The sequence below is a fragment of the Leptodactylus fuscus genome, chromosome 2 (assembly GCF_031893055.1).
Source record: "Leptodactylus fuscus isolate aLepFus1 chromosome 2, aLepFus1.hap2, whole genome shotgun sequence".
Taxonomy (NCBI): Eukaryota; Metazoa; Chordata; class Amphibia; order Anura; family Leptodactylidae; genus Leptodactylus; species Leptodactylus fuscus.
This window is the reverse complement of record NC_134266.1, coordinates 157,596,840-157,668,928: the sequence shown is the minus strand read 5'-3', so window position 1 is coordinate 157,668,928 and position 72,089 is coordinate 157,596,840. Positions and strand designations below refer to the sequence as shown.

At 42.7% G+C, this 72,089-nt stretch overlaps 1 protein-coding gene across 3 annotated transcripts; it reads right to left on the bottom strand.

Annotated features, from left to right (window-relative positions):
• Nucleotides 1-31,495: 31,495 nt before the first annotated feature.
• On the bottom strand, nt 31,496-71,317 carry AKAP1 (A-kinase anchoring protein 1). Of its 3 annotated transcripts, XM_075264878.1 has the most exons (12): nt 71,140-71,169; nt 61,206-61,310; nt 51,934-53,754; nt 49,966-50,099; nt 48,429-48,555; nt 48,214-48,338; nt 45,155-45,332; nt 43,442-43,592; nt 42,006-42,073; nt 37,815-37,885; nt 34,840-34,905; nt 31,496-32,346 (listed from the first exon to the last, which is right to left on the bottom strand). In XM_075264878.1, the coding sequence occupies exons 3-12, from the start codon at nt 53,729-53,731 to the stop codon at nt 32,284-32,286; spliced, it is 2,781 nt and encodes a 926-aa protein (XP_075120979.1). In that variant the 5' UTR covers nt 53,732-53,754; nt 61,206-61,310; nt 71,140-71,169; the 3' UTR covers nt 31,496-32,283. The 3 variants fall into 3 exon arrangements, with proteins under 3 accessions (XP_075120979.1, XP_075120977.1, XP_075120980.1); XM_075264876.1 differs by lacking the exon at nt 61,206-61,310 and having other exon boundaries at nt 71,140-71,317; XM_075264879.1 differs by lacking the exons at nt 61,206-61,310; nt 71,140-71,169 and adding an exon at nt 70,990-71,129.
• Between the last annotated feature and the right edge of the window lie 772 nt (nt 71,318-72,089).

The following is a 72,089-nucleotide window of genomic DNA, read 5'->3' as shown; positions in this document are numbered from 1 at the left end:
ACATTCCAGCAGTGAAATGCAAGGAAGTATCTGTAGCTCTGCATAGGTCTCTTCAGTATGAGATAATAGACACATTGCTCAACACTGAGGACAGATTTGTATTCCTGAAACTGCACATTGGCGATACAGTGGTCACCGTAGCAAGCTTCTAACTCCCCAGTTAGCAGCACATGGCTTATTGTGAGTAGACTTTAGCAAAGGGGTTGTGATTCTGAGGGGCAATTTCAATTTTGTGGTTGTCCCATCTATTGATTATGAGTTATCACACAAACGAACTCAGGATCAATTGACGTTTGACAAGTTCCTTAATGTGGTCGCTCCCTAGCTCCATGACTACAGGGTAAAGATGAGAGATAAGCGAATAGTATTCGAAACTCTAGTTTTGAATACCTCGCTCCATAGGAATGAATGGAAGCTGCTGGCGCGCGGCCGGTGCTTAACCCCTTGGTGTTTGGCCGCTGCCATTCATTCCTATGGGAGCAAGGTATTCGAAACTACAGTTTCGAATACTATTCGCTCATCTCTAGTAAAGATCAAATCAAACAATTGAGCAATTGAGCAAATAGTTTGTTGACTGATTCCATCACATATCCAGTATAACTGAGAGATGCTGAATATGTAAGTAAATGGGAACACAAACAATTGTTCCTTGTGAATAATCATTAGTTTAACTGCTCATTGCAGATCATTGTCATGAACAATTTAATAGCATATTTTCTTAGAACTCTGCATTGTGCCCTTCCTATGTTATCTCTCTATATTATAAAAATGAATTCTTGTCTGTCTGTCTGTCTGTCCGTCTGTCTGTCCGTCTTTCTGTTCTCTAATGCGAACCAAACGACTGGACCGATCTTCACCAAATTTGGTACAGAGATACTTCAGGTATCTGGGAAGGTTTAAGACAAGACTCCAACTCGCTTTGACGTACCATTGCTGAGATACAGCATTCCAAACACAATGCCCCCCCCCTTAGCCAATACAAACCTGCAAGTCATTCACTTATATTCCAACTGCAATACACACGGTCACTCCACATACACAACCCAACACTGATATCCAAACTGAGATACACGCATCAGAGGATTAGATACACAGATCAGCACACAGTATCACATGCCAGAGGATTAGATACACGCGTCTGCACACAGTCCCACAAACCAGAGGATTAAATACGCGCTTCTGCGCACAGTTCCACATGCCGAAGGATTAGATACACGCATCTGCACAAACTACCACACGCCGGGGGATTGGATACATGCGTCTGCACACAGTACCACATGCCAAAGGATTGGATACACGCATCTGCACACAGTTCCACACACCAGAGCATACCACAGTACCACATGGTGTAGGATTAGATACGTGCATCTACACACAGTTCCACATGCCGTAGGATTAGATACGCGCCTCTTCACACAATACCACACAGGGGGGGGGGGGGGGGCGTGGCTAGCCGGCAAGGAGAGAGGACGCGTCTGCTGGAGCTCCCGGCATCTGCGGCCTTCTCCTTTCGGCATCTATTCTCTACCTACCTGATCCTGGTCGGTGACGCCCGGCAGTGTGTCCCTGGACCCTGGCGGTGCGTTTTGGATCTCCATTTTCGGCTCCATCCCGGATCTATTGGCCTCGGAGGCTTTGCGGCCTACTCGCCGGCCTGTCCTGCTGCGCCATCTACACTTCCGGTTCCCTCCTGTTGATCGCGGCGGCCGGCTCCAGTCCTTCTTCCCTGCGCTTTGGCAACGGCTGCTGTGTGGAGGTGAGCGGTGCTTCTTCTGGCCCCCTGTGTGCTATCTCCGGTGTCTGCTCCTAACCTGTGTAGAACCTGCTGTGCGGCCTATATATTGCTAGCCTGGGACTAGCAGTGGAGGAGGCCATTTTGTGAAGCGCTAGTGCTCTGCGGCTTCAGGGGGGTTGGGAGAGTGTTGAGCCCCTACACTACCATCAGGGGGGCTCCTCTCCTTCCCCCTGGACTTTTCTGGACATTGTCTCCTGCTCCCCTGCCTGAGTGATATTACTTTGAGTGAGTGCTGAGCCCCTACACCACCATCAGGGGGGGCTCCTCACCTGCCACCTGGACTGGACTTTACATATTAATTGGCCTGCTCCCTGCCTATTCTGGTTGAGCCCTTTGTGAGTGCAGAGCCCCTACTCCACCACCAGGGGGGGCTCCTCACATTGGGCTCCCGTGGACTTCCAATTGCCTGTGTGTCCCCACTGCCGGTCACTTATCTCACCATGCTGGATTAAATCGTTAACAGTGTCACCTCTGGCGGCTCTCAGCTGATTGTTAGGCTTCTTGTTATATGACCCCTACCGCCCTGTTGGATTTTGCTGCTGTCTGACCTCCTGCACTGCTCCGCGAACTTTGTCCCTGTCGCATGGACTTGCCCTCCTGCCTTACCAGCTTCGGTTGCATCCCTGATCTTTCCTGCTGTTTTTATTATGCCTCGGAAGAAACCATCCTCCTCCAAAACCCCTAGGAAGCTTTCTGACTTCTTCTCGAGCACCATGTCGCATTCGCTGCCTTCTTCACCATCAGGTTCCCGCTCTCCGGCGAAGTCGCCTCCACGGTCTGAACTGGTGGACTCATTGCCTGAAGAGGGCTCTCTCTCAGCTGACCGTCTCCCCCTGCTGGCTGATGGTGGTAAGAGAAGTTTTGTTGTGTCTCCTCAGGGTTCTCCATCTGGCAAGGAGCCGGTGTGTAAACGGGTCGCTGATGTCCTACCTGCCTCTGTTGCTACTTCTGATTTTGTTCATCCGGACATTTCTGATTTCCCGGCCTCCTCAGACCCTGTAATGTGCGATACCTTGAAAGGGATGCTTGTTCTTCTGCAGGCGGGGATTAACAAGACTGTCTCCTCTGCGGTGGGCAAATTGCGGCAGGATATCGATGCTTTGGGAGAGCGGACTGACCATCTTGAGAATAAAATGGAGGAATTTTCGACTGCTCATAATGACTTGGTTGACGCTCATAACACCCTGGAAGCGGAGGTCAGATGGCTCAAAATTAAAGCTGCTGACGCTGAGGATCGGTCTAGGCGCAATAATATTAAGATCCGTGGTGTCCCCGAGGATGTGGCATCGGAGGATTTGATGGCCTATGTTCAACGTCTCTTTAAGAAAATTCTCCCGCGGCTTACTGAACTGGAGCTCACCCTGGATCGGACCCATCGTATTCCTAAAGCGAACTCTGCTCCTGTGGATGTCCCGAGAGATGTGTTAACGAGGGTCCACTTCTATTAAGTTAAGGACTCGATTCTAGCGGAAGCCAGGAAATGTGGTACCTTACCAGCTCCGTTTGCATCCATTTCCCTGTTCCCCGATTTATCCGCAGCTACTATGCAGGCCAGACGTGAACTGGCTCCCATCACCAAGATCCTCAGAGACCGGGGCATACGGTATCATTGGGGCTTCCCTACCAAGCTGCTGATTCCCCGCAATGGGGTTTTCCATTCTGTCCCTGATGTGGAGGCGGGCATGTCCCTCCTCCGTAAATGGAAGCTGGCCCCTGCTGACTCTCACTCATCTGTGCCTGAATCTTCAGTGCGGCCTTCTCATCTTACTAAGGAATGGACTGTGGTGGGCGGTCGTAAGTGAATCTGTTAGCCGCCTCGGCGGACTGACTTGCCTTGCCTAATGTTATGACTTTATCCTTTGTTTTAGGTGACCTGTGTGCCTTTCTAATACTCACTCTCGCTGAGTGTTACTGACCTGTTTTTCTCCCCCCCCAGCTGATTACTCTTGATTATTCGGTGTTTTTTGACACTATGCTATTTTGTTTGCATTATTTGTTCTTGTTTCATACCTGGAATGTCGTATGCTTATTATGCCTGTTCACACATACTTTATGCATCCTTGTTTTTCTGTGTAGCCACCTGGGTCTTCCGCCATTTTTCTTTAGTTTGTCATTATGGTACTCCGGATCTCTTCACTTAATGTTAGGGGTTTGAATAGCCCCTGTAAACGGAGTTCTGTCTGGAGGGAGGCCCGTCGCCTTCGCTGCGATGTGCTCTTTCTCCAGGAGACTCATTTCTGTGTTGGCAAAAGTCCTAAGTTTTCTAATCCCTCTTTCCCTCATATATATCAGGCTTCTTGCAATGCTAAGCGTAAGGGTGTTCTTATTGCTGTGCGGGATTCAGTAGCTTTTTCCCTTGAATCCACTTTAGTTGATCCCGGGGGTCGGTTTTTGGGGCTCAATTGCCTTATTAACAATGTTAAGTATACTTTAGTGACTGTTTATCTCACAGGCGCAGTATTGGAAATCTGTGCTCTCCAAGATTCGAACTTTTGCTACTGGTATGTTGATCATCGGTGGGGATTTTAATTGCTTAGTTGATAATTCTCTAGACTCTTCCAACCCCAAGAGATGCTCCCCTATATTGTCTTCCTCTTTGATTGATCAGGGCCTTTATGACGTCTGGCGTTGTCAACATGGCGGGGAACGAGATTATAGCTATTTCTTTTCTTCGTCCTCCTCTTACTCCCGTATTGACTTCTTTCTTACTGACAAAATTGGGTTGATGCAGACGGAATCTACGGCTATTGGGCTGATCACCTGGACTGATCATGTTCCGGTGTCCCTCTCTCTACATGAGAAGTTTTCCACTGCTATGCCTACCCAGTGGCGCTTGAATGAGTATATCCTAGATCATCCCTCTTATGATGAGCACCTCCGTGAGGCCCTGAGGGAATATTTTTCCCTCAACTCCCCCTCCGTATCAGACCCTCATGTGCTCTGGAATGCTCATAAGGCATATATGCGAAGGTTGCTTATTCAGGCGTGTGCAAGGGCCAAAAAGGAACGATCTAAAGACATAGATGCTGCACTTCGCTCCCTATCCTCCCTCTCCGCAATTAATAAGCTTAACCCTACTCCCACTGTCTCTGCGGAGATTAGGCAATGTCAACTCCGATTGCAGGGCCTTCTGGCTTGCCAACAGGACTTAGCTTTTAAGCGTTTTCAATGTCAGGCCTATGTGCATAATAGTAGGGCTAGTGCCTTTTTAGCCAGAAAAATCAAACAGTCGCGCCCCAAAACCCGTATTGCCCACCTCGTGGATGACTCGGGTACTAAAGTAATTGACCCCCGCCATATTGCAGAGCAGTTTCGTTTATATTATAAGTCGTTATACAATCTTAGGGATGATCCCCAGACATACCAACCATCTAAGGAAGAAATTGATAGATTCTTAGATTCTGTGGCCCTGCCCCGCCTTTCCCCTGCGCAGTCTGCCTCCCTAGCCTTGCCTATCACTTTATTTGAAGTTACGGAAGCTATAGCCTCGCTGAAACCGCTAAAATCCCCTGGTCCTGACGGCTTTTCAGGGATCTACTACAAGAAATACGCAGATATTTTGTCCCCTTATCTTTTAGCTGTGTTCAGAAAGGCGGCGGAGGAGCAATGCTTCCCGGAAGAAATGTTGTCGGCCACTATAGTGACCATCCCTAAACCCGGCAAATCTCCCACTGTCCTGGCTAATTTTAGACCTATTTCCCTCCTGAACACGGATATCAAACTGTACGCTAAAATCCTTGCTGAGCGGTTGCTCCTCCTACTCCCCCAGTTGGTTAGTCCTGACCAGGTAGGTTTTGTATTTGGTAGGCAGGCGCCGGACGGCACACGGAGGTTCATAGACCTTATTCAGAAAGCCGAAAGAGATGGTACACCTTCTTTGCTTCTGGCTTTGGATGCTGAGAAGGCTTTTGATAGGGTCCACTGGGGTTACTTAGACAGCCTTTTGGATAAGTTTGGTATGGGGTCAGTCTTTAAATCTGCTATTCTGGCTCTGTACTCCCACCCGTCGGCTTGTGTGCTCTCATCGGGCTTCCTGTCTGAGCCCTTTCGGATCTCGAATGGTACTCGCCAGGGCTGCCCTCTTTCCCCCATTATCTTTGCTCCGCCGCCTTCCTAAACACAGCTAAAAGATGAGGGGATAAAATATCTGCGTATTTCTTGTAGTAGATCCCTGAGAAGCCGTCAGGGCCAGGAGATTTTAGTGGTTTCAGTGAGGCTATGGCTTCCGTAACCTCAACCAGGGTGATAGGCGAGGCTAGGGAGGCAGACTGCGCAGGGGAAAGGCGGGGCAGGGCCACAGAGTCTAAGAATCTATCGATTTCCTCCTTAGATGGCTGGTATGTCTGGGGGTCATCCCTAAGATTATATAGTGACTTGTAATATAGGCGAAACTGCTCTGCAATAAGGCGGGGGTCAATTACTTTAGTACCCGAGTCATCTACAAGGTGAGCAATACGGGTTTTGGGGCGTGACAGTTTGATTTTTTTGGCTAAAAAGGCGCTAGCCCTACTATTATGCACATAGGCCTGACATTGAAAACGTTTAAAAGCTAAGTCCTGTTGGCAAGCCAGAAGGCCTTGCAATCGTAGTTGACATTGCCTAATCTCCGCAGAGACAACGGGGGTGGGATTAAGCTTATTAATAGCGGAGAGGGAGGTTAGGGAGCGAAGTGTGGCATCTATGTCTTTAGACCGTTCTTTTTTAGCCCTTGCGCATGCCTGAATAAGTATCCCTCGCATATATGCCTTATGGGCATTCCAGAGCACATGAGGATCAGACACGGAGGGAGAGTTGAGGGAAAAATATTCCCTCAGGGCCTCACGGAGGTGCTCACCATACGAGGGATGATCTAGGATATACTCATTCAATCGCCACTGGGTAGGCATGGCAGTGGAGAACTTCTCATGTAGAGAAAGGGACACCGGAGCATGATCAGTCCAAGTGATCAGCCCAATATCCGTAGATTCTGTCTGCATCAGCCCAATTTTATCAGTAAGAAAAAAGTCAATACGGGAATAAGAGGAGGACGAAGAGGAGAAATAACTATAGTCTAGTTCCCCGCCATGTTGACAACGCCAGACGTCATAAAGGCCCTGGTCAATCAAAGAGGAGGATAATATAGGGGAGCGCCTCTTGGGGTTAGAAGAATCTAGAGAATTATCTACCAAGCAATTAAAGTCCCCACCAATGACCAACATACCAGTAGCAAAAGTTCGGATCTTGGAAAGCATAGATTTCCAATATTGCGCCTGGGAACAATTCGGGAGATAAACAGTCACCAAAGTATACTTAACATTATTAATAAGGCAATTGAGCCCCAGAAACCGACCCCCGGGATCAACTAAAGTGGATTCAAGGGAAAAGGCTACTGAGTCCCGCACAGCAATAAGAACACCCTTACGCTTAGCATTGCAAGAAGCCTGGTATATATGAGGGAAAGAGGGATTAGAGAACTTAGGACTTTTACCAGCACAAAAATCAGTCTCCTGGAGAAAGAGCACATCACAGCGAAGGCGACGGGCCTCCCTCCAGACAGAGCTCCATTTACAGGGGCTATTCAGACCTCTAACATTAAGTGAAGATATACGGAGTACCATAATAACAAACTAAAGAGAAATGGCGGAGGACCCAGGTGACTATACCAAAAGACAAGGACGGGATGCACAAAGTATATATGAACAGGCATAGTAAGCATACGACATTCCAGGTATGAAACAAAAACAAAGAATGCAAACAAAATAACATAGTGTCAAAAAACACCGAATAATCAAGAGTAATCAGCTGGGGGGGGGGGAGAAAAACAGGTCAGTAACACTCAGTGAGAGTGAGTATTAGAAAGGCACACAGGTCACCTAAATCAAACAGTAAAGTCATATCAACATTAGGCAAGGCGAGTCAGTCCGCCGAAGCGGATAAAGGATTCACTTACGACCGCCCACCACAGTCCATTCTTTAGTAAGATGGGAAGGCCGCACTGAGGATTCGGGCACAGATGAGTGAGAGTCAGCAGGTGCAAGCTTCCATTTACGGAGGAGGGACATGCCCGCCTCCACATCAGGGACAGAATGGAAAACCCCATTGCGGGGAATCAGCAGTTTGGTAGGAAAGCACCAACGATACCTTATGCCCCGGTCTCTGAGGATCTTGGTAATGGGAGCCAGTTCACGCCTAGCCTGCATAGTAGCTGCGGATAAATCGGGGAACAGGGAAATGGATGCAAACGGAGCTGGTAAGGTACCACATTTTCTGGCTTCCGCAAGAATCGAGTCCTTAACTTGATAGAAATGGACCCTCGTTAGCATATCTCTCGGGACATCCACAGGAGCAGAGTTCGCTTTTGGAATACGATGGGTCCGATCCAGGGTGAGCTCCAGTTCAGTGAGGTGCGGGAGAATTTTCTTAAAGAGACACTGGACATAGGCCGCCAAGTTCTCCGACGCCACATCTTCGGGGACACCACGGATCTTAATATTATTGCGTCTAGACCGATCCTCAGCGTCAGCAGCTTTAATTTTGAGCCACCTGACCTCCGCTTCCAGGGTGTTGTGAGCGTCAACCAGGTCATTATGAGCAGACGAAAATTCCTCCATTTTATTTTCAAGATGGTCAGTCCGCTCTCCCAAAGCATCGATATCCTGTCGTAATTTGCCCACCGCAGAGGAGACAGTCTTGTTAATCCCCGCCTGTAGCAGAACAAGCATCCCTTTCAATGTATCACACGTTACAGGGTCTGAGGAAGCCGGGAAATCAGAAATGTCCGAATGAACAAAATCAGAGGAAGTATCAGAGGCAGGAGGGGCATCAGCGACCCGTTTACTCAGCGGCTCCTTGCCAGATGGAGAGCCCTGAGGAGACACAACAAAACTTCTCTTACCACCATCAACCAGCAGGGGGAGACGATCAGCTGAGAGAGAGCCCTCTTTAGGTGAAGAGTCCACCAAGTCAGACCGTGGAGGCGACTTCGCTGGGGAGCGGGAACCTGTTGGTGAGGAAGGCAAAGAGTGCGACATGGTGCTCAAGAAGAAGTCAGACATTTTCCTAGGGGTTTTGGAGGAGGACGGCATAATAGAAGCAGCAGGGAAGGTCAGAGGTGCAACTGAAGCTAGTATTGCAGGAGGGTATCTCTATGCGGCAGGAACAAAGTTCGTGAAGCAGTGCAGGAGGTCAGACGGCAGCAGAGTCCAACAGGGCTGTGGGGGCCATATAACAAGGAGCCTAACAGTCAGCTGAGAGCCGCTAGTGGTGACACTGTGAACGATTTAATCAAGCATAGTAAAACAAGTGGTCCGCAGTAGGGACACACAGGCAATTGCAGTTCCACGGGAGCCCAGTGTGAGGAGCCCCCCCTGGTGGTGGAGTAGGGGCTCTGCACTCACAAAGGGCTCAACCAGAATAGGCAGGGAGCAGGCCAAGTAATATATAAAGTCCAGTCCAGGTGAAAGGTGAGGAGCCCCCCCTGATGGTGGTGTAGGGGCTCAGCACTCACTCAAAGTAAAAGCACTCAAACAGGGAGGCAGGAGGTAGTGACCAAGCAATGTCCAATAGAGTCTAGGGGGAGAGAGAGGAGCCCCCCTGATGGTAGTGTAGGGGCTCAACACTCTCTCAACCCCCCCTGAAGTTGAAGAACACGTGTGCATCACAAAATGGCCGCCGGCACCGCCAGGGCCAATGCAGGAGCATACAGGACGTACCACAGACTCCCCACAGGCCGGGAGCAGACGCAGGACACTGGAGGCAGCGTGCAGGGGGCCAGGGGAAACCCCGCTCACCTTCACACACCAGCCGCAGCAGCAGTACAGGAAGATGGATGGGAGCCAGCCGCCGCAATCCACAGGAGGGAGCCGGAAGTGGAGAAGGTGCAGCAGGAAAGACCGGTGAGTAGGCCGCTGAGTAGGCCGCAAAGCCTCCGAAGCCACCAGATCCTGGGGGAGCAGGAGAAGACAGCCCAATACGATCCGCCAGGGTCCGAGGATATACCGCCCGGTGCCACCGACCTGAATCAGGTGAGTACGGTTCGGATGCCGAAGGGAGAAGGTCGCAGATGCCGGGAGCTCCAGCAGACACGTCCTCTCTCCTTGCCGGCTAGCCACGCCCCCCCCTTTCCAACTACATTTGGGAGGGTAAGAGATCCAGGGTCCGACTTAAGGTGATGACGCGCCCTTGGTCCCATGGGGGTGCGGGTGTCCCAGATGTTAAAAAATATTATATGGCGTCTGTCCTAGACCAACTTAAGGTCGGGTGGGATGAGACTTCTAAATGGCGCTGGGCCGAAATTGAGGAATGCCTTCTGGATGCCCTGCTTATGAGTATTTTACGCCCTAAGGATTCAAGTCCGCCCATCACTTCCCCTCCCTTACTGAGTATTAGGGCCACAGTGTCTGCTTTGCGTTATTTCTTGTCATATACCTCCAGAGAAGACCTGGTCCCTTTATCTAAGCTACCCATACTATATTTAACCTCTTTTCTCCCCCAGCTGCGACTCCGTGGATGGGTCTCTAGGGGTCTCTATAAAGTTGCTCATCTGTATACGGATGACGGGCTTAAGTCGTTCTCCATGTTACAGGAAGAGTTCCAGCTCCCTAAAACGGATTTCTTTAAATATTTGCAGTTGCGTCATTTTTTTCAATCCTACGAGCCCTCTAGATTGACCTTTCCCAGGTTAGCCTTAAAACTGTGGAATAGGTCCTCGCCTGTTAGAGGTGGGTTATCTGTGTTTTATGGCTTTTTCTCTGTCCCCCCGGAGCGGGTCAAGCCTCTTCACCTGCTCCGTTGGGAGGCGGATCTTGCCAGACCCATCCCTCTGTCGGATTGGTATGTGGCAGCTGGGTTTGTTAAACGTGTATCTAAGGGGGGCAGCACATTGGGAAACGGCTTTGAAAATCATGCTGAGGTGGTATAGGACTCCGGTCCAAATGGCGCATATTGATCCTTCTTGTCCCAGACTCTGCTGGAGAGGATGCGGCCAAGTAGGTTCCTTCTTGCACTTGTGGTGGGACTGCCCACCGGTACAAACCTTCTGGATAGCGGTATTTCATTTCATGTCCGCCATAGCTGGTTTAGATATCAGTCCTTCTCCTGGTCTCGCCCTTTGTTTCTTGGATATTGGTGGTTTTCCCTCGGATATGCAGGTCGTTCTGGGGCAGATCGTGCTCGCAGCTCGGGCCATGATCGCTCGTCAGTGGAAGTCCGCTCTTTGTTTGACCTTAGCTGAACTATTTCACCATGTGAACTTGGCATGTACCTTGGAACGTTTGTTGTCTAACAAAAACCATACTTACGCCAAGTTTCGATCCCAGTGGTCTCTCTGGATTTCGTATGTGGAGTCTAATAAGGGTGTTCTTCCTCCTCGGCCTCAGGCCGCCCCCATGGGGACCCCTTGATTACTATTTACCTACTATGTTGTTATCCCAGGTGGCTTTATTTCATTTTATTCTATTTTTTGGATGTATTTTGTGTTTCTCTGGTACTGTATTCAGGTATGTGGTTTTGTTGTTTATGTTATTGTTTGGTTTTCTTGTCCTTTTCTGTTCGTATTCCGTCTCCCCTATTTCTCTCTTTCTTGTTTCTTTCCTGTTTCCTTCTGGTTGTGTTCCCCCTTTCATCCCTTTCTTGTCTTCTCGTAGAATTGGTGTGTTTGTAGCGTTTGTATATCTGGTCCTTTGGTCTTTGTATGTTTGGTCATGTTTGTGTCATCCGTGTTTTTGGGCTGCAGCCCGAAGTTTCAGCTTACAATGCCTATTCTACTACTTGGACTTATGCCGATTCTTCCTATGTTTGTAGTTGCTTTTTTACTATATTGTAAAAGCTTTCTTCTTCTCAATAAAAATCATATTTAAAATAAAATACAATACCACACAGGGGAGGATTAGATACGTGTGTCTGCACACAGTACCACAAGCCAGAGAATTAGATACATGTATCAGCACACAGTACCACACGGGGGAGGATTAGATACACACATCTGCACACAGTACCACATGCCATAGGATTAGATACACGCGTCTGCACACAGTACCACACTTTGGAGGATTAGATACGCGCATCTGCATACAGTACCACATGCCGTAGGATTAGATACACGCGTCTACACACAGTTCCACATGCCGTAGGATTAGATACGTGCCTCTTCACACAATACCACACAGGGGAGGATTAGATACGTGTGTCTGCATACAGTACCACACTTTGGAGGATTAGATACATGCCTCTGCACACAGTACCACAAGCCAGAGAATTAGATACGCGTCTCAGCACACAGTACCACAGAGGGAGGATTAGATATACACGTCTGCACACAGTACCACACTTTGGAGGATTAGATACATGCGTCTGCACACAGTACCACATGCCGTAGGATTAGATATGCGCGTCTACACACAGTTCCACACGCCGTAGGATTAGATACGCACATCTTCACACAATACCACACAGGGAGGATTAGATACGTGTGTCTGCATACAGTACCACACTTTGGAGGATTAGGTACATGCCTCTGCACACAGTACCACAAGCCAGAGTATTAGATACGCGTCTCAGCACACAGTACCACACAGGAGAGAATTAGATACACACATCTGCACATAGTACCACACGCCAGAGGATTAGATACGCGCGTCTACACACAGTTCCACACGCCGTAGGATTAGATACGCGCCTCTTCACACAATACCACACGGGGAGGATTAGATACGTGTATCTGCACACAGTACCACACTTTGGAGGATTAGATACATGCCTCTGCACACAGTACCACAAGCCAGAGAGTTATATACGCGTCTCAGCACATAGTACCACACAGGGGAGAATTAGATACGCGCATCTGCACACAGTACCACACGCCAGAGGATTAGATACGCGCGTCTGCACACAGTAACACATGGTGTAGGATTAGATAGGCGCGTCTGCACACAGTAATACATGCCGTAGAATTAGATACGCGCGTCTACACACAGTTCCACACGCCGCAGGATTAGATACGTGCCTCTTCGCACAATACCACACAGGGGAGGATTAGATACGTGTGTCTGCACACAGTACCACAAGCCAAAGAATTAGATACGCGTCTAAGCACACAGTACCACACGGGGAGGATTAGATACGCACGTCTGCACACAGTACCACATGCCACAGCATTAGATATGTGCCTCTTCACACAATATCACACAGAGGAGAATTAGATACGTGTGTCTGCACACAGTACCACACTTTGGAGGATTAGATACATGCCTCTGCACACAGTACCACAAGCCAGGGAATTAGATACGTGTCTAAGCACACAGTACCACACGGGGAGGATTAGATATGCGCGTCTGCATACAGTACCACACGCCAGAGGATTAGATACACGCATCTGCACATAGTATCACATGCCGTAGGATTAGATACGTGCGTCTACACACAGTTCCACATGCCGTAGGATTAGATACCCGCCTCTTCACAGAATACCACACAGGGGAGGATTAGATACGTGTCTTCACACAGTACCACACTTTGGAGGATTAGATACGCGCGTCTGCATACAGTACCACATGCTGTAGGATTAGATACCCGCATCTACACACAGTTCCACACGCCGTAGGATTAGATATGCGCCTCTTCACACAATACCACACAGGGGAGGATTAGATATGTGCATCTGAACACAGTACCACACTTTGGAGGATTAGATACATGCCTCTGGACACGGTACTACATACCAGATAATTAGATACGCGTCTCAGCACACAGTACCACATGGGGTAGGATTAGATACGCGCATCTGCACACAGTACCTCACGCCAGAGGATTAGATACACCTGTCTGCACACAGTACCACACACCAGAGGATTAGATACGCTCGTCTGCACATAGTACCACATGCCGTAAGATTAGATATGCACGTCTGCACACAGTTTCACTTACCGGAGGATTAGTTACGTGCCTCTTCACACAATGTCACACGGGGGAGGATTAGATACACACATCTGCACACAGTACCACACGCCGGAGGATTAGATATGTGCATCTGCGCACAGTACCACACCAACAAGGATTAGATACTTGCGTATAAACACAGTACTACACGGGGAAGGATTAGATACAGCTTTACTCCAGGTATCCATAACAACTGATCACAGGTTTTTCACTGATATCCAAAATGAGATACACATAATCACATGACGCTTATGGACATACACGCAAACCACATACAAAATACACCAGTGCAAAATTGGACATTTCTTATGGGGCCACTACACAAACATCTAATGTAATATACCCGTGCAAAGCCGGGTCCTCCCTCTAGTTGAAAAATATAAATAAATTAACAACTAGGTGTTACCAGTTGGGGGTGTGCAGGAATCAGTACCGCCTCTAGAGGAATATACCTCTTTGACAAAGGGAATATAATTTTAATGCTTTTGCATTAAAAGATAAAACTATTGTATGATACCTTTGTTGGCTAAACAGAAAAATTACATTTGCAAGCTTTCAAATCAGAGGCTTCTTCTTCAGGCCATTCCCAATGAATTCATTTGTATCGTACCTACAACAGTTTTGTCTTTTTGACACAAAAGTGTTAAATATTGCCTGATTTTTCTTTCTTGCTAACACAGTACTACACTATTTTATACCTATACTTTATAACAAAGGGAATAGAAACATCCAGTTTCCAAATTAGCAATACATTTCTAGGAGGATTATAAGAGGAACAGCTCAGAATTATAAGAAAAATGATGCAGAATTGTTATTCCATGAGTAATTCAAGCATTTACTAAAATAAACCACTAAAGAGAGCTAACCGATCCTCTTTAAGCAATGCGACTCAGCAAATAGTTAATGTCATCCTGGGACACATTGTTCTCCATGCTAGATCAGAAAAGAGATGCTGTGCCAGTAAGGGGGTCTAGACTCAGCATATGTTAGGACCCGATCTTCACTATCTCAGCCTGTCAGGTTTAGGTGTGGAGTGTCAGAACGGCATTTTGCACGTGAACTGTCCAATGCGCAGTAGGGGAATGTTCACACCGGCATGCGGTATCAACAGTTGCATTCTGGCATGGATTGTGCTATGAGCTGCACTGCTGACCATTGCTAGTGTGTCTTGGCCTCGGAAGGGGTTAAGTTTCTCTACTGTGCTAGGACTCTATTCAGGTGGTTCTGATATCCAATTGTCCTTCTTTATACTCCTGCTTTTGGCTATTTAGGCTGCCTTCACACGATGTAACGTGCTGCGTGACGTGGCACGTATACGGCGTGTGAGAGGTTGCGCGCCGTAAAAGCTCCCATTGATTTCAATGGGAGTTCGGATCGTATATGCCGCGTTATTTTGCGGCCGTGATTTTGCAGCCGCAAAATAATGCGGCGTATACGATCTGAACTCCCATTGAAATCAATGGGAGCGTATACGGCGCGCAAACTCTCATACGCTGTATACGTGCCACATCTCGCGGCACATTACTCCGTGTGAACGCACCCTTTTACTCCGCCTTGCATTTTGTCAGTTGCCGGTCTCAATCTTCAGTGCCTGTGTTCCAGACATGGTCTGTCTGTATGAAGCCTGCAATTTCATCTGCGTACTGGCCCATTCAGCTTCCTTAGCTGCCTGTTCACACTATCTGGATGAAGTATTGCGCTCCTTATCCAAACATAGTTGTTCCGGGCACAGTGAGCGCTAGCTTATTTTTCTGTTTGGAGGTTTGGATATTTTTGAAGGTTTTTTTGTGTGTGATACTAGTTCTGTTTATCCTATCCCTTTGCATAGTGTCAGTATTTCTGTGTTTCACATTTATTTCTCCTCTATACTTTGTGTTCCTCATATTCACCGTTTCTCCAGTCGGGAAACCTGTGGGGGCTTTTCTGTATCTTCCCTCTCCTCATAAATGTGAAACTAGTCAAGTTTCTGTTTCACTGGTAGGTGAGTTATTTCTCCGGTTGTGTCCGCACCCACTCAGGTAAGTTAGTTGGGCCCATGGCTACTTCTAGTGTGCAGGGCAGGGTATAGGAGTATCACACACTAGATATTCCAAACTGCTCATTACTCTTGTTTTGTTTTGTTTTTATGTTTCTTTTATTTTCTGTCTGAGAAGTTATCAGTCAGGGGCCAGTCCATGGTCAGAGATCCCCAGACCATAACCCCATATTCAGTCTCGATGGTGCAATTAACACCTTATAAAGCAATAACATAGGCTTCAGTGGATGACTTCTCTTTACAATTTATAAGGATTGTGGCATATGCTTCTTCACTCTAATAGCTAATAAGGTGTAAATTAAAAACTGGTCCCCACTGACTGGATAAGAAAAATATATAGAGTAGGCATCCATTTCTTGAGAGACCTAGAACGCTTAATGGTTGAATTATAACTCCTACTATTAAGTTACATATTTTTTTCATGTAGCAATCCTTACACAAGAGCAATTGTTCATGGCAGTCATATCTTATACTCTGTTGCCACCTAGAGGAAAATCGATGCATTATATGAATACCAAGATGTACCTTTCAGTGTTTGCCAGCTTGAATTTAGTATTGAGTGCTCCCAAAGCAGCCCATTTAGTTATAAAAATTAATTTGATTACTTTTATACAACCTTTGCATTTGCTTTCTCATTCTGAAGACTCCCAATCCTGCCATAGTAATATAACTATTCAGGTTTGTCTGTGGCAACATTCAATACTTGTATAGGGATTTTATCAAATACGAGAAAAAAAATGGTAGAACAAATGTAAACATTTGTAAAAAATATTTATAAAAAACTGAATTCAAACCGCCACTCTTTTCCCAGACTACATATAAAAATAAATAATAAGTAAGCATAAACCCTGTGCCCAAATATGTCCAATCTATAAAAACATCATACACAAATTTATCCCATATGGTAAACACTGTAGTGGTAAAGAAAACTAAATAGTTGAATTGCCATTTTTTACCATTTTGCCTCCCCTGTGTACACAACTCTGCACAAAAAGCATAAAAAGTTATGGGAGTTTAGTTAACAAAAACTGTACAATTTTGATGTTACTGTGATTGTGCTAACCAAAAGAACATAAGGGACATGTCATTTTTACCATACAAATAAGTCATAAAATTAAACCCATAAGAAGATGGTACAAAAGCAAGCTTATTCTTCTTACTCTTCAAACATAAAGGCTTTTGGAAGAAGGGGAATGAAAAATATGGTGACACGCAGATCCGGCATTAGGGGGAGCAAACTGGGCAACTGCCTAGGGGCCCCGTCCCCAAGGGGGCCCCCTGGGATTTGGAGCATCAGGCTTTTAGCTGTTGCTGCTGATCCTGGACGCTCCACAGCTATATCTGGGTACTGTGCTATGCACGCTATTACTTCTTAATTCTATCACAGAGCAGAGAACTGAAAAGTCCCTGCTCTGTCATAGATGACCACCAATAACACACGGGATTTTGCGGCACATATGCATTGCGCTTCCTGTGCCAGTCCTACAGGGAGAGTTTGTAGCCAGTGCACCCACCAAATCAGCCAAATGTGTGTATTTTTTGTGTAAAATATATGTACAGTGTCTTTTATATACTGTATGAGAATGTGTAAAGTTTGTAGACAGGTATGTGTGTGTGTATGTTTTATATGACTGTGTGTTCGAATATATGGTATATGTGTAAGTATACACAGCATATGTTTATCTATCAATTATCTAGCAATTATAATAAAAAACAAGTGTACTAAAGCAGAGCAGATGAAATAAGCAAGGGGACAAAAGAAAAGAAGAAAAAAAACCCTCATGGGTAATAATTCATATGGATCAATGCAGAGATGTTACCTAAATAACCTATGGGAAGACCAAGTGTAAATGAGAAAAAGGCCCATAAAACATGTATAAATATAATATACACAAAAGATGCAGAAATAAGTGCATATAATACATATATGCCCCCCCCCCCATTTTTTTTGTTATAATATAATAAATATGAGACCCAAATAGTCACATAGGAAATATGGACAAAATGTGTAGGTTTAATCCAGATAATATACCAAATAGACCACAGAACCCATATATAGCATACTAATATGTCCCCTCAATTAAGAGTAACCAACATTACAAAAAGAGAAGGGAGACAAAAAAAAAAGGTGCGTAATGCAATTCGTACTGGATAAAGACCAATACTAATACAAATACCTAAAGTCATGGTCAGTATTGTGTTGAGACATTGCCTTCTTTCATCAAGGACACATCAGATTTGTTGAGACATCTTGTTTTGGTGTTATCTTTTGCTATAACTCATAATTCATTTTTCCCCCTACGCCCAACAGCAGCACAACTGGGGTATTTCTGCCCCTATGAGCTGTTAGGACAGGTGGAATTTTTAATTACCTAACAGCTTTTGACCCCTATAAGAGGCCGGAAGACCTTCTCCTCCCAGAATCTTCCTGTTCCAGATTTCCTATGAGCCCATGCCACCCGAGCAGTGGCAACATCATGGGCAGAGACACGGTTCCTCTCTCTAGAGCAGATATGTGCTGCAGCCTCTTGGAGCTCACAGCTGACTTTTGCCAAACACTACAGATTGGACTGGCGTACGGCCGATGCTACAGCATTTGGGCACTCCGTCTTGGCATCAGCCTGCCAGGAGGACCTGCCCTAGGGGAAACAATACTTGCTAAATCCCCAGTTGTGCTACTGTTGGGCGTAGGGGGAAAGAAAGATTATGAATGATAATCTGTTTTCCCTTAGCCCAAACAGCAGCACAAGGCTCCCTCCCTAGGAGGTACTATTGTACAAATATGTTGTGTATATGTGTGTGTATCACCTTTATAAATTATGCTTTGTATATCATACTTGTTACTAACACAAGGGAGGAGCAGGTCTTCCGGCCTCTTATAGGGGTCAAAAGCTGTTAGGTAATTAAAAATTCCACCTGTCCTAACAGCTCATAGGGGCAGAAATACCCCAGAGCTCATAGGGGCAGAAATACCCCAGTTGTGCTGCTGTTTGGGCTAAGGGAAAACAGATTATCATTCATAATCTTTCTTTATTTAAGGACCGGCCCTTCCTGCAGCTCCAGGGAACGACTGTGGGGGAGACTTGTGCACCGTCATATCCTATTTTGTTCCTGTGAGAACGGGAGGTGGTGTCTTTTGTTCAAGGTTTCGATGCCGTATTCCAATAGCAAGTATATGATATTTAGGATGATATCTTTTTCATCTGGCAGGGCTCGGCGTCGTAGTTGGAATCGTTTTTAGGGGCCCTCAACATCAATGAAATGAACATCCATCTTATTTGGCAATATAGTAAAATTCAAGTTGAGCTTTTGGATCTTCTTATTTCTTGTGATCATGCAGACAATGTCTCCACGGATGTTTTCAGAAAAAAGCCATCTACAAATGCCCTTCTCCACGCCACGTCATCGCATTATCATAAAGTGAAAGAAGCTATCCCTATTGGCCAGTTTTTGCGTGTGAAGCGTATCTGTTCCAACAATTCTAATTTTGAAAAACAGGCATTAGATCTTACCACTCTCTTTCGAGAGAGAGGTTATAGTAACAAAACAATCAGGAAAGATTCTTTGTGCCAAACAAGCATCTTGTGGCTTGCAGTTGGTGAGTCATGGCAATAGATTGGGTAATGGTTTTAATGATACTCAACAACTTTGTTTTATAACAACTTACAACTCCAGATGGCGGGAGGTACGTAAGGTCGTGCAAACACACTGGCTCATTTTGTTAACTGATACCGATATTTCTCTTAACTTGACTTTCTTTCCCAGTATTACTTGGAGACGCTCTAGGAACTTGCAGGACATTTTAACCAGAAGCCATTATGTCGCAGGTTCTGGCAATGTTTTTGGTTCAAGAGGTCCAAGTGGGTTTTTTCCCCTGTAGGAATTGTACTATGTACACCTATATAGTGAGAGTAAATTTTTTTTTTTTTTTTTTTTTTTAATCAACTGGTGATAGGAGTTTGTGGGGGAGGTAGGCTCAGCGGTAGCAGCATTGGACCAAGACAGTCAGAGACAGACACAGAAATCAGGTTCAACAAGGTTTTAAGCCTGTGCGTTTATTTTGTAACAAAAAGGAACTGGAAGACAAAATAAACAGGTCTTAGCTTCAGGCAAAAATAGGAACACAAACATTCGCTTGGCTGAGCGACTAACTAAACAAAAGTACTCTAGCTATATGTGAGGCTTGCTTCAGCCACACGGAAAACAAAAACAGAAGCTGTGGTGCACACTGGTCTCTCACCAGATATCAGGTTGTATAGACATAACCGGGCTCCTCTACTCTCCCCCAGGAACTGCAAGCAAGACCACCACTAGCTTAGGAAAGACCTAAAAAAGAGGTGCGTCTTATAGTCCGAATGTAGTAGTGGCTGATAGTGTAGTGGGCGGGGCAAGCACATAAACTTGCAGCGCCAGTTTAGTCCGGTCAGTTAGACGCAAAGAAGGTATGTTAATGGTCTGCGAGTGGTTACCGTATCATGTCCCTACACTTCAGCCCCTTCCTGACATCTGCCGTTTCAATAAGGTAGATGCCGGGTCTTAGAGATGGTGACCGCTCCTGCAGAGCGATTGCCATAGCTACCAGGTCTCCGCTGTACAGTAGACCTGATAGCTATGGCAATCACTCTGCAAGAGCGGCCACAAGCCGTAAAAGATGTCATTAGTACTGGTACATTTCTTAACCCCCCCCCATGAGTTAAAAAACCGCCCGTGTACCGACAGGCTACTACATCCGCTTCCCGACATCAATACTATAGATGCTGGGTCTTAAAGATGGTGGCCGCTCCTGCAGAGCGATTGCCATAGCTAACAGGTCTCCGCTGTACAGGAGACCCGATAGCTATGGCAATCGCTCTGCAAGAGCGGTCACAAGCCGTAACAGATAATGTCATCATTACCTCTTCCCCCAGAGAGTTAAAAAATTGCCCATGTACCCAGACCACTTTAGATGTCGGGTCTAAAAGATGGCGGCCGCTCCTGCAGAGCGGTTGCCATAGCTACCGTGTCTTCGCTGTACAGGAGACCCGATGGCTATTGCCATTGCTCTGCAAGAGTGGCCAGAAACTTTCACCTGTTCTGTTGCAGGCCAGCTCCCGCAGAGCCGACCTGTTCCTGTGCCACACGGCTCTGCGGGAGCTGGCCTGCAACAGAACAGGTGAAAGTTTCTGGCCGCTCTTGCAGAGCAATGGCAATAGCCATCGGGTCTCCTGTACAGCGGAGATACGGTAGCTATGGCAACCGTTCTGCAAGAGGGGCCTTCATATAGAGAGCATCTCCCATAGACTGCAATACAGTTGTATTGCAGTCTATGGGACTTGCAATCAAATGATTGCAGGTTCAAACCCCCTAGGTGGGTGAAAATAAAACATTTTTAAAAAAAAAATTTGAAAGCTATGAAAAAAAAAATAAAAAAAAAAAAAAAAAAAAATATATATATATATATATATATATATATATATATATAAAAAGTTAAAATCACCCCCATATCCCTAGAATACATATAAAACAAAAACATTACTGTGAAACACAAACACATTAGGAATCCCTGTGTCCGAAAACCCCCGTTCTATAAACTTACGAAAATATTTTTCTCGTATGGTGAATGCTGTAGCAGAGAAAAAATTGGTACTATCCCGTTATCGGGCCAGCAGAGCTGTTCAGCACCAGCATCGGGACAAGCCGATGCTGGCTGGCACTGGAGCTGTGTAAAGGAGCAGTGGATCACAGGACGCCAGAGAAGCGCGCCCAGACCCTGCCCTCACTCGCAGTACAGAGAGGATGCGGGTTGACTTGGGGATTGCGGTGATTGTCAGTGAGCACAAGCTTGTCAGCGGCCGGGCTGCACGTCCCAGTGCCGGGAGGAGGACACTGTGAGGACGTCACCCCCTGATGCTGCGGCTGCAGTGACACGCACACACACCACCTGTTACGGTGGCACACCGCTTACGCCATGCCAGGCTCCATCATACTCTCCACACCACAAGTGAGGGCAGGGTCTGGGTGCCCATCTCTGGTGTCCTGTGATTCTCTGCTTTTTTTTTTCTTTCCTATTTTCCTCCTCTAAAACCTTAGTGCGTCTTATGGTCCGGTGCGTCTTAATAGTCCGAAAAATACGGTATATTTTAGTTGTTCTATGAGTGGATGGTGTCCTCCGCTTTTCAGTGAATTCTTTTATATAGAGCACACATATTTTCTCCCTGTGAAATAACATCAAAAAGGCCCTTCTCCAGAGGAGGACAAGATGGATTACCATTTTAAAGAGGACCTTTCATAAGATTGGGCACAGGCAGTTCTATATACTGCTGGAAAGCTGACAGTGCGCTGAATTCAGTGTACTGTCGGCTTTCCCGATCTGTGCCCTGGGTAAAGCGCTATCGGTCCCGGTACCATAGCGCTTTACAGTCAGAAGGGCGTTTCTGACAGCCAGGGACGTCCTTCTGCCCAGCAGCGCCTATTGCGCTGTACTGTGGAGCGGGGAGGAACTTCCCCCTCCCTCTCCTGATAATACTCGTCTATGGAGTTTCTGGCTAACTGTCAGAAACGCCCTTCTGACTATAAAGCGCTAAGGTACTGGGACTGATAGCGCTTTACCCAGGGCACAGATTGGGAAAGCCGATAGTGCACTGAATTCAGCGCACTGTCAGCTTTCCAGCAGTATATAAAACTGCATGTGCCCGATCTGATGAAAGGTCCTCTTTAAATACTGTCTCCTTTTGGTTTGAATGAGGCGATTAATTTCAGTTCTTTTGTAGACAGCTTTTTTTTATTTTAAAATGGCAATATTTGTGTCTTGTTTGATATTTATTGTGTGTTTTGTTTATTTAGTTTATTTCTTCTTTTGGTCTGGTCTCATTACTTGCAATTTAACATCTTGATCTATGAAGATTGTGTATCGGGAGCAAACAATGTGGAGGCTACCATATACAATATCTTTAACAGCTGCATCCATCTTATTTATGAAGACATTTGTTTATGGGGAAACAATATGATGTGGAAGTTATTTTATACTTTTTATTTTTTTTATTTTTTTTCCAGTATTTTCCACTCTTTTATGACTCTTCAGTATATTATCTTTTTACTGTCTTAATTGATATTTTTGTGTCTTTCACTTTTTGAGTATTCACATGTTTTTTTTCACGTGTTTAGTTTATATTGTGTGTATTGATTACCGTAATTGCTGTTATTGTTTTTTTTTTTTTATAATTTTACACATAAGCTATTACTTGTTTTGGTCACATTTAATTCTACATATTTTTTTATTTTTATTTTCTTATTTTTTATTATAATTTAGTTTTTATTTTTTCATCTTATTAATTTGCATACTTTCAGTAGTTTTGCCTATTTCTTTATATATATTGTTCTATTTTATCTGTTTTTCCAATTTGGACTGCAGATTGATCTTTATTTGCTGTTTCTATATAATTCATGTACCCTGTGATGACTTTTATTTGCTGTTAGCGAATCGATGCGTGCTTCCCTTTGTCATGTTGACACTTACCATTATTTACTATCATGTGATGAGATGCGCTCCTACTACTTGTTTTGGCCTCACGTGACGCTGCAACGTCATGGCGGTCATGTAATTGGCATGTCCATGACATTGCCGACGCATGCGCGGTTAGCCTCCCGAGATGCCATCATGACGGTGGTGCACTAAGACCTCATTTGCAATTTGGTAAGTTCACTATATAAGACCCCACCCACTGATCTCGGACACTTTATTCCTCCTGAGGAAGCCATTTTGTGAGGCAAAACGTGTCGAGATTTATCTGCTCTCCATCCATCTGCTTTCCATCTATGGTCACACCCCGCAAGTCCATGACTTTACTTATTTGTATTACTATTGGTCTTTATCCAGCATGAATGGCATTACAGAACTTATTTGTGTTTCCCTTATCTATTTGTAATGTTGGTTACTCTTAATTGAGGGGACATACACTGTCTACTAATAAGTATTTGGACATCTGTGGTAGAATAGAAAAACATTTATTCATATTCAATATTTGGTAGAACCCAGCAGAAGCTTCCTTAGGGATGGTATTGATTGACACAATACTCCCGGGTGCCTGTTGAATCTCCTGGTGTATCTGAGCCATCAGTTGTGTACGGTTTCTCTGGCCAGCACTCATCAGTCTCTATCTCCCAGTTTCAGGGTTCTGCCGATTCAGGGCACATTCCGACAATCACCGTTCAACTTCCACTTCGTAATCACATAGGCCACTGTTGATTTTGGGTAATTCAGTTGCTTGTTATGTCCCTTAACGCTAAATCACGTACCTGTACGTCAGGCAATGTGGTTAGTTCCCGCATTCCCACGTACCTGTACGTGATTGAGATCGCACGGGCTCAGAAGCAGAGCCCGTGCGATCTCCACGGGAGGCCGGCTGTATCTGACAGCCAGGCTTCCCCTGTAGCAGCAGGGACGGTGATTGCACCGACCCCCCTGTTTAACCCTTAAGGTGCCATGATCCATAGTGATCATGGCACCCTAGGGGTTTGGCCGGCCATAAAGCATGCTGCCGGCTGCATAAGGAGTCTGTGTGCTGTAATTTACAGCTACACGCTGCTCCTTAATCCCTCCCCCCATCGGAGCTCGCTCCGATGGGGGGAGGGTTAACCCCTTGGATGCTGGGACGAGAGAAAGCTAGTCTATGCATCTGCATAGCTAGCTTCCTCTATAGACTGCAATACACGTGTATTGCAAGTCTATAGTTAGTATAGAACCAGTGATCCTCTCTGATCGCTGGTTCTAGTGTGCTTACAGCACAAATGTAAAAAAGTTTTTTTTTTTTTTAAATAAAGTGTGTAAAACAAACAAAAAAAACAAACAGTTACATTTCTTGTAAATCTGGAAAATCGCTGTTACACTTGTAACGTCCAAAATAAATTAAAATACAATCAAAAGATGATGCCGATATAAAGCAGAGATATGGGAGATAATATTTATTACTATATTTGGGTGGTATAACTATCTGCATGAAAAGCAGAGAATTTCACATTTTGAAAATTGCATTTTTTTTTTCCAAATTTCCATCAAATTTCCTATTTTTTTAATAAATACAAAAATATTGATTAGTGTTTACCACTAACATGAAGTATAATGTGTTACGAGAAAACAGTCTCAAAATCACTTGTGTAAGTTAAAGCGTCTCAAAGTTATTGCCATTTAAAGTGACATGTCAATTTTGAAAAAATAGGCCTGGTCCTTAACATACTTTTGGGCTGTGTCCTTAACCCCTTAGCGACCCTTGACGTAACTGTACGTCATGGGTCGCATGGGGATGTATGGAGCGAGCTCACACGCTGAGCTCGCTCCATACACGGCAGATGCCGGCTGTATAATACAGCCAGGACCTGCCACTAACAGCAGCGGTCGGTGCCTGAGCCGATCGCTGCTGTTAACCCTTTACACACTGCGGTCAAACGTGACCGCAGTGTGTAAACGGCGCCGGCGGCGCCATGTTTTGCCGATCGCCGCCCTCCTGAACGTCACAAGAGGGCGGTGATCGGTTGCTATGACAGCCGGAAGCCTATTGAAGGCTTCCAGGCTTGTCTCTGCACTAGATCTATTAGACGATGCCAGAGGCATCGTCTAATAGAAGTGCTGCGATTTTCCTATTCACTGCAATACTGTAGTATTGCAATGAATAGTATGAGCGATCAGACTCCCTAGGTTTCAAGGTACCTAAGGGGTCTGATCATAAATGTAACAGAAGAAAAAAAAAAGTTTTTAAAAGTATTAAAAAAATAAAAAAAATATAAAAGTTCAAATCACCCCCCTTTCCCTAGATCAGCTATAAAAGTAATTAAAGAACATTAAACATAAACATATTAGGTATCCCTGCGCTCCAAAATGCCTGAACTATTAGAATATTAAAACATTTATCCCGTACTGCGAACGGCGTAGCGGCAAAAAAAATAAAAACAGCCAAAAAGCGTTTTTTTCAACACTTTGCCTCCTATAAAAAATTGAATAAAAAGTGATCAAACCATCGGATCTTTCCCCAAATGGTATCAATAGAAACGTCATCTTGTCCCGCATAAAAAGACACCACAACCAGCTCCATACATGGAAATATGAAAAAGTTACAGGTGTTAGAACATGATGACACAATTTTTTTTTTCTATTTTGCAAAGTTTATCATTTTTTTAAAAGTATCAAAAAATTTCAAATACTATATAAATTTGGTATCACCGCGTTTGTACTGACACGTAGAACACAGGTAACATGTCATTTGTACCAAACAGTGAATGCTGTAAAAATTAAACCCATAAGAAAATGGCGCAAATGCATTTTTTCTCCAATTGCGCCTCATTCTGAATTTTTTTCCAGCTTCCCAGTACATTGCACAGCATATTGAATGGTGCCATTACAAAGTACAATTTGTCCCGCAAACAATAAGCTATCATGTGACTCTGTGAACTGAAAAATGAAAAAGTTATGGCTCTTGAAATGTGAGGAGGGAAAAACGAAAATGCGAAACCAAAAAATGGCTTGGTCCTTAAGGGGTTAAAGGGTTAAGGATCGACCATTTCTGTGGTACTCTACAATTACCCCTTTCTTGAAATCGGACAACTCTGGACTTCGTGGCATCTTGCATGCGACTTATGCCAATGCTGTTCCTTACACAATATTTAAAGAGGACCTTTCACCACTTCTGGGCACATGCAGTGTTATATACTGCCAGAAAGCCGACAGTGCGCTGAATTCAGCGCACTGTCGGCTTTCCCGATCTGTGCCCGCTGTAAAGAGCTTACGGTGCCGGTACCGTAGTGCTCTATGGTCAGAAGGGCGTTTCTGACCATTAGCCAGAGACGTCCTTCTGCCTCGCGGCGCCAATCGCGCTGTGCTGTGGAGCGGGGAGGAACGCCCCCTCCCTCTGCTCACACAGCTCGTCCATAGAAGAGTATTATCAGGAGAGGGAGGGGGGAGTTCCTCCCGGCTCCACAGCACAGCGCGATAGGCGCCGCGAGGCAGAAGAACGTCTCTGGCTAATGGTCAGAAACGCCCTTCTGACCATAGAGCACTACGGTACCGGCACCGTAAGCTCTTTACACCGGGCACAGATCGGGAAAGCCGACAGTGCGCTGAATTCAGCGCACTGTCGGCTTTCTGGCAGTATATAACACTGCATGTGCCCAAAAGTGGTGAAAGGTCCTCTTTAACAGTGGAAGGCGTGACACCGAAGATATCTTCATTTGCATGGGTGTCCAAATACTTATTGGTAGACAGTGTATTAGTATGCTATATAGGGGTTCTGTGTTCCATTTGGTATATTATCTGGATTAAAACTACACATTTTGCCCATACATTTGGATTTGGTCCTTCCATGGGTTATTTAAGTAACATCTCTGTATTGATCCATAGGAATTATTGCCCATGAGGGTTTTAGTTTTTTCTTTGACGACTTGTATTTTGTCCCCTGGCTTATTTAATCTGCCCTGCTGTAGTACACGTGTTTTATGATAACTGCTTGTGACCATTTATAAATTTATATATTTTTCATAATATAATTTTTTTGTGATTTCTGATGGGGTTTATTTTTTTTTCCCCGTTTATATTGAACTATGGAATGCAGTCTAAACTTCTTGGATGGTATGCCATTAAATATTAGTTCAATAATTTAAAGTGAAATCTCTAACATTTTTGAGTTTATATAAAAAAAATTGAATTGTTAAAAGGGAAATGTTGGCACTGATATATTTTGAACAGTGTGTGTTTTTTTTTTTAAACTTCTGTAAAGGTTTAGAATTGTAATTTTATGTTCTCTTAGTCGAATACAGGTTGTAATGTTCCCCTTAGCAGCACTTTAACACAGGTCAGTCCCTTTTTCTCCCCCTATTGCCAGTATATACAGTTATAACAATTGCTGTGGGGTGAAGGGGCAAGATTTTTACTTCAAATAGCTGTCTATGCTTTTTTACCACCTAGAAAAGTACTGTTTTGGTGTGACTTGAAAACTGAGTGTCTCAGCTTTCAATGCTATGTATATACTGCAGCATATAACAGTCACACCACCAATTTCTGTCATAGGTGCAAGAATTGAAGCTTATGATGACACCCGAGGAGATTTTCTAGGTGGTATAAAACTGGAAATACAAATATTGACACCCCTCCAACCCCCTATGGCAATTACTGGTTAGCTATATACCGACAATACAGTGAATACAGGATGGACTGCTAAACAATGCTTAGAGAATTGCTAAGAAGAACTTTAGAACTTGTTTTCTTATTCCAGAAAGTACAATTAGACTGCTTTTAGTGATATGCAAATTATAAAGCACAGAGCACTGGAAGCCTTTGCGATATTTCCTGAGCCCCACTTGCCAGATCCTGTGTAAAGAAGGGGGTGGTGAGAACCATGGAAGGCTGGTGACATGTGGTGCTCAGGGAAAAGTGCAAAGGCTTCCGGTGCTCCGTGCTGGATAATTTGCATATCAATAAAAGTCTAATTCAAAAATGCCAGTGACGATCAATCAATGAATGACCTATCATTCAAACCCCACATCCAAGCCCTCAACATGTTCTACCACCTCCAACTCAAGAACATCCCTTAAATCCACCCCTTCCTTATCCCAAAACTACAAAAATGCTAGTCCACACCCTCATAATCTCCCACTTAGACTATTTTTTTTTTTTTTTTAATGTAGATTGTAAGCCCCATATAGGGATCACAATGTACTTTTTTTGATGACATATCTAGCTTTCAGGACTAATATAAAGGTCCCTTCATCAGGATGGTATAACACAATTTCTGAAGGTAGGCATATATACAGGAATGGAGTGTTAGATGCAAAATAGATGGAAAACAGAACATGTAAATACACAGTTTAAAAAAAACATATGAAAATCATAATATCAAGGATATGAAGATCCTGATACTAAGAGGAAATTTCAGAAACAAAGGATCGCTGCATATGGGAGATTAAACTCATGATGACCTTCAACACTCTCCAAAGGGGGTTAAATCAGGCACAGGGTTATATGACGTTTGGCATATTTGCCCAGAGATGTTGCAGCTGTCTTTGTAGATTTTGAACACTAGTAGGCTGCCAAAGCCAGCATCCCAGCTGGTTCTCTAAATGATAGAGTAACAAAGCTGGCAACCAGGTAGACCTAGGTAGTGTTGCAAGACGGCAAACATTCCTGGTAAACCCTTTCAGCCTCCAGAAAAAGTGCCAGTTTGGAGACCTGCCACATTTGTTTAAGAATGTCCTGCACATATTATTGAGCAGTTAGTGGTCCTCATATCACTACTAGGGGTGACCAACTATTATACACGTTGGCTCCCCAGACCATCACACAAGCAGTTGGAGCAGAGTGTCGCGCTGTAACAAAGGCAGGATAGAAGCAATCACCACAAGGCTTCTGTGCTCAAGCCTGATCATTGTTGGATCCCAATCAGAGCCTTGATTCTACGATTCCAGTCCATAGCATTCCAGGTTTCTCATTCACGACACCACTGCAAATGAATGGGATGATGTCTGGTTGTCAAAGGCAGGACAAGTAATGGACACCATACCATGTCACAAAATTTTCTTCTACTAAGCACCTTGAAATGGACTGGGTACAGATGGGTGTGTAATGAAGATGCCACCTGTGTCTGGATGTCGGGCAAAGAAGCTATGGCAGCTGCTCATGCTCTCCAGTAAATAAAACTTTCCCTTCTACTGATGGTCTCCCTGGGTGGTCCAGAACCTGTTTACCTTGTGTACATGACCTAACGTAACCACTACACCTGTTAACAGTTAGGTCAAAACAGCATAGATCTCAGTATGGTGAAATAACAATCCTATTTCTTTCAGTCCATTGATGCAACTTCTCTCAAAGTCTGTCAACTGGCAAAATATCTTAAGAGCGTGTCAGATATGTTTAGCAATCATGAACTCTCATCAACATTCAACAGAACTAGCCTCTGAGAGCCTTTTGTCCTATAGGATACTAATGGAAGCAAGATATAGCATCTAATCAGACTATACCTGCAGAGTTTTTCAGTAATCCGACATTCCTTTCTGGATGTGTTATTTTACTATTATTACTGGGGGGTTGTGTCAATGAGTGCAAGTACAAACATTTACTTGGACTGTAGATCTTAAATTAGCAATATGTCACTTGTCTGCAGATTTTTACCATATGTTGAAATCTGTTGCCAATTTAGAACATTCCCACATTTAGGCTATGGCTCCATGTAGCGAGCTGCTTTTCACAGAAAGTTCAGAGTTTTCCCTCTGGAATTTCTACTCCTATTATATGGAAAACGCCAGTGTTTCTGCTGGTATAAAGGACATGCTATGATTTTCAAAAACATGGGCGTTTTTTTCTGCTGAAGATTTTTTTTTCTGCAATGTGTGGCTGAGATTGGCAAATCGGGTTCCAATTCTAGAATTTTTTCATATTGTTATTTTCCAATTATATTACACAGGCTAAACTGATAGATGTGTTTAAACAAAATTATTGACCTAACTATACTCCAGGTCCCCGTCTTCAGCAACTAAATTCAGTGGTTGTACATGCAAGTATTGTACCAAACTCTGGCTATTTTGCAAGTGGGCATGCCTGCTGCCATGTCTGGGCATTTGAAAGCTCAGCAATGGAGTTCCCTTTACTCTGAAGCTGAAAGGGAGCTATGGGTATGATGTGACAGACCAAGGGTCTGCTATTGACTGCTTCCTCAGTCAGGAAAAACCATACCCTCACTGGGCTAGAAGGGTGCAATAAGAATTACAATGAGACAGGGAGGAGAAAAAAAAAAAAAAAAAGTCACCATCCCATTCTCAAAATTTGCTGCTGTTAAAATCGATGTGGGAAAAACCACAATGCACTGCAACAACGATTTTTACCATAACGCTTTTTTTTTTTTTTTTTTTTGCTGAAGCCTATGTGGGGCCTTAGACTAAAACTGGACACATTAAGAGAGCGCTAGAAATGTTAAAAATTAAAATTGCCAGGAAAAGAAACCCAGCTTTTTACATGACCGTCAAACATTTCCTCATGATAGAACCGGATCAGAACATGCTCTGAGTCTCTGAACTGCAGTTCATAGAGGAAACGCTTATTTGATAAGCTGAAGACATTGAACTTCAGATACTATAGACTAGATGCTTTAGAACAAAATCTGCTTGAAAGTACAGGAGTTTACAGAAACTTTAATGCTTGTACTGACTTGTAGGTGGTACCTCCTCTTTTGATGAGACCCTTGTTACCGAATTGGTCAGATTTTTTTTCTTCTAGAAAATTATAAAATTTTCTTGAACTTTGGAGAATCAACTATTAAGCATTAAAGTTGTGTGACTTTGTTCTCCCCACTAAATAGATACAACCTTAATCATCGTCAAGTGAATTTCTCATTTTACTATGGAGAAGGACTTAAAAAAAAAAATAAAAAAAAAAGTTGGTATCTGCCTAAGAATTCTCTTCATTTTCGGTTGTCTGAACTTGGCCTAAACATACACCACATTTATTACCCAACATAAGCAACTGTGAAAAACCTTACAGATTTTCAGACTAGTTCAAATTTACACTAACCCTTAGGCAAGATTACCATTTGCTACAAGGTTTTTCAGGTTATTTAAACTAAGTTATTTTGTGTGTCTCAATTGACAGCAACAGCCTCTGGTCAACAGGTTCTTCACATGCATTTGTTCGCTATAATGTAACATCTTAGAGATATACCCTTCTATAAAAGGATGCTAGTCATTTACCATCACTTAAAGAAATATAGCTCTCGAGAAAGAAGGCACATATCATTCAGGCGTTAATGCTTCCCGCTCAGTGCTTTATTTTTAAATCAACCCCGTTCATAACAGCCTTAGGAAAAAATATGCATTTTACAATATCTTTCCAGTGGATTTATATTACTTTGACATGTTTAAAAATCCATTTGTCAAGAAATAAAAAAGGGCACACCAATGCAATTCTTTTTTGTAACTTTTTACATCTGTACAGCAGAGTAGCAAATTAGATCACAGCAATATCAGACCATATGGCAAATCTAACCACCACACATTTTTGCACGAAAAACCCATAAATTTATCAATGAGTTTCTGTGCTACAGTTCTAAAAGGGACAGATGACAAAGTGTGGAAATTGTAAAAATTCCCTTTCTTTTCCCAACATTCAGATATAAAAAATATTACAGTGATCAGTTTTTTTCGTCAATATATTTACAAAGATTTGCACAGCTACAAAATAAATTACAACCAGGCTTGGCAAGCAGAATGTTCCATGAAATGTTCACGTACAAAGTCAATCTTTGCGAGTCTTGTTTAAGTCAGACACTGCTCCAGTTATGGTAACACTTTAAAATGACATATCTTATGAATTATGCAAATTTAATTTTTGGTATGCTTCATCCTGCATGGCTCATCCAAAAGGTAACCAGATGGGTAGTTAGGATGGTTGCATTATTGAGGCTACCATTATGGGCAGAGCAATAACATGCTCATTAGTAAAAATATGGCTTTAGAGAAAAAAAAAAAAAAAACCTGCATACCAAGCCTGAATTGGTACATGATTTTTAATCAGTAAACCCTGTTAGAAGAGCTAGTAGCTATCCACCCACTGTGCAAATCCTCTTTCCACAAGAGTTCGATTGATAGACATCACCTACAAGAAGGTAAAAAACAAAAAAAAAAAATTAATAAAGAGAAATATATGCTTTGATCCACACAAAGAACCAATAAAAAAAAAACCAAGAGCATAAAAGAGAAAGTTGTATTTTGTCTACACCAAATAAACCACCAAAAAGGTTACAAAATCCATGATTCCCTCAGTCAGGCATATGTCTGTACAGTATATAAGCTAACATACTATATAGATTTACTCCATCCTTGCACTAATATCGTACACGTGTTTAGCACAGCTTTTATGTAGCTATTGTTTGCCATTTTAGGGGTGGTATACTATGCAACTGCTTTGATAAGTTACAGCCTTAGCACCATTTTTGTCATGTGACCTTGACCTTCACCCTTTGACTTTTTACCTATACATTTCATGAATAGTTTTTAAATAAATATTTTTATTCTTATGATTTATGTGATTTTATGCTCTACACCAGGGGTCAGCAACCCCTGGCACGCGAGGCATATTTTGCTGGCACGGCAGCCAGCCCGCAACCTTCATGCATTAAATTGAGAGAGCGTCTCTTCAGTGCTCTGCTAGAGCTGAGGTGTACGACACGCCCCCTTCTCTCACTGCCCACCAATCACTGTTCAGGATGAGGATGCTCCCTGGACCCTGAGGCTACACATGAGGAGCTCCTACAGTCTGTAGCCCTGAGGAGGAGAGGAAGCTCCGCTGAGCAAAGTAAAAGTAAAAACAACAACAGGTACATGCTGGGGTTACTAACTATATGTATTAAGGTCAAGCATTTGGGGTTATTACTTTAGTTTTAGTAACTCCATATGTCTCACATTAATAGCAATTAACCCCATCATGTCCCTCATATTAACCCGTGTGGCTCACATAAGTGTTAACATGTGAGACATATGGGGGTACTATATAATGAAGGTATTTACTTTATTACCTCCATATGTCTCACATATCAGTATCCCTTACGTAGAGCACATGGGTTAATGTGAGGGACATGATAGGGCTATCTGCTATTAATATGAGGCACATAGTGTTGGTGTAGGTGTCGTCAGCCTTACAATTATTGCCCGGCACGCCGAGGACCACATCTTTGATTCCCCCCCCCCCCCCATTTAAAAAAATCGGCACGCTGAACAAAAAAGGTTGCCTACCCCTGCTCTACACAATGGTATAACATAATTTAAGCCATCAAAATATTAATTTGCCAGTAACATGATAAAAAAAGCAAGGGGAGCTGGTTAGGGTTGGTAAGCTGCATCTTTTCACAAACCATGTAATAGTGGGTTCACATCTGGACTGCATTGCAGACATGCATTTTTTTTTATTGCAGATTTTTTTTTTTTTATTGAGCCAAAGCCAAGAGTGGCTACAAAAGGAATGGGAAAGTACTTATACTTCTACCTTCTGATCAATCCACTCATGGCTTTAGAGATCAAAAAACGCTGCGTTTTTACAAAGTGGGGGCTCAGCCTAAGACTGGGGCCCAACGGGGTGTAAAAGCCACAATTTACTCGCAGTAGAAACGCTGTGGGAAAAATCGCAGCATTTTACAGCCAGGGCAAAGTGGATGGGATTCTAGCGAATCCCATGCCCACTTTGCGGGGTATCCGCACCACAGTTTTTAACTGTAATTTCCAATCGCAGTTTGAAAATCGCAGCATGTTAATTATACGGAAATGCCGGCGGTTTCCCCATAGGTATAACAGAAAGTCCGTAGAGGAAACCTTTGCAAACTTTCTGTCTAAAGCTCTAAGGGAAGACCCACAATGTGTTTGCTGCCGCAATTTTTCCCACGGTGCTTTTTTGCTGTGAGACGCTTTAATGGGGCTTTAGCCTAAAACCGTTTTTTTTTTAGTTTGTATTAATGTGATTATATTCCAACTATAATGGAAAAAGCAATGCTTTTCATTTTGACAAACGTAATTTTGATATTAAGGCACCTCTCTCATGGCGATTTCCGATTCCTCGATTTGATTTCTACATTAGACACATTGCTGCAGAACACTGAAAATAAATAAACCTGCTGCTTGAACTTGCTATGGATTCTGCAACTCCCAGTTGATTAGGCCCATTCATCTGGGCTTAAATGGCAGGGGAAACAAAAGGTGCTGAAGCACTGCATCAGCATTCAGCCAGGGAGAGCAAAAAAAATAAATTAAAAAAAAAATATGAGCAATGTGATTCGGATTTCAGCCTCAAATTCCTTTTCATTTTCTGACATCCGAGTGGGACCTAACTGTTCTTTCAAATAGAGTTTGGAGAAGATTTTAAGGTAGATTCGACCTGAAATAAGCCTACTTATTTCAATGGCAGGTAGATTATTTTTTTCTGTCAACAAAGCATCCTGCTGATATTTCAGGCAGAATCTGCTGCAAAGTCAGCTTCAAATTCCTAAAGAAACTTTTTGCCTGACAAATTCATTGTCAAATTCTACCGTGTGAACCAGCCCTAAATGAACAAACTATTTTATGATCGTGCGTAAAATCCTGCCAACTTAAAAAAACTCACCTCATCTGCCATCATACTCCATAACTGCACAAGTGGGAGTCCTGTAGGACCATCATAATTTGTAACCTAAAAAAGAAAAAAAAAAATGAATATATATATATATATATATATATATATATATATATATATATATATATATATATATATATATATATATAATCACACACATATATACATACACACAGTGTCCCTGACAGAAGTTCTTTTGTCTTTAAATTCATCCATTGGTTTTAGAAATGACTCATACGAAAGATGAAACCCTGCCAAATTTTTTTTGTTAAGAAAATAAAAATGGCTTCACTGCTGAAATATTGACCACTTAATGAACACAGAAAGGTCAGATTTTGACAAGACAAAAGTTTTGTCGCACACAAAGTAATGTGAAAATCAAACCAATAATTCAGTTCAAATACAAAGATATGTTTCCTAACATTGGTGAATGAGGTTGTGGTGTTATTAGAGCCATATTTAATATTTTGTGTGACTTCCATGAGCTTGAAGGACGGCATCCATGCGTTTCAACAAGGATTCATACAATTTATTGATGACATCATCAGGAGTAGCAAAGAATGCAATCTTACAGCCTCCCAGAGTTCATCAAGATTCTTTGATTTTGTCTGGCAAGCTTCCTCTTTCATCCTACCCCAAACATGCTCAATGATCATGTCTGGTGACTGGGCTGGCCAGTGCTGGAGCACCTATATCTTCTTTGCCTTGAGGAACTTTATTGTAGAGATGGATGTATGAGATGGAGCACCATCCTGCTGCAAAATTTGACCCCTTTTATGATTGGGAATGTAAGAGGAAGCTAATACTTGTTGATATTTTAGACTATTGCCTTCCACCTTGCAAATGTTTTGCACACCCCCATGCTGAATGTGACCCCAGACCATGATCTTTCCACCAAACTTACCGGTAACTGTTTTCTGGGTGTATCTTGGATCCATACGGGCTCCAATAGATCTCCTGCAGTATTTGCGATGGCTGTGGTGTAATTCAACTGAAGATTCATCTGAGAAATCCACCTTCTGCCACTTTTCCAGCGTCCATCCGTTTAGCAGGCTGTGGGCCTTTAGTTGCCTTTTGTTTAGTGTTGGCTTCTGGGCACTGATTCCACCATGGAGGACATTTCGAGACACAATCCTACAAACTGTTCTAGTTGACACAGGGACTTGAGGTGACCAGGCCTGTTGGAGCTCTGCTGCAGTGGAAGAGGGGTTGATTTTTGATTTTCTAACCAACAAACGTTCCTCCTGAGCCATTGTCTTGCAGGGTCTCCCGGACCTGTGCTTGTCAAAAACCATCTTCAGTCTTTTCAATTCTTTTTTTAATTCTTTGTACTTGACGCGGAGACACATTAAAGGTGCAGCCACCTCTGAGGTGGATTGAAGTTGCAGTTCAAGTGAAGGTCTGGGGTGTGGAGGTCTTCTTATACAAACACCGACTAATTAACCGATCAATTAGTGAGCACAGGTGAGGCTGTACACTAGGATTGGGGGCATTATATGACAAGGCGACAAAACTTTTGTCTTGCCAAAATCTGAACTGTGTTCATTAAATGATCAATATTTCGCCAGTGAAGCCAATTTATTTTCTTAAATTAAAAAACCCCCAAAAAACCCCAAAACAACAACACATTTGGGAGGGTTTCAGCTTTCATATGAGTCATTTCTTAAACCAATAGATGAATTTAGTCAGGTTATAAGCTTTTGGTTCCACAACATGGATAAGGGACAGAACTTCTGTCAGGGACTGTATATGTATATAATTTCATTCAGCAAGTTATCAAACACTGCAGTAGTAAATTCTATACTGCAACAATCTCAACACCAGTCATAACAGTTAAAAGGATTGGCCACTTTCAGACCAATATTGAGAGACCATTATGGTTTGGCTATTGGAAAATTGCACAACTTAATATACTCTATCAATATCTCACAGTTGTCTAGATCTTTGCTTGCTTTCATTGATTCTGCTTACTTCTAGTGGTTAAAAATCAGTCCATGGTAAATTGATAGGTAATCAGGTGCACAGCTAGTTACCAGACTAATGTCTCATTGCTGGACTTTGACCATGGACTAAATTTTATCCACAGGAAGTAAGAAGAATGAATAAAAGCAAGCAAAGATCTAGAAGACCATGAGGAATTGATACAGCAACTATATTGGAAAATTATACAACTTTTTTATTATACTAACTATAGCACTGGTAACGCAATAGTGAACTGAAAATGGCCAAGCCCTTAAAGTTAGGCTAGCTTCACATTAAAGTCCCCTTGTGCCAAACCACAGAAAAGGTTGTGGGGTAAGCCACTAACTGTGGGATATGAACCTATACAGCATCCACCAAAAACCCACGAGGGTCAGTGTTAACAGGAAGTCAATTTACATGGAGGGCCCTGAGTCAGAATGAAACCCAGGACCCCAGCACTGCAAGGCAACAATGAATAAAAGTGAGAAGCTCTGTAAGCTCAGTGTTCACACTTGTACCACTGTCCGCTCTTTGGGTTTCTGCCCTAATTCCCTGAAAAACTGTATAGACGACGGCTTGCTGTCATCTTAAAAACCCATTCATTTGAATGGGTTATTAAAGCAAGTCGCCGGTACCCATATGCAGCACCTCTGTTTGCTTTCTGCACAGACACAAAAAGTCAGAAATGCAGGACTTTGCGGTGAAACTTTTTTTTTTTTTTTTTTTTTTTTTTTTTTTGCAGAGACACAAAGTCCTGCATGTTTGACACTGTCTGTGCAAAAAAAAAGAAAAAAAAAAAAAAAAAAAGAAGGTTTCACCACACAGGCGCTGCATATGGACACTGGTGGCTTGCTTTACAAACCTATTCAAATTAATGGATTTTTAAGATGCCAGCCAGCAAGCTATCCCCTATGTAGTTTTTCGAGGGATTTAAGGCAGAAACCCAAAGGGCGGACTGAAAAATAAACCATTGTCTAATGTAAGGGTCCATTAGAGGAAATTACCTGTGCAAGCAATGCTGTACCTCTTGTCATTTCAGTCGCAGCGGCATCTGCTTCTTCTGAAAAGTGATCATCTACATAAACACAGAAGAATTCAGTCGCCCTGGTTAAGCAGTATTATACCGAGCCACAAAATAAGAAATTAAAACAGAGCTGAATTTTGGGTACAACAAACCTAAACCCATTTACAGTAAACAGTAATTTGACCATGTTCAACATGATATATAATATACATACACACAAAAATGTAGGAGCGACCGGGGAAGGGATTACATGAAACTGTTCGAGAATCGTGTTCAGGGAGGGAGGAAACAAAACTGTGGTGGCAACCTGGGGTGAGAAAGTGGAAACATGAGAAGTGAAAGTGGAACGTGAAACTGTGGGGGAAACAGGGGCTGGGATGACACTATGGGTGGGATCAAACTGTGGGTGGAGGGACACGATACTGTAGGGGGGCATTATAAAGGGGAATATGGTATGGGGCCACTAAAGAGCCATTATACTGTAAGAGAGCCACTAAGTGGCGTTATACTATGTGGGGGCTATTGAGGGCACATTATAATTTGTGCAGATTAGGTATTTCTAGGTGGTGGCGATAAAGGAGGCCTACTTATGAAATCTTTGCATATGGTAAACCAATGTGTTAAAATAGCCCTGCATGCCAGATTTATGAAATATTTTAGAATATATAGGGTAAGCTACCTACTTTGTGTGGGTTCTGGATTTTTAGTTTGTTTTTTTTGTCAGAGGCTTCGGAGTTAAATGGGTTAGAAGAAAATGAAAATGTAACCTATAATCTCTATGTCAATTAAACCTTTAGTGAATAACCATATTTTTATTTTTTGTAATTTAAAATTACCGTATATACTCGAGTATAAGCCCAGTTTTTCAGCACAGTTTTTGTGCTGAAAAAGTCCGCCTCTGCTTATACTCAGGTCATTACGGTAATTCAGCAATATCATAGTTACAGACCCAGCATCCGGACCTGGCATAGACACACCGGGACAGGTGCCAGGCCGCAGCATCGCCACGCTCATAGCAGGAGCGTAGCAATGCTGCTCATTTAAAACTGCAGAAGTACTTATGGTACTTCCACTAGCAGGCCCAAAATACAGACAACCCCCACACACACACCGGGTGACATGGCCACGTAAGCTCAGACCCGCACCTGGCATGTATCTGCGTTCCGGGCCTGCTAGCAGAAGTACCGCAAGTACTTCTGCAGTTTGAAATTAACAGCATTGCTACACTCCTGCTATGAGCATGGCGATGCTGCGGCCTGGCACCCATCCCGGTGTCTGTAACTATAATGGCACCGCTCTGCTTCAGAGCGGTCACCATACCAACTGGCACTTCCGCTGTAACTTTTACAGCGGTAATGTCTGAGCTCCCTGCAATCAGAGATTGCAGCCATGGGGAGCTAGTACATCTCCGCTGTAAGCGTTACAGTGGAGATGCTCTACAAAGTCCTGGTACGAGGGGTCCGGGCAGGTGCCTCTATGCTGCTGTAGGGAGGAGGGAGCGGGCGCGACCGCTCGCTCAAGTGCGATTCTTTAGATAGGAACTTCGGCCGGCCGCCAGCAGAAGCGCTTCTGCCGGGGATTCCCCACAGCGCTCCTGCCGGCGGCCGGCTGCAGTTCTCCTTCAGGTCCAGCCGAGGAAATTCCCCTCAGAGCTCCTGTAAAGGCTACCTGGCCGGCAGTGCTTCTCTTTTGCACGCTGCTCTATGCAGCCTGCAAAAGAAATGACAATTTTTGCAGTGCATTGCATTAGTGATCAGACCCCCTGGGGTTCAAGACCCCTAGGGGGTCTAATAAGTGCAAAAAAAAATAAATAAATAAAGGATTAGTAAATAAAAAGTATTAATTCAAATCCTCTCCCTAGAACACATATAAAACTAATACTGTGAAACACATACACGTTTAGTTATTCCTGTGTCCAAAAACGCCCGCTCTACAAATCTATAAATATATTTTTCCTGTACGATAAATGCCGTAGTGGGAAAGAAAAAAAAAGTTGTCTAACTGCCCCTTCCCCGAGACCGAGTTTTCCCCCCCCCCCCCCACTTGGAATTCAGCTTGACTACATCCAGGCTAAGTATAGGGTATCTGCACTGCTCATATTCCTTAGATTAATAGGAGCACTGCAGATACGCTATATTCAGTATATTCAGCCAGCTGAACTCAAAGTGTGTGTGTGTGTGTGTGTGTGTGTGTGTGTGTGTGTGTGTGTGTGTGTGTGTGTGTGTGTGTGTGTGTGTGTGTGTGTGTAGTTCTCAAGCTCAGGGAAGGGGCAGACAGGCAACCAAAACACCCCCTCCCCTTCCGCAGCGTTGTATTTCCCCCTAGGCTTATACTCGAGTCAATAAGTTTTCCCAGTTTTTTTTGTCGGCTTATACTCCAGTATATACGGTAAGTTGTTTTTTTTTTTTTTTTTTTTTTTTTTTTTTTTTTAAAAAGCATTGGTTTAATCCCCAATGCCTAGAAACACTACAAGTATATTGTATATAGACAGGCATTAAAAAGTGTAGTCACATGACCGCATCCATCCTTAGGAGACTACATCTCCCAGTGTGCCTCTGCTTAGTATGCACACAAGTTCGGCTTAGAATATAGAGCAGTGACTTCAGGGAGTTGCAAAGACATACAACCAGAAAAACCGTATAGAAGATTTACTAATGAAAGTAAAGGAAGTGTAAATTATAAAGTCAATAACAAAGCTCAAACATTACTAGAAGAAATCACAAAAAGAGCTCTGCTAGTGAGACAAAAGTAGAGCCGACTGCGCAGGCGTCAGAGTTGACCCATACAGAAGACAACGAGAGAAGGGGAGGATGCAGCTGAAGATAGAGGCGTTGCTGGAGAGAGTTCTCTGGCAGCAGTGGGGACACCTCCATTGCATTTGAGCGCTGGGGCCTGCCTCCATTGCTGCGAGAGAACTCATTTGCATATCGGTAAAAAACGGTATTTCTACAGAACGGCAGGCTGGAGGCAACAAATAGCCTCTCAAGGCTATTCCGACGTGGTAAATAGAAAAAATGTTTTAGTGGTAGAATCCCTTTAATAAAGGAGATCCAATTCATAAGAGTTCAGTCCAAATTAAACGACATCCAGATCAGCAGTTTTGGTTATTTTTCAATTACCCATCCCTATGCAGCTGGATTTTTTTTTTCACTAGTCTCCACCATTCCTGAGTAATCAGTGCTCGTACTTTTGATGCTTGATATGCTAATTAAGCTCTGTCAGGTGGGTGGTGTCAGGCAGGAAAAGACATGGTGAGGAATTTGGTGTGAAATTTCAGCGGCAAAAAAGAAAAAAAAAAAAAAAAAAAAAATCCTCCCATTGACTTCAATGGGTGCCTTTTTCTGCTAGTGCTGAAATCACATCAAATTCCTCACCTTCCTCAAATTTTCCTCCGTGCGAATGGACCCTGAAGGTGTAAAAAAAACTTTGAGAGCGGAACCCTAGCATATGCTCTAGCGTAGACTATGGATAGAAACAACATGTAATGAACATTTGTGCGAAGCAAGTCACCAGATCTAATAATGGTACTAGACCTCAGACTAGTAGTCTAGTGTCATGCTCATGTAAAGGCTTGTTCACACGGGGCAAGAGAGGGCGGATTTTGGCACTGATTCCACGTCAGAATCCACCCCCTCACAATAGAGGTCTATGTAGACCGCTAGCTTACTTTTTTCCGTGAGCAGCATGTTCCCGCTCACATAAAAAAAAGAAGCGAGCTGCCCTTTCTTCAGGCAGATTCTGCAGCCGATTTAGCCCCAGCATCTGCCTCACGGCTGGACCCTCTCAACTAGGCCCATTAATTTGGGCCTACTCCAGAATGGGAAGCCGCGACTGTCTGAAGCCGCAACAGTCGTGGCAGGTGCATTTTGGCCCTATTCTGATGCAGCTTCCCGTGTCAGAATCAGGACCAAAATACGCCCCCCTCGCATATACGCACATCTGATTGGAAGGAGAATGAAACCCATACATACAAACACTGCATTTATTATATCAAACTAAGAAGTAGTGCAGAATAATATTTTACAACCACCTGACAGTAGAGAACTTAATTAACATAATAGGCATAAATACTAACTGCACTAAAAACCAAAACCACACAAGTGGAGATGGGGAAAGGTGCTCCAAGTTTGGGGAATACTCTTTTTTACTTCTGTTTAATTGAAAAATTCACCTGAGAGTGGGACCACGTTGTCTAGAAGAACCTCTGCACCTTGGAAGGGTAGTGTAACAAAATCTGACCTGAGGGTGGAAGAAAAAAAAATATAAATAAGATTTCCATCAAAAAGGCTACTATATAGAAAATATCACAAATATTCATATTCCAAATACACAACAGGAAGAGAAAACTCTAAAAACGGAGACATACTAGCCAGTATGAGACCAAATGGCGGTTATTAAAACTTTTAAAACCTTCCACAGTGCAATCTACAGTAGCAGCACTGTGGATAAGTTAAAACAAATCTGATTCACATGCTGCATCTAAATGCTGCAGTGATATGTGACCTGCCCTATGGGATTTAAAGCTGTAGCATGTCAATTATTTCTGCCGATTTCACGGCCAACTGTCCCAAACGCATGCATATTCCAGTGACTATACCAGACACTTGGAAAATTAACAGATGGAAGTCATTCAATGATAAAGCAGAGCTGGAATGAGGAAATGAGCGACACTTTGTAGGTGTGTATTGTTAGTACAAACAATGCAAAAATTGCTCATCAGTCTAGTCCACAACAGAAAAAAAAAAAAAATCTAGCACAATAGATTCTGGTTTTGACCAACTTCATTTGATGATTGGCTGTATGGTACAAACTGTTTTAAGTTAGTGAATGTCCAACCACAGGCAGACAGTAAAAAAATGTGGCACTTAAGTAGTCTAAAATCTAGTGTGTACGGCCAGCTTCTTGTACAGGATTTTGGAAGAGTTGAGAATTTACAGAAGGAATTTTGGTCATATGTAGTTTTTTTTTTCCCATTATGTTACTATGGAGTTTTAGAAAAACCTATAAAATACGATGTAACATCTGGCCCTTGGTGATTATTTTCTTTTACAGAAAAAAACCTCAGTATGCAAACACAAATTGGCCATCATACAACAATGGTCAGTCAAAAAAAAAAAAAAAAAAAAAAAAAAAAAAAAAAAAAACCACACACCCTAGGGGGCGTTCACACTACAGTCAGTGTCCGACAGGTAGTGTCCACTCCTAGTGTCCGCTCAAAACCTGGCACGGACATTAGGAGCGGACACTAGCTGTGTCCGTGACACCTGTCATTTATTTAAATGGGCATCGGGTGCGTTCTTTTGCACTCCGTGCCCATCCTTTCCTGTCCGCAAGTGAAGATGTCCGACTTCTCAAGCGGACAGAAGAACCCTACATGTCGAGTTTTTCTGTCCACTTGAGAAGTCGGACATCTTTACATGCCGACAGTGAAGGAAGGGCACGGAGTGCAAAAGAACGCACCCGATGCCCATTTAGATAAATGACAGGTGTCACGGACACAGCTAGTGTCCGCTCCTAACGTCCGTGCCAGATTTTGAGCGGACACTACCTGTCGGACACCGACGGAAGTGTGAACGCCCCCTTAGAAATAATGTTGTAGTTACTGACCTGATCTGTCGGAGTACATCGGCCTTGATTCTTTCATAGCCACCATAATCAACATATCGTATCTCCACTTCCTCAGTGTCTTTCTCATAGGCCACAACCTGTGCCCTCCACCAAGCATTATCTCCAGCTGGTGCTGCACAAATGACTCCAACTAAGGAGAGGAAAAGTTAGACATAAAAAGCCATCTACATGGAAAACACACGCCGCGATTCCCCAAACAGATTTTCAAGCAATAAAAACTGAAGTGTGCGTAAGAATTTTTTTTTTTTTTTTAAATAAATCTCACTTTTCCCGTACAGTAGTGATTTTTTTTTTTAGGGATCATATTAAAAATATAAATGTCTGACTGTATACTGCACCCAGAGGATACACAAGTCACCTCATATCCCATGAGGTGAATGGCCTGGATACAGAACTGAATACAATGACCAAAACAAATAATCAGCTGCAAGCCACAGTAATACTAAGTTACACAGAAAAAGAACAAACACCACATGCACTTAAAGAGGAACTTTTATGTGCTCAGGCACATGCGGTTCCTCACAGCCCAGCTAGACTGTCAGGTACGCGCTTCGGACAATGGGCAGAGATCGGTAACGGCGCCGATATCACCAGCCCGGGGCACTTAACGGGAAAGCCATAAGTGAGCTGAATTCAGTGCTATCAGGTTTCTAGTGGTATATAAAACCGCATGTGCCTGAGGACATGAAAAGTTCTCAGTTTATAAAATCCTAAAATGTCACCTACATAAATTTGTCAGTAGTAGTTTGCTGCTTAGCCAGAGTTTCTCATGGTTTCTGTCTTGGGGCCCTGTCAGTAGCCTGCTGTCTGGCTCTTGCCTTCAACTAAGGCCTACTCAGCTCTGTAAGCCAGGGGGAATATGCATACACAGCAGAAGGTCTCCTGTAGCAGAGACTTTGGAGGAAGGATTGGTACAGACTAGCCAGACTTTGGACTTCTGAGATGTCTTCTAGGTACAGAGTGTCTATCGTATATACAAAAATAAAACCAGGAAGTTTAACTCTACCCAGTACATTATATACTGAGACCTAGCCTGCTTGAGATGCTGTATAACAAACAATAAACATCTGAATGAGGTACAGTGAGTGTACTATGCCATGACAGGGTAAGCAGATGGCCCATCTGATTCAGGGGCCAGCCCTGGGTGACAACACATACAGAACAAGGTTCCCTGACATAGCTAGTATAAACTCATGCAAATTTAAAGCATTTCCTGCACGCATCTGCTTGTGAAATTACCCCCTCCTCCTGTACTGATTCAGTCTGTGTGAGCTCTTTCTCCTCCAACAAAGTTCCACCTCTACTGCACATGCATAGATGCGCAGTAGAGGTGAATTACAGGCAGCAGTGGGCATAGTGCTTGGAGAAGAGCGTATACCCTGAAGAATCATTACAGAGGGAAGAGCCATCTCACCGGAAGAAGCATGGAGGGCAAGTATAACGGGGGTGAATGGAGAGGGGGAGTAACAGTGACAATCCATTTCCAGAAATGGGGAAACGGTCTTCACCGGATAATCCGAAAGTGTCCCAGGTGTGGTCACATGTCCACCCCAGGGATACGGATAACCATACATTTTTTTTTATTACTAATTTTATTTAGAAAGTAGGGGGATGATTAGATTAGCGTATGGATTTCAAGTTATTCCGGACAACCTCTTTAATTGTTAAAAATCTGTAGCATTTGCCACTTGCCTTCTACCGGTGTCGGCAATGTTGGAACACCAGGCTGTGAGTAACAGAGATACATTTGCTGATCCAATCCACGAAGTGCATGAAATGTTGGATGCGTATGCTGTTGAACAAACATGTGTCCTGCGTTGACCACATTGACCACAATTACTTCAACGGTAACACCGTCTGGAAGCATAAGCTACAGAAAAAAATAAAATTAAATTAATCCATTATTATACAAGATTCCTGTTCTCTTCCACAAGCTGGTGGGCAGGCTTTGACTGTTTTATGGACAGGAAACTATAAAGTACATCACTAGAAATAGACATTGCCTTAACAGTGAAAGATTACTTATTATGATTACTAGAAATCAACAAAATGTTGATCAAATAATATGCACAATAAATGTATTACAATACAAAGGTTTGAAAAGAAAAAAAAAAAAAAAAAAAAAAAAAAACACACCACACCACCTTACATGCTTTCAGGGAAGAACAGTCGAAGAAAACGTAATGGAGTACATTTACGGTTTATCTTTGCACTGTCAAACTACGACTCCAATTCATAGTTTTAGGCATTTATGAATCTTTCATACAAACCTTCATCAATATGGAGTGTTACTAAAAGCTCCTAAATTCTAGCTCATCATGAGACAAATCCTTGGCGCAAGACACAACCAGACAAGTCATATCTCGTTTACTGAGACAAATGTGGCGCACGGCAGGAGTTTTTGGCCCACAAAGTAAATTTTTGTAAATTCAAAAACACATTTTAAACTTGGTCTACTTTGCACTGGAAATCTGCACCATCTTCGCCATTTTCTGTTTTATAAGGGTGTTGTAAAGTTAGACACTTCTAAATCCTGCCCATTCTGATGCACATTTTTCAAAAGAGGCTAGTCTGCCTTATTTATATTTTATTTCTGGTGCACATGGTTAATAAATATGTTGTAAATGCTGTGCAATATGAATTTTATAGACCAAAAAGTGTCAAACTTGGAGCGCTAAATGTTCACAATGTTGTTGAGTTTACGTTGGCAGATTATACACACTGTCCAATCTTTTATCAGCCAACTGCAATTAGCTGAACTAATTGTCCTAACCACAGAGCAGAGAGAGAACTTAGCTTCCCCCCTAGACCTATATTACCAGATATAGCCCAGGTGCCTTGACAATGATGTGCATACAATGGGAAGAATAATTTCACAAAACAGGCAAACAAAGCAGCATTGCTAAAGCAATGTATTTATATTATCTGTTAGCCAAAGGGACTATAAAAACAATTTCATTAAATAGGCCACAGATTTTATTAGAAACTGTACAAAACTGCATTTATCAAGCAGAGAGGTTGCAACAGTGTTGCGCCACAAATTAAAGCTGGTGGCTTCATAATCAGGATACCCTGTGATCACCTTAAAGGAGTTTTCCAAAATCAACATCAGATTGGTCGCTTGCTGGCACCCGGACCATATCTCAGCCATCTGTTTCGGCCACCAGAAGCAGCACTGCTCATTTTCGAGTGAATGTGGCTACAGTTCCAGGCGCAACTGCTGCAGTGTACATGTGGATAGGTCATTAGTATCAGTTATCCTCAGACCCTGGACAAATCCTTTAAAGGGTACAGCCATATAGGAGACTGTGTGTGAGGCCATAGCAATTAAACTGCTATAACTGACATTAGCCACATAGCTAGTGAGATCTTACCAATACTCATTCAAATGCCCTGATAAACACACAGTGCAAATTGATCTGTGTAAGTTTAACTACTTCCTGACATCCATTGTATTATTACTGTGAACGTCAGGTATTTAAATATTGCAGCCATTTAGAAGTTGAGCTGACGCCATAGCCCCAGAGTCTTTGCAGTAATCTACAGCAAAGACCTGGTACTAATGCCTGCAATTAGTGGCTGCACTGATTGCAGCCATCAAGGCTTCTATAGCAAAGCTGACAGAGGTACCACTTTTATAGAGGAGCATGGGCACCACCATCTTTGTGTAGATCGCTGGTGCCTGGAACAAGATTCGATGCCGGTGATCAGATGGTATGACAGCCAGAGTATTGATTTTTTTTATTTTTGGAATGCAGGCTACTCTATGCAGCCTGTAATACAAATGCCGTTAATTAGCAATGCATTAGCATGTATCAGTAATCAGATCCCCTGGAATAAATATAGTTAAAAAAAAAAAAAAAAAAATTATAATTAATATATGACCAGAAGGTGACCAGAAACTGACATGTGTGGTCCAGGGTGGATCTGGAGTAGGCCTCAGCCCAGGTGTAGATCCTTGGCTCATTACTGGGCCAAAAAACCCTGCAGCTCCTGCACTGTGTGCTGTTCCATGAGGTGAAAGGAGGTGTATGGTTCTGTCCTGTAACCCTGAGTCAATATTGCTCCTGTTTGGTTTGTGTGGCTGCAAGTATGCCACAAGTATAGCTAGGTTATCCATTCTGTTTAGCTAGTGGCTCAGACGAGCAGGTATTTATTTTGTTTTTGCCTGAAGTTAGGGCTGTATTTTGTTTTGTTTATTTTGTGCCTGAAGTCAAGGTTTATTTATTTCAGGTTTTTTTTCTAAATAAACCAGTTTGCTGCACATTGTGTGTCCCTATTCTGACTGTATAGGTCCACACCACTGCTTCTACCTATTCATACACACACACACACTGTGTGAAAAACATATGCATTATTAAAAATGGGAGTAAATCAATTATACCTATGGAAACGCCAGCGTTTCCATATAGGTATAATATGGAAAGTCTTAGCCTAAAAGAGTGCACTCGTACTATAAAAGAAGGGCAACAATGACCTGGTATATTCCTTTACCAGCTACCAATGAGGAGATGGGGAAGGGTTGGGGTGGAAAGAGACAGTATTGTTAGCATCCACCATGAGTAGATTTCGGTTTCATAGTTTTTTTCTAATGTAACATTGCAAGTTACATTACAATAGTGCATCATTTTAGCAACACATTGCAGCTGTGGGTCATCTAATACAGATTAAGGCACTAATATTAGCACAATCTATATATGTACAACTCAATCACTGTAAATAGTACAGTACATGCTGAGAGTGAAACTTACCCATGAAGTCATAGGCAGTGAGTGTATTGCCAAGGAAGGAGGAGGTGCATAGATGTTAGTCAGGTTGAGTTCTTTAAACTTCTTTCCTATTAGACTTAGCGCTCTGTCAATCTGCTGCTGAGACCCTGTATTAAGAAGGCATGAATCCAGCAGTTTAATGTTCAGCACGAATTTAACAACATGAAATCTACAATCTATAATATATATACATTTACCTTCTATGTGACAAATCTGGAAATCCTGTGTGTAAGGCAGAGTAGCGATGTAAATCTTGGCACCAGATGACTCCTTCAGAAAGCTTACATATCTGCCTTGTTTACCAATTAAGCGGCCAACCAAATGCTTTCAAAACGGGGAAAAAAAAAATTCTAAATCAGTGGTCAAAATTTAGTGGAAACTACAGTAAAATAGCAGGCTAAAATATTAACTGAATAGAAAAATTGACGTACGGTATATTAAAGTGTAACCAGACTTTCAATTTTCTGACAGCGTGTGTCAAATTTTATAATCTACTTTTATAAAATTTTGGCTTCTGGTGAAATCCTGTATTTCTGTATGCTTTCCCTTGCTTTTCTATTGACAGTTGTTCCCTACTTCTCACTGTATATGGGCTTTTATGTGTACTGCAGGTAAAAAAAAAAAAAAAAAAAAAGGTGGAGTGGGATGACAAAGTTATATCTTTAGCATTATTATATAACAAATACTTAAGAGATTCTCCACTTTCTTATGAGACTCCAGCTGCATTATGGATGGATGCCATCAATTTTAATGCAGTGGAAACCTCACCCTTTGTAAAGTGAAGTGTTAAAGCAATAATCCCTTACCCCACTACGGCCATTGCATATCCTACAGATATGCAGTTACTTTCTGACAGATGCTGGTCCCAACTCTAGAACCCACAGATATCCCTAGAAATGTCCCCCATTCAAGCCTAATCTGACCATGCCCAATCCTGCTGACAGTCACTTCCAGGCTGCAAACCGTGATCTGGTTTACAAAATACGCTAAGCTCACAGAACTACTTTACCTGGGAGATCAGCTCTATGGATGGACTGCAGCATTCATGCTGGTGGAACGACCCCCCCTACAGTTTGTTTCATAGCAGGCATGTAATGTAATTAAAACCTTGTCCCATAGTAGTGAACAGGACGAGGAACCTGTAGATACATTGCAAGGCCACTATGAAACATGGAAGGAAATGTAAGCAAAGAAGGGGTCATACAACCTCTGCAACCCCTTCAAAAAGAAGATCAGGGGTTTGCCGACAACCCTTTAAGGTGTTCTATCGGCATTAAGAGGGTCGGCTACTAAATACAAACACATAAATGGCATACTTCGACAGCAATCGTGTCTCTGACTAATTAGTCGCCTCTCTCCCATGTCTACCTGTTCAAAAGATATGGCCCCATGGAGAAATAGAGCTAATTCACAACTGGATGGTAAACTTTTATTTTATTTTGGGGGGGGGGGGGGGGTGCAGAAAATAAAGGTTACCACCCAGTTGTAGAAAAAGAGCTAATTCACATAAATTAGCTGGGGCCAAATCTATTGAATGGGTCAGATTTTACAGAATAAAAGACAATATAAAAAAAAAACAAAAACAAAACCCAAATCAAATTATGCATGCAGTTTCCAATAAAGCGTATGAGTTACCTTTGTACTAACTGTGCCAGATTCCTGGTGCTTTTTTATGAATCTACCTCACTATGATCACTGCGCAGTCTAAGGTTTACACTCTCTAAAGCATCTTACCTTTGGCACTTCAATCTCCCAGATGACAAGCTCAGCCTTTTTTACTTCTACCTTCTGCTTTACATTCTGAACTTGTTCTGTCTTTCCCAAAGCATAACCACTGTCTACAGAGTCCATACTATTAACATCTGAACCTGAAAGAGAGTCAAACTTATATAGGTTTTCTAGGTCACAAAACTCAAAATGTTAGATTTTTTTTTTGTTAACTATGGCCCATATATAATGTAAAACCACACTCAGGTTCTGTTTCACAGATAGATATTTTCACTAGGAATACTAATAGCCTCCATTAATAACATTGTAAAATATTTGATCTGTGGAACTTTGGAATGTCAGTTACAACGAATAAGCTGGCACTTTCCATTTTAACATATGGAAGATACGGAAAGAAGTGCCAGGCCCTTGTAGTCACGTGTCAAGGGGCAGAGACAGCGGTAATGCCAGATAAGCAGAAAGATGCAGGGACAAGTAGTGTGCTAAAAGATCAAGCCCCACCTCAAAGCAGGAAGCGGAGCACTAGCATAGGCATCCTACCAGGGGCTGCTGAGCAGCAAATAACTATTGTGTTTTGTAGCTTTATTAAGTTGGCAAATAATGCCTTGGACAGTGGGAAGTGCGCTGTAAGAAAAGCTTTACCTGGAGTACTATGAAAACCCAGAAGCATGAGAGAAAATTTACATTTAGTCTTTCTACCAAAACAATACATATAATGAGGAATTCAGTTTTAATCTGAATAGCTTTAAATCTAACTTTGATTGGATTTTTTTTTGTTAGTTCTTTTTCTAAAAGGAGCTTGCAAGGATTATTTTTTATAGCGTTTTGCTAGGATAGGCCATCAATATCTGATCAGAGCAATTAACTCTTAGGGGCCGATGCTCAATGTTACTGCTCCTCTGTTCCTATGAAAGGGAATGGAATCAGAGTTTTAATAGCCAACCTGATAGGTGACTGACACTTGGTCACAGTAACCAAACACATACTGATGGCTTAATCCAAAAGAAAACACCTTAAGGCCGGGACCCCACGTTGTGCAAATACCATGGTTCAGCCCTTAGAAACCCCATGGAAAAACTACTGTGTTTTATAGTCACAGCAAAGTGGATGGGATTCTAGCGAATCCCATGCACACACTGCAGTAAAATACGGGGTGCAGACAGTTGCTGTTTTGGAAATGTCAGCGCGTCAACTATATCTATGGAAACGACGGCAGGTTCTCTATAGATATAATTGAAGCTTCAAATAATTACAAGGGCAGACATTTTGCTAAAGTTTATAATATGCATGGGAAAAAAGTTTGAAAACTGTACTTTGTCATGTACTAGGCATGTTTTTCACAGCTAGCACTGACCCATTTATTTCTATAACCTCATATATACACCTGTGTATTAACCATTGAGGCCGGAGAAAAACTCTAATTTAGGATACTTATACCTGTCCATTTTGCAGTCTGGGCTCACTACATGAAGTGAATGGGTCAATGGAAGCACAGTTGTCAAATATGCTATCCATGTAGTTTTACCATTTGTATGCATGTAGCCTTGAGTAAGAAGGTTTGAGGAGGCAGCGACAGTCACCCATCACCCATTGTCAATGGTGCAATTCATTATTACCTACCATACTTACAACATACATAAGTTATATTTATGTATACACACACATACTGACAGTGAATATGAATCCCAATCCCTTAGCAATGCCAATCTATAGGGTATAATACCACTAGTTTAATTAAAGTAAAATATTTCCAGATGTTTTCAACTTCATCATTTTTCTCAAAATTCACTTAATTTTGTTTTCTAATTAATTGCGTTCTGAACAACAGTAAAAGCTGAATGTAGCTATCAGTTAAAGGTTTGAGGACATGTCCTAGAGCATGGCGAAGCCACTTCAGGGGGGTAAAAACTGAAGACAGTTTACCCTTGAATTACCTGTCCATTATTTAGCATGTAAATATGGCAAACACCTCACCTCCTGAGTGATCCACTTCTCCTTCCCCAGTCCATGGGCCTTCATTTTTCAAGTCAGGAGAACCCCTCTTCACATCTCCATTACTATATGGTACACTGTTTTCAGCTATTCTGAGCTTTTTTATCTTTTCAGTGGACACATTAAAAGTTTCTTGTGATAACTCAATGCCTGATGAACTTAATGAGTCATGGGAGCCAACGCCAACATTTGACAATGCAGTGCTTTGCAACTGCTCCTCCATGCTGATACCATCTTCTGATGTACATACGCTGACACTGGAATCCTCCATAGTGGTCTGACATTCGTCAAGAAATTCTGCATTTTTATGAACTGGACTTAAATTTGGCATTGCATAAATCTGCTGCTTGGACTTACTCAAAACAATCTGCCCTTCATCAATTTTTTCAGGACCTGCATCCTTACTAAGTACTAAAATGTTTGTGGTGTTTTCCACTAGGGAGTCTTCTGTCTGCGTAGATTCGCAGGTAGAGTCTAAATCATAGGGCGAGCCCATATCTCTAGTATGAACTGTATCAATCCTGAGTTTTTCCTCTTGTGACTGCTCCTTTTCTGTGGACTCCTGGGAAGAGTCCTCCTCTTCTAATGAATAACTGTTGAGGTTTTCTACTTGGGGTTCCAGTTGCATAGATTCACAAGTAGAGTCCATTTCTGAATAACTTTCACCGTCCATGTCGACGTTCATCTCATTTCTCTCCAATGCGATTTCCTGACACTGAGCATCTTTTGATTGCAGTTCTCCATTTGCCTCATCAAGTACTTGACAACTACCATCTGACACATCACATACTGCACTAGCCAAAATCTCCTGTTTAGCAGCCACAATCACTTTGGATATGATGTTTATGGCCAATTGCTCAACTATCTTGGCTTCGTAGTTTCCGAAAAATGTTTTAGCATTGCTTTCTTCAAACTGATCACTTTTTTCCAAACACTGAGAAAAGGCTTCCAATATATCAGCACAATTTCCCTCCTTCATTACCTCTGTGCATGCAGATTTAATATCAGATAGCTGATCTGTCGATAGAGATTCTGCAATCTCTGAGGTTCCAGGTTCAAGCACAAGTTCGGAACCCTTCAGCTCCAAGGAAGGAGACAGCCGATCTTGCTGTAGTGGTAGAGATTCTGCCCCTAACACTGGTTGACATCTGTTCACCATTTCTTCTACAGACACCACTGCCTCAGTAGCAACTGACTGAGGACACTGTACTAGAACAGACATTTTTACCACTGTTTCTATCTCATCAATACACGGTTGTTCACCATCTTCAGTAGAAGGCACCATGTGTAGTTGCTGTGTTGGGGTACTCTGAATAACTTCTGAGGAATTACTTTTCAAAAGCTCGGAAGATGTGGTAGACATTTTATCTGCACCCACTAAACACAGCTCAATGTCACATTCCACAGAGGCCTGCTGTAGTGAACCAAATACCATATTTTGGATGTCAGAATCCCTGCTTGAAATATCCTCAGCTTTTCCATCAGACTGCCTTTCAATCAAAGTAGCTACCTGTGCTACTGGAGGCACAAAATGTGTGCCCTGTGGCACGCTGGATTCTCTATCCAGCTGCACATGTTGTGCTCTTGAACAGCTTTGAATTTCTTCTGTGGGTCCAAGTTCCGTCAGGGCACAGTCTGCTTGTACTTCACTTGAGACAGGTAGACGTTTGCATTTTTTATGGCTGTCATCTTTCTTTCGTGAAAAGAACCACCACCAACCAAGAAGTGCCAGCACTCCAGGGAGGGTGTAGGGCAAAAGTACACGCAAACGCAGTGCCATTGTTAAAAGCTCCTCGATGAAATCTGTAACAAAAGAAAAAAGTGAATTGATTTCACGTTAATAACTGAAGAATTATCTATATGGATCAATATACAGAATACAAGCAAAGACAGCAGTTAATACTAAAGTAAACTACATTTAATTCCAGGAACATGATAATGTGTCAGGTATTCACCATTTCATGTCTCAGATTTTATAGTATTACAGTTGTTACTCTTAGTGTAGTAATAGGAAGACTACCATCACCTGCCTGACACTGACTCGAGTCAAGAACCACCTTATTATCAGCAGTCAGTACGTTCATGATAATACAAACTGTCACAAAACATTTTTATCACACTATATGAAAGGTCAGTGAGGTTATATTAGGTATAAATATTATTTAGCGATTATTTGCTACCTCATAAGTATAATTAGACCCACGGTCGGGAAGAGATTCGAGAATGTAATGCAGGACCTATAATGTGGATGCAATACGGATGTGTGACCTATTGCTATCGCCAGAAGCCTTTTGCAATAAACCTGTTTAAAAGAACACAGGCTTCTATTTAAAATAACTAATTCAAGCTGTACTACGTACTAAGTACACACAAAAAACAAGACACGACATAAGAAAACACCTAAAGAAATGACTACAATGTGCAGCAGCATTGAGAAGCAATCACGCAATATAACCCTATGCACTCAAAATAGTGCACAATAAAGCAATTGGTACAAGTGCTAAATTAAATACTAACCCATTTTGGTTTGATGAAACCTCCATAGATGGCGTCCACCCCGATGAGAGTTATTTCATACAAGCAGTTATTGATAAGTCAAACTGGCTAGGGCTTAGACGCCTCACTGCCACTATCTTATAGACAAGGCCTTCAAAGACTTTGGAAAGACTTATTCAGTTACTACGAAGGCATTTCAAAGATATGGGGGGGGGACGGACCTGAATTTAGTTTACATATCATTATATTCCCTGTTAGCATAAGACAACCCAAGTGTCTACCTGGCGATGGCTCAGCATCTCCTGACAAGCATCTGTGTTAAAATACCTCAAGGAATAAATTTAATTTGTATGTTATGGAAATACACTGTAAACCATCTACATCTACTATTACAGTTCTATAAATAAAGCATAAGCAATTTAAGTATACAAACCCAGAAGGAGAACTGTAATTCACTCAGTGTATACTACTATACTATTGTATTTCACGGGACATTTGTCTATATTTTGTGGATAGGATGACTAGACCACTGGTAAAATATCTACATATACTGTACAATCAGTTCATCGCACAATGAGCACATAGGATCAGTCTATGACAAAAGGGTAAGCCATTCTAGTCACCTCTACTGACGTTATATTTAGTAACTGATAGGATTCCACATGAAATAATCCCAGTAGTTTTTCATAATATCGTTGTGTTCTTCTAGTTATTCTTTCAAAAACGATTACTATTCCATTTGGTTAAACAGAAGATCCCTCTTAGGCCAAGTTCACATCTGCACCAGACACTCTGCTGGAGACTCTACTGCAGAATCTGCCATAAATCAGCAGAGAAAGGTCTTATGGGGTCAGCAGGTAACCAGCGAACCCAAATAGAAAGCCATGCTCAGAACTTTTAACAGTTCTTCCCTCAGCGATTTGCACAAAAAGTTCAAAGATGTTTCCTCTGCGAACTTTCTGCTTCAATTATATCTATAGGAAAACCACCACCGTTTCCATAGGTATAATTGAACTGCTGCAATTTCCAGAACCGCAATATTAAATGGAGGGGTTGATTTGTCTCACAGCCTCCAAATGTCTGCACTGTACAAAGGATTCTGCAAATCTCTGCTCGTAGGACTTTTCTCTCTGCAATTTTTTTGAGTGGAATGGGGGGACAGAAGCCCAGAATCGGCAATGAATGCAAATGTGAACCCAGCCTTACGATATAAATAAAATCTACTTATGGACTTGTATCTACTTCTGGCTGCTGTGTGATTACAGATGGGATATTCACATACAACAAGAAGCTTTCCTGGGAGTTTTTATTTCCCTGTTTTAGCTACATGCATTTATAATTCAGTGTTCCTGGATCGCTTATATTCTGGTCACTTGGGCTTTTCTATGCAGTTTGCAATTATAAAGTTACTCCTGGCGCCAAAGTGGTATCAGTGACAGATAGGGAAGGAGCAACTTCCTTATGTATACAAACAGCCTCAGGGACAAATGTTAAATGAGCTGCAGCCATAACAGGACACAGTGTATGAAGGCTTATAAGATAGAACAGACTGCCCAGAAAGAACCTACATATATTCAAATTTTCATGAAAACTCAGGTACCCTTTAAAAAAGTCCTACAAAATGTAGGAATGTCAGAAAATCAAAAGATTGTATGAAAATTCAGAAACTCTAAGGGTTGAGCACTGCAGAAAATGTTGCTGTACTTTGTGGAGCTTTCTATCCCTATATTGAGTGGAATGGTGGAGTGATGTCAGTAACCTCCTAGATCAACGCAGGCTTTCATGTTATGCTATACCCCATTGTTGTACTCTGTTTTAGGAGCAGCATAAGAGTGTTGAATATGTTGGACCACATGAAAATTTATGGTACAAATGCACATGTGAATATAACAGCTAACCAGCTATAGCAGAGTGTAAAAGCTTACTCATATCACCATTCAAATGTAGATTTTCAGACTGCTAATACGAGCTCTGGGCAAAATTCTTGCCTTTTGCAGCCACATCTAAACTTCCTTTTGGCTGCATTCTACATTATTTAAGTTAAAGAAGGGGGAGGAGAATTATAAAGCAGACAGGGGCTTCTGCCTTTCTTCACAATCCAATGCTCACCCCTGCCTAGCAGAAGTGGCTGTCAGGCTGCAAGCTGCTCGGCTACATTAAACATTCTAATACACATACCCTTGTAGGGTTTGCTAACTTTTCCAGGATCATGTGCTCAATATTGGTGTTCAGATGAAAGCTGAACAGGGTATCAAATGGAAAGCAGACACTCCTATAAAAGCCTGTACATTGTCAGAAAATCCTGAGAGAATTTTTCAACTTTATCAAGTCTACATTAAAAACAACTGAACACCTTGTAACTAATATTTCTATATCATATACTTTAAAGTATAGGTACTCAACTAAAGTACTGTGACATCCAGCTGTCTAGACACCCCCACCACCACCTTACCTTCATGACAGTGGTAGGGAGAGAAATTAATCTTCTGACTGCATTCTCTCTGGCGCTTATATAGAATCAGCCTTATTGCCTAAACAGTAGCAGCATAAGCTTGGTTATGTTGCTGTGTGAACAGCAGGGACCACTGCCAATCCCTACTCTGCCACTATCACAGAACATCAGTGCCAAAACTGACAGTGGTCACAAGATCAGCTTCTTCTCCCGACCCAGTCATTAAGTAAAAGAAGGGAGTTTCCAGCAGCCCCCTTCACCTGGTGAAACAGACTGGCACAAGGGATACACAAATATGGCTTTATATTACAATGAGGTACCAGTTGGGCATTATACCAAGTAAAAGTGGCTAAAGGAGTCATTATACTGTTTGAGAGAATACTACGAGACATTACAATGTGTTGAGAGCCCTGTGCGGCTGGCTGTGAGGGGACACCATTAAAACATTATACCACAGGGAGGCCACTAAGGTAGAATTATACTGTGCGGGAGCACTATAGGGCATTACACTATATTGAGGTCACTAAGGGTGCACTATATTGTTTATTGGCATCAAAAAAAGATTCATCTGTATGTTACACAAAGAAGGGCACTATTACTATATTGGAGCACAAAAGTAACAGGGTGGGGCCGAGGCAGGTCTTAGCATACATAAACACTGGACACATTTGGCTTGGGCCTTCACCTGATGACATACCAAGTCAGGGAACCTTTACTAAAATTAGCAAATTTCTGGCATAAAAAGGGCAAACACACATGAGAGAACAGACTTCACAACCTGCAAAGCACTTTCTGTACTTAGGGCACATCCACACCACAGTTTCAGAACTGTACCACATACTTTCCCATACTGTTATCGGTATGAGACAATAAAACTGCTGGGAGGCAAGGATTCCTGGAGCATAGATAACTATACTGCTAGGAGCCCCTCTCCTGGCACAAGGTGCAGGCAGATAAGTTTGGCAAACACAAGGAAAAAGTTTCACACCTGAAACTTAGTTCTGTGAATGCACCCTTAAGCTAGCACTGAAAGCAAGCCCGATTCAGGCGACACCAGGATAAGCTGTTTGTGTACATGAGGAGTAACACTAATACTGGTTATTGTACAATATATTTTGCAGCTTTTAGCAGTTTCTACCTCTGCATACTGTAACTGGAGATTGTAGATTTCTCTGAAAGGGAGAGACTAGCTGCCATGCATACAGTAAATACAGAACAATATGTTCCAGAATTGAACAGAAGGAGATATTCATAGTGTCTTAGAACTGCCTGTTTAATTAGTTTATGCAAAGTTTGTTGAAACAAAAAGGTAGTTGCCCAAGGAGTCTAAGGCTGCGTTCATACAGAGATTTTTTGGTCAGGAAGCAGACTCAAATTCCTCCTCCTAAAAACGCCTCACCATACAGTCCTATGGTGGGGCATTTTTAAGAGGAGGAATTTGAGTCAGTTTCCTGACCAAAAAAAAACTCCACGTGAACGCAGCCTAAGACCCGGTTCACATCGGCGTTTGAGTTTCCGTTAAATGAGTCCACTTGGGGACCCCCACAAATGGAAACCTAGAAGCATTAAAAAGCAGTTACCTAAAAAGCCACACGGACCCCATAGACTATGACGAGTAGAGATGAGAGAGTACTGCCGATCCGAACAGCACGCACCATAGAAATGAATGGATGCACCTGGTACTTCCGCTTTGACGGCGGCCGGCTACGTCCATTCATTTCTATGCGAGCGTGCTGTTTGGATCGGCTGATCCGAACAGTACTCGCTCATCTCTAATGATGAGGTCTGTGTGGTTTCCGCACGAAACATGCGGAGAAGTGCTGCTTACAGTACTTTCCTCAGCATGTTTCGTGTGGAAACCGAGTGGAAACCACACAGACCTCATTAGTCTATGTGGCCCGTGTGGTTTCTTAGGTAATTGCGTTCGGGGGATCCTCAAGCAGACTCTCCAAACGCTGATGTGAGCCTGGCCTTAGTTACTTCTTCAGGTGACTTTTTGAATCTGGGGGTTCGGGACTGGTTCTGATCCAGGTCAAATCATCAGAGCCAGCCCCAAGCCTCCACATCGCTATTTTGTACCCACAGATAGTCACCTGTATCGTGTGGCTTTCAGATACATGTACAAATACGCCTGTAAAATGTCACTGAAGTCAATGGGAGTCTTATTTTAACACATGTATTTTTACATGTGTATTATGCAAAAATACACACACGTTTACTCCGTGTGAAGGCTCCCTTAAAATGGATATCAGGAGAAAAAAAAATAAAGTCATGTTTACAAACATTTTATTTTTGAAAACACACAATATCCTCCCCCCCCCCCCCAAAAAAAAAAAAAAAAAAAAAAAAAGTTGGGATTGGTTTCTCTTTCTTTTTCCCCATTAGAGTCTACTGGTAGAAGCAGAAAAAGACCATGATTTGCTGACTGAACAATGCTTCCTAGACTAAGGCCCCACGTAGTGTGCCGCTTTTCACTGAAAGTCTTTCTGCTTCCATTAGGGAAACCAACAGTTTTGGAAATCGCGTGTCCACGCCACCTATTTTTCCACAATGTGTGGTTGGGATTCGCTAGAAAACACAAATATAGATCCTTCATAAAACTGAACACCCATACAGAGCACATGCACTGCATGAATCCACAAAGCACTCAGTACTGCCTCTGTGGTGTATGGTATCACACTTTGACTTTACGAGACATAACATTTGGTCACAGCCGAATCTGAAACTTAGGAGCAAAATAAGATAATGGTCCCAATACATTATACAACTTTCTTAACCAGATGCTTTATTATAAAACAAAGTAGAAGCAGCTCTTATTACTACAATGACCCAAACGGTTGCATTATCTATCAGCTGATTCCTAACTTGTTCTCTCCCCCAAGCTTCAGTATCTGATCTCACAAGTCACTCCATAATTCATGTTACCTACACCGAGGCTGAACAGCAGATCTACTTAAATGTGCTCCAAAGGTTTCACCCTTGCGATAACATTAATGCTAGCAGCCTTTTGCAAATAAAGCTAGGCTATGCCAGCTGCCTCCTAATAAACTGGCTAACCACCTGACCAACTCCAATATAAAGCAAGCAAAGTACATTTATAAGTGGCTGGGCTATAGGAGTCACTTGAGTAAGTTATACAAGTTACATAAGCACCGAGCAGCCATTAACAATACATTTCTAAACTCCATGGGTTCTGTATTTAGTGTTACAGCTGAAGCATATACAAGAATGGGAGAGCGAGGGACCCCAAAAGTGGCTGCTCCATCAAGTCTGGATCACTAGTTTATATGAAGTCTTAGAAGGCAACAAATTCTGAAATACTTCCCGAAGCGCCCTTATTCTACACAAGTTCTGGTTAAAAGTTTGGCATCTCCAGGTCATTGAGGGCACAACACAGTATACTTCCCATTGCGGCATTCCGTGGTTACCTCACTTGCATTTTCAGAAGTCTTTGACAGGTGGAAGCAAAGGAAGGGGAAAAAGATGCCCCCACTTGGAGCAAGAGTCTGTAACTACACCTACTGAAGGGGCAACTAAATTTTATTTAATATTTTAATTTTGCATACCAAACAAAATGTAAACATAAGGTCAGGAAAAATAAGATGTCATGATCAACTCTCAGAAACCAAAATTACCAGTAAGAGCAACTCCAATTTTGAGTCCTCCCCCCATGCAGCGCTGAACCTCCCATGAGGCGACTGCTTCAGACGGCGCTATGCCAGGGCCCCAGGGAGGGCAGCATTTTTTCTTACCTAAGCTTACTGGCTTAGCAGCGATCGGTGGTTTGGGGAAGCCACTGGAGCAGCGCTGCTCCAGCATCTTCCCCTCATGCTCAGGCAGAGAGCAAGTCCTCTCCGTGCCTGCTCTCTGCCTGCAAACGGCGCTAAGCCCCGCCCCATTCACGAAGCGCCCTTTCTATCGTTCGCCTCGGGTGGCAAAAGGGGAAGGTTCACCCCTGCCCCCATGACAACTAAATAGAGACATAAATGAGATTAGGCAGTGGTAACTCGAAGGACTTTACGTGCAAAAGGAAAATCATGAGAACTAAGAAAATTTAACACTGTAATGTTCTGGACCAAGTGCCTTACATATCTGACCAAGAGAGACCTCCCTTCCCAGGAAGATGACAATGCCTTGGTATAATGGGTCCTAATATTTGTAGAAATCTGAACTACTCCTGATTTCTAACTATCAACAAGAGTGAAATGTATCCACCAAGTAATGGAAGCCTTAGAGGCCATCAGTCCTTTATTTTTCTGGAAAACTGAAGCAGAAGATTTGAGTCCTTTCTTCAGGCAGTGGATACCTCAAGGTATTTCTCACTAGATCTTCTCACATCCACAGCAAGTCATTCTTTTTCTCTTGGACTTGTGTGTTCTCACAGAATGACGGTGGGACAATCTCTTGATCCCTGTAGAAATTGGAAACTACCTTAGGTTAGGGCTGGGCAATTAAATGAAAAATAACCGACATGCACAAATTCACATTGGTTATGTGAAATGACATTCAGTGTTATTACAATATTTGCAGGGTTCCACCTGCAGTTTTGTATGGCTTGAACACATCCGAACGAACATTGCTATTATACTCAGATCTCTTCAAACCCTTCAGTATAATAATCGGAGGCCAAGAGCAGTTGATCAAAGTTTTACTCGCCTTTTCTGGGCTCCGGCCTAACACCCTGTTCTCCAATTTCACCTCAGAATTTTTTCCCGCTACTCAGTATTGTACAGAATATTGAACAATGCCATTTCAAAGTACAAGTTCAGGACTGGGGCAGAACACAAAACAGGCTATTATCAGCCATGGCAGACCCACTTATAAGGCCATCACTTGTCCGTTCCATGGAGATTTTGGCAGGGCATTGCACACCTCCCGGAGTCATTTCTTGGACCATCAGAAGTAATAAAGCCCAAGAGGAGTTCCGTTCACAGAGGAGGCAAACCAGAAGAAACCCAGCCTCTCCACAAGAGACATCCTGGCGCCATTGAGACCCATGGAGCTCAAAGAAAATATGGAACTAGTGCTTCCTTCTTTGACAAACTAAAGACACAGGAAGGTGAGGAGCAACAGAGGGACCAGGGAATGCAAAGTACTCAGTCCCCATACATACAGTGTTGGCCAAAAGTATTGACACCCATGCAATTCTGTCAGATAATACTCATTTTCTTCCAGAAAATGATTGCAATCACAAATTCTTTGGTATTAACTTCATTTAATTTGTCTTCAATGGAAAACCACAAAGAGAATTGTCAAAAAGCTAAATTGGATATAATTCCACACCAAACATAAAAAAGGGGGTGGACAAAAGTATTGGCACTGTTTTAAAAATCATGTGATGCTTCTCTACTTTGTGTAATTAACAGCACCTGTTACTTACCTGAGGCACCTAACAGGTGGTGACAATAACTAAATCACACTTGCAGCCAGTTGAAATGGATTGTTGACGCAACCTCTGTCCTTGTGTGTACCACATTGAGCATGGAGAGAAGAGAAAAAAAAAAAAAAAAAAAAAAAAAACCAAAGAACTGTCTGAGGACTTGAGAAGCAAAATTGTGAGGAAGCATGAGCAATCTCAAGGCTACAAGTCCATCTCCAAAGACCTGAATGTTCCTGTGTCTACCGTGCGCAGTGTCATCAAGAAGTTTAAAGCCCATGGCACTGTGGCTAACCTCCCTAGATGTGGACGGAAAAGAAAAATTGACGAGAGATTTCAACGCAAGATTTATTTACATTTTCAGATTCCAGTCCTTAATAGTCCTGATCACAGTAAGGAGAGATGGGAGTGTGATCATCTATAGAGAGGACAGTCACTAACAACAAAGAAGTGCTACCCCAACTGTATTTGAGAAAGGGCCATATGTTTGTATGCGTTACATTTAGAGTATGTATCGACCAATTACCAAATTGATAGCTTAAGTGTGGAAAGATTTCTTTTGCTCCTGGTTGTCGAGCCACCCAGCCACTTTGCTGCAAGTCATGTAGACATCCCCAAATCCAAAATAAAATCTAGAATTATGTGGTTACTACAGTTAACAGAGTCTATGCCACTAATATCGTCTCCACTGGTGTGAATACCAGACTAAATGGAAGACTTGCCAATCATTGAACCTTGTAACAACTGCCAGATTTCTGCCCTTTGCCATAAAACCTATTGCACAGCATTCACTAGATAATGCTAGTCCTTGTTGTACGGGATTTGTAGCTCAAGTTAACAGGTTGCTAGGCATGGAAAAGAATGGATATTTAAAGATTGGTACTATTAACAAGTTCAATAAGCTGTGGGCGTTCTGGACAGATTCCTCAGGTTTGGCTTTGAGGAAGTTATTTAGATATTCTGTAGGCTTTGGTAACTCATCATACATTGAACCTATAATTGGAGGAAGCATCATGGAAAGGGATGAGGAGGATACACAGCAGATAACACATTGTTGAAAACCTCATGGGACACAATGGTTTTCTGGTTATTGCCTTTCTTAATTGCCAATTTAACCTCTTTGCTTCCTAACCGATGCCACATCCCAACAATGCTTTTCCTAAGGAAATTGGAAATTCAGGATATGTATCATTGCACTTGTATGGGGTGGGATAGGCAAGTCTGGAGTTGGTAGGCCAAAGCACCAACTCCCCTATTTCTCCACATCTAGTTAATTATATAATACAAATAATTGAATAATATAATTAAAAGTAATAATTTTATTGTGATTTTTTTTTCCAACACTAGAGAAAGGATGGAATCAGTATTCTAGATGTAGTTTATTGACCAAAGCCAGAAGTGGATCCAGTAGCAAGTATAATTTATTCCTTTATATGTCCCATTCCTTTTCAATCCAACCCCAGTTGTGGCTCAAAATGGACCAAAAAAACCTTGGTTGCTTGGGAATGGTGGGGGCTACTAGAGCAGCATCTATTAAATGAGGGGAAGAATTGGGCTTCTTGGAGATGGTAAAAAGTTCTCTTTAAGGCTAAGGCCACATATAGTATAGTAAAAAAATAAAAACCTGCTGGAGGAAAGCTGCAGTGTTTTTTTTATTGAATTCTTGAAAACTAAGCTATTCTGCTGTGGATTTTTCTCTGCGTTGTGTGGATGGGATTAGCCAGAATCCCATTCACTTTGCAGGGACTGTAAAACAAAGTATTTTTTTACCGTGATGTTTCCGCAGCTGCAAAAATACATTTTTACAGTGTGTTCTTCAGTCTTAAAAGGTTTTCTATGGTAAAAAAAATAAAAAATTACCTATTCCCTTCCATCATGACTGATGCTTACACAGGAAGGGGCTGACAAAAAACACTCCATGCACATCAGATGGGAAAAAAAGAAAATTTAAACAAGTGAACCTTAGCAAAATGAATACCTTGGTGAGCAGTATGAAGTTAAATGGACCTGACCTCAAACGCACTCACGTGATTGAACCCTTACTGAAAACAAGAAATGTAAATTTTCAACAAGAGATGGAAGAAAACACTGACGATATTTTGCATGTAGTGGACACACAAATGCTGCTGGTCACATGAGAATATACCAGGATACATTTACACCGTGCGCTAAAAACTATCAGAATAAACTGCTTGAAAAAAAATAAAAATTTCTGCAGTTCCACAAAGGGGTTTTCCATTAGTTATTTATTGATGACCTATGTTTAGGCTTATCCCAGGCTTCTTATGACTTAGTTTTAGGATCGCTCATCAATTAAAGATAGTTCTTGGACCCTCAGTGGAGTAGTCTCTTCAGTACTAACCAGAGCGCCATACGTTTGGCTCTGTTTGGTATCACAACTTATCCCTGTCACTTGGCTGATGAACATGACAAAGGCTGAGAAGCAAAAGCAGTGCTCAGGGAGCAACATTTCTGTTTCAAACAGCTAATCTGTGGGGTCTCAGGTGTCAGACCCATAAGGTTCTTCAACTGATGCCCTGCAAAAATTAAGAAAAAAAAAAAAAACTATCAAAATTCACATTACATGCACCTTGCTGTTTAACCTAAAAAAAAAAAAAAAAAAAAAAAAGCAACCCAAACAGAAGGAAGGCATACAGAGATCAAGTGATATTTTTATTTTGACCTCATAAACAGTGTGTTTTTCTTATATAACACTTGAGGCAAGATCTGCTGCCTCTTTGTTTACACAGTTACACACATACCAAGTATCTAGTAGCAGCTCTGCAAAGTATTGCAGCTTTGTACCATTATCCCAAATGAGGCAATGCTGCAATACCCAAGACAGTCACAACCAAATGAAGGACAGGATGAATGCACAGAAGTACTGAAAAGAAAGAAGAGCCAAGCATCCAATTCAAACAGCTAATCAGTAGGGATGCAGATACTTGGACCCCCCAACACTTGGCCAGTTGGGGTTCTAGCCGAACGTACAGTTCACACTCCCTGCATTGATTTATCCAGGCAGAGATATTACAATCTGGATGACGTGGCTGTGCTCGGAGCATAGGGATAACACCCCCTTGCCAATGATATATTCCCTTTAACAAGCAGTATAATACAGGTCCATAATACAATAATACAGCTACATTGACATGGAGACCTCTCCTGCTATTTCAAGCCTTGATAGACACCGACATACTATGCTACAAGTCCCAAGGGAAAATATACATTAAAAAAAAAATCCATGCACATTATCAGTGCACTCAAACAATTTTTATCTGAAATGATCAAGCTCACATACTGTAATGGTAGTAGTGTCACCTTCCTTAAAAAGAGGCCACGTCATCTCCTCCACCAAACCTTTGCATCCGTTTGATAGGCACCAATCCACTGACTCCAAGACTGTTAGAATTCTCTCTAGCTCCCACAGTTCCTGAACAATCAGTGCAGTTATTTTGGAACTTGATATACTAATTAGGTTTTATCTTGTGTGCAGTCACCATCAACAGCAGCAAGAGGGTACGATTACGATCTCTCCCTCGTCTGCTCCAACCCAGGATGGCCCTCCTCACAGTCGACAGTCTAATTTGTTTATCAAGCACCTAAATAACAGCACTGCTTGCCAAGGAAAGTGACCAGAGAAACAATTCTAACTGTGCCGGAATCACTGCAGCAGCAACTATTAAAGGATGCAAAGAACTGGAATTAGAGGTCCTCCACACATAGCCACTGTAGTACAGTGGAAAACCACACAGAGATGCACTTCTATTGCAAACTGGTGTGGATTCACATCCAGAGTCCACTTGCTGCCCGTTAAAGGGAATAGCCGGGATAAAATGATACTTTTACCCCAAACTAAATACCCTCCACTCGTCTAACTTAACCAAAAATGTATACTTAAAAGGCACATTTTCCAGTGACGTTGTTTCCAGAACGTCAATACTACTAGATTTGCATATTCTTCCCATGTTCCTTTGCACAGTGGAGCGCTCATGGCTTAATAAGACTCCACACACTTTAATGGTGATTCTCTCCTTATGGAGTGACAATAACCCCTCTACCCCCACCCTGTCATACTTACCTGTCTTCCTGTCCAGATCTTCTGGCCACGGAACGCCATTTACTTCAGAGGGGCCAGCTGCTTCTCTTCTTGATGTCTGCTAGCTTCCCATGCCTTGAGTTAGAGAGGGTTAGTAGTTGGTGGGTTAGCTAGGGAGAGGGTGTAAGAGGGGAAGGGGGTGTAAGAGGGGAAGGGGGTGTAAGAGGGGAAGGGGGTGTAAGAGGGGAAGGGGGTGTAGTGTAAATCAGCTCTGAGTGAATGAAGAGCAATGCATTATGGTTGTTGTAGGATAAAGAAACATGAATCTTTGAGGCAATTGAACGGGTATAATTGATGACAAAGAACTTTTGTGACTGAACTATTCTGACACCATATACACATATATTTATGTATATATTTCAGTGAACAGGGATGAATAAGCTGCATTGTTTGTGGAACCAGATGCACTATACCATATTGGGGAATGTGTGATGTTTTATTCAACTTTTTACGGGAGGCAAAATAGCGAAAAAACAGCGGCTTGATTTTTTTCCTACAACATTTGCCGCATCGGAAAAATACTTTAATATGTCTATACATTGGGAATGAATAATTTGTCTAAGTTTGTTGATTTTTTTTTTTTGTTTGTTTCAAACATAAAAAAGGGAGATTTTTTTTTTATTTAGCCCCTCCCCCTCAGTAGCTTGAGCCTGCAATCTTTTGATTGCATATCCCGTAAACAGCAATACAACTGTACTGCATTGCAATCTATGGGACTTTTACAGTATAGCCATCGAGGCTGGTCATAGACTAGCCTTAATAGCCATAGTCCAAAGACAGGCCTGGGAGTTTTCACTAGGCTTCCAGTTGCCACAGGGACAGGACAGCTCCCACAAACTTGCCGCACGGGATCCATCCGTCCTACAACATAAAAGGTAAGGAACCAGTAAAATCCAAGTGGGAGGAGTAACTAAAAGGAACACCTGTGATCAGAGTCAACTCTAATTACTGGCATTAGCTCTGGGTGGCCAAGACGTCCGCTCTGCTTCAGAGCAGTAGCCATAAATAAAGACCTGACGTCCCCCATACTATTATGGCAGATGTCAAAAAAGGGTTTATACATATGCAAATGAGTTTGCAATCACCTAGTGTGAAAATGTTCAGACTCTTAAGCAAACATGCTCCATGCCTCTGGCTTGGTTTGATTTACTGCTCCAATACCGTCCTGTCATTCTGTTTACAGAAATCACATGCACAATTGTGCCTTGGACAACATTCGATAATCGGTACCAAGTCTGAGCCACCAGGGACTTGTAAGCTAACTTGCATGTGTTAAAAGGTCAATAACTTTTCAGATAACTTAGTCTCATTTCATAGAGCGTATGATTCTGAAACAGAATGTAACACACTTTCTTTTGAAATGTGGCTGTTGTCTGCATGAAAACAATCTCTGAAATTTCAGCCAATAGGAGTCTCCCTTCTATCTAATTTACTCTTCACTCTTTTCTTAACAAAAAAGCCCATCCAGATACTGAGATCAGCAATAGAATGTGAGTGTAGAGGGCAGTCCTTTTCTATCTTCACACATTGAAAGGAAAGAAAAGGGGCTGATTCTCCTCACAGCTTACACAGAATTGATGGCAAACTGTTGCTGGGTGTATTAGACTGAGAATTTTGCAAATCTCACAGCAATGAGGGCACACGAACCCCACAGACTATAAGCAGCACTTCTCTCTGCACGATTTGTGCAGACACTGCGCAGAAAACACACAGACCCCATTATAGTCTATGGGATCCGTGTGCTTTCATTGCTCACTGCTTTTTAAGGTATTCCGTTTGGGGGGTCCCCAAGTGGACTTACCGAATACCAAATGCAGATGTGAACTTACATTGTATGAAAAGTCTTCTATGTACTTGTTTCTACTTCAGGCTGTTTGTGTTGGTACAGATAGGATATTATTCACAGACAGCAAGCAGCTTTCCTGGCTGTGCTTATAGATTGTTTTATCTGCATGGCTGTATGCAGTCGCTCTGTATTTATGGCCCAGCGTTTCTGGATCTCCTGTATTATGGTCATTTGGGCTTTTTTTTCCCAGGTATGTGTGTGCAGTTGTATAGTTACTCCCGGCTGAAAATTATCAGTAATGGATAGGTGACAGACTGCTCCTTACTGTACATGTTCCCTGGCTGAGACAAATGAAAACCATGCTTCAGCCATAATTTAATTAGCACCAAAAAAAAATACATGACAATTATTAAGACTTATATTAAAAATAAAAGAATTTCCTGCGGAATAGTCAGCAAGATTGAGCAGGACACTTTTTTTTTTTTCAGTGTCCTGTTGCGATCTCTGTTCCCCCATTGAAAATAGGAAGAACATTCATGGTGGAATCTGCCGCAGAATACACCCTTAAGTATTAAGAAAGTATTGAGTTTTATGTACAGAACCAAACGGCCATGAACAATTTCAAAATACAAAACACAATCAGACCTAATTTTTTTTTTTATTTTTTTTTTTATGATGTAACCGGGCTACTGACTTCATATTACCTTTGACTGTCAGGCCATTGCTGCCACCAAGACACAAATATGGGAAGCAGCAAAAGGCATAGATGCTCATGACGAGAACATTGTCACACCTCTATAAAAATCACTAATATGCCCACAGAATAATGTGCATAACTAAACTAGAGTGCAAAGAAGGGTGACCAAGAATTAGGGGAGTGAGTAGACTGGGGTTATTCAGTTTAGAGAAAAGACAGGTGCAAGGTCTAATGTACAAATACATGAAGGGACAGCAGAAAGACCTATTTATCTTTATACTCCTAGGCCATGGACAATGGGACATCCTCTACATGTATAGAACATATATGGTGATTATTTTACTGTAAAAGCAGTGAGGCTGTGGAACTCTCCGCCGCCACAAGGCGTGGTGATGTTGGATAGCTGTAAATGTTTAAGGGAAGCCTGGACACCTTTCTTGAACAGGGTTTTATGCTGATTGTGAAGTTTGGATTTTTTTCCCCCCTGATACGAGGCAACTGGCATCAGCCCCAGTGGGTTTTTAACATTCTTTTAGATCAATAATTTAGCGTTAGGGATTGGACATGAGCCTTCAGACAATCTCATCTACTATATGCCATTTGTAAAGAGGCACTGCTAAGGCCTGTACTGGCTGCTGCAGCCGTCATATAGCACAAACAGGACGCCACTGCTGACATCAGTTGGGGAAAACTATTACCAGAATAAATCAATTTTTAATGATATATCAAGGCTGCTGATCGGGGCCAACAATATAAACCATCAGAACACCTCATTAAAAGGGAGGATCATCAGAACCCAGGCCTGCAGATTGCTTCAGGTGACTTCAGTGTTTTCCTCTTGTGAATCACTGCCTCTGAGACATCAATATGTAAATGAGTTCTCTGGAGCAATGAGGACATTATCGCTAACCCTCATTGCCTCAAAGATCTTGTTTGCATATTGACAAAAAAACATTAACAACATCTCAGCAACAGAAGCACCAACACACTGATTTGGGTGACCTTAACCTGTATGGGTTGATACACCAGATACCTCCATAGCATTACACCTGAATTGTGAGTAAAAACCTAACATGAATTGAATAAACCAGTTCCCAACAAATCACACTAACAGCACAGACAGAAGATAACACCACAAAGTGAGTAAAACCACTTGTGACTGCGGCCTGTGTATAAACAATAGTACAAGGTTACTGCAGCCAGCTGCTGGGCAACGTACCAACTGAGGGAAGCGTGCAGCAAAATAACACTAAATGATAAAAGTTCTACAAGCAGAGACGAGGAGCCTAAAGTTTGCAGGTGGTGCCCTACTCTGCCATGTGTTGTGGTGACACTTGTGGGTGGGGGTTGGGAGGACTGCCATACTGTACTGATTTTCCTACTCCAATGTCAAAGCCTTGTTCACACATGGGCCGTCCTCAGCAGTGCAGGTAATACAAGGCAGTGGCGATGACCTTTGAGCTTGACATTAGTGTGGGTTTGGGTGACCTTGATAAGGCACCTCAGGTCACACTGCCAGACCACATCACTTGAAGGTGACAGCAGAGAGAGTACAAGCCCTGGAGCCTCGTGAGAGGGCAGCTGCTATTGTGTGACAGCCCCAGCCCCTCCATTAGGAAAGTTCATCCTCCCCAGCTGTTTATTGAGGCTCGGAGGCCATGCACACCATGAAGGGGGTGACATTCTACTCCCACATGTTACCAGACCATGTGACTGAGGTCACCCCGAGGCCTCCAGCCTAACCCTACATATATAACCGCAGACCTACACCAGCCTATGGACAGAAATAGATTTCTCCCCGGCGTGATGGCAGCTTCTATTTATAGACGCCAGGCCGACCAGGCTGCCAGTGTCACCCAGCACACGGGGCTCTGCCAACTCCAAGCATGCACGTGCACAGCGCCCGCAGCCGGGAAATCACAGAACCCCGCTCCCGCCTGACACCTCCCCTTCCCCGCACGCTCTGCCTCCCCTGTATACTAAGGCTAGCACACACGTGGGCGCCCCAGAAGGACACACACCGAGGGAAGAGGTCACCCGCGCCTCACAGGACACCGCCGACATACAGAAGCATCCGGCTCTATGTAGCAGCCCTCCAGCCAGTAGATGAGGCTGCAGCCGGACTACGCACCGGCTACATCTGGAATCCTCCGTATACACACTCCAGCGCTATGGAGGACACAGCCGCAGATCTCAGCGCGCCATACTCCAAGCCCACAGCTCGCCCCGCGCTCTCCTCCCGCACACACTCACACCTGGGACACAGCGGCCTCGGACTCACCTAAGCCGAGCGCTTGCGGCTTACTGCTCCGAACACCGTCTGAGAGGCGTGGACAGCGGAGGAGGAGCGTGTGTGCTTCTTTCCACGCCTCAACCAATCAGCAGCCAGGAGCCGGGCTGCGTCACAAAGAGCGGAAAAAAAAGAACAACACAGCGCACATTAGTAACGAGGAGCGCTCCAGGAGGAGAGCAGGGCAGTGACGTCACGGAGGATTCTCGGCCTGACGTCGCTTCCTTTTCCTATCTGGGATTGATGGAGTGTGGAGTGTTCCTTAGATGGAGTGGATTCATGGGCGTTATTTTATAGTGTCACTGAAGTGGACGTACAGGGAACGTACCCGGCCGATAAATTCCTGTCACGCAATTCTTTTATCCTTGGAAAGCCAGCTGGGGGTTAGTCCCTTCATGGCTGTTTCCTGAAACGGCCATGTTATGACACAGACGAGATAAAAAAGACAATGGTGGCACCTACAAGGTCATAATAATACATTTTATTTATATAACACCAACATATTCAGCAGCAATGTACAAAAGTACACGCATAAAGATACAAAGGAATAGTCACTTCACACAATGGGACTGAGGGACCTGCTCACAAGAGCTTACAATCTATGAGGTAGAGGGGGTGACATGAGTTAGTAGGAGATAGCATTGCTTATACAGTGGTCCAGACGTTTTTGTGGTAGAAGTTACTATCATTACACAAACATAAAGCTGTATAAGGGGGCGTTCACACTACCATCCGTGTCTGACAGGTAGTGTCCGCTTTGTACACTCAAAATCTGGCACGGACATTAGGAGCGGACACTAGCTGTCATTTATTTAAATGGACATCGGGTGCGTTCTTTTGCACTCCGTGCCCTTCCTTCCCTGTCCACAAATGAAGATGTCCGACTTCTCAAGCGGACAGAAAAACCCGACATGTAGGGTTCTTCTGTCCGCTTGAGAAGT

Excerpts from the sequence above, each read along its gene's own strand:
- AKAP1 (XM_075264876.1), bottom strand. The coding sequence starts at position 53,731 with ATGGCACTGCGTTTGCGTGTACTTTTGCCCTACACCCTCCCTGGAGTG. Across the intron at positions 50,100-51,933 it reads AGAAGTGGATCACTCAGGAG|GTTCAGATGTTAATAGTATG; the intron begins GTGAGGTGTTTG and ends ACTCTCTTTCAG. Across the intron at positions 37,886-42,005 it reads CAACGTGGTCCCACTCTCAG|ATGATCACTTTTCAGAAGAA; the intron begins GTGAATTTTTCA and ends GTGTTTATGTAG.